Source organism: Geospiza fortis, unplaced genomic scaffold, assembly GCF_000277835.1.
Source record: "Geospiza fortis unplaced genomic scaffold, GeoFor_1.0 scaffold54, whole genome shotgun sequence".
Lineage (NCBI taxonomy): Eukaryota > Metazoa > Chordata > Aves > Passeriformes > Thraupidae > Geospiza > Geospiza fortis.
In genome coordinates, this window is record NW_005054301.1 from 1,592,203 (window position 1) to 1,664,291 (window position 72,089).

Sequence of the window (72,089 nt, forward strand, 5' to 3'; positions counted from 1 at the left end):
GTCCAGTGTATTCTTGCAGAGAGTAAGGTTAACCACACTGCCAGGGCTACATTAATTGGTGAGTTGGTTCTAAATGGACACCAGCTACCCACCAAATCTGCTCTACCACTTCCTGCCTCAACTGGACAGGGGATAGAAAATATAACAAAAGGCTTATGAGTCTTGACAAGGATGGGGAGAGATCATTCAACAATTACCATAAAAGGTAAAAATCCCTTGACTAAGTGAAATTAATTTAATATCCTTCCAATTCAATCTGAATCATATTATGAAAAATAAAATGAAACCTTAAAAATACCTTCCCCCCACTTCTCCCTTCTTGCTAGGCTTCACTTTTTTCCTGAGTTCTCCACCTTCTCCCCTCCAGCAGTGCAGGTGGACAGGGAATAGGGGTGGCACTCTATTCATCACAAGTATTCTGTTGTTTCTTTCTCCTCAGGGTGAGAACTCCTCCCACTCTTCCCCTGCTCCAGAGGAGAGTACCTTCAGCATTATTTAGCAATTTAAAACAGAAATTTTAGAAAACATGGAACCAGACTTTGTTTTGGTGCATAGTAAGAGGGTGGAGTGCAGTGGTCGCAAATGGCAGCACAACAAAGCACAACTGAGCATAAGGAAAAAATTCCTCCCCTTGTCAGTTATTAGCATTGGAACAGCTTTCCTAGAGCAGCTGGAGGACCACAAGCCCTGAAAACTTCCCGTGTTAAGCTGTGGAAGGCTTTCTAGTGTCTGGTCTAATTTTGAAGCTGTCTGAGCTCTGAGAAATTTGAAGCAGGTGACTTCCAGAAGCCTCTTCTAATCTAACTCTTTCTTTGATCCTGTGTTCATGAGTTTAAAACTTTTATTTTGTAAGACAATTCTTGAGTTCTTTTTTGTCCCTTGCAATCGTCAAAATGATCCAAAATTACCTTGTCTTTCCTTTAAAAAATGAGCTCACAAAAACCTGGGATAAGGATAGAGCTTCAGAATATCAGAATGTCTCATTTTTTAGCCAATATCTGATATTAGCTACTCTGTCCTGCATTTCCACAATCACTCCAAATAATTCCAACACTGAAAATTTAGCAATGATCTCCTACTTGATTAGAGAGGATAAACAGGAAATACTTAATGACCCTGGCCTGAGGAAGACATTCTATAACTTGATTAGATATTTTCATGGATTGTTTCCATCAGTATTACCACTTCATTATCTCACAGTCCTGTTGGACAGAAGATTCACTGATCACAGGAAATGCTTTGCCCAGGAAGGCCAAAAAAGAAGAATAATTCTCTGCATTTGCTATATTCATATGACTTGCTGCACTTTCCCTATTCCTGTCTCCCATCTTTCTCTGTAACTCTTTCTTTATGGTCCTGTGTCTTTTGTCTGTACATTATCCAGGGTAGAATTCCACAGTTCTCCTAGTCATTGGTTACCACAATTGCATATCAATTACTGACTGAGCACAGACACCTTCTGTCTTTTAGAGATTTCGAGATTGCAAAATATAAAAGAGATATTTCTTAAGCAAAAATAACATTTATTTGAAATTGGTAGGAGAAAGCAAAGAAATAAAATGTGGAAGTCTATGAGAATGTCTATCACAGTAATGTGAGTAGTCTGAACTTTTTGAGTCATATGTGAATGAAGGTATCAGTCTTCCTCAGGTTGTGTTCAATTATTTTAGAGCTATAGCAAGCTCTTCTTTGGCCTATCTTCATTAATTGAGCAACTGTTTCTTCTGGGCTATTCCTTCCCTCCTTATGTGTTTAATCATAATCATAGAGCTTCCATTTAAATAACCCAATATATACTGATACAGAAAGTGTCTGAGTTCCAAAACATATAGTGCATATAAGCTGCTATTAGTAACCCCCAATTTCTCTCCCAGACTGTCCATAAGTGGCTCTCTCCTGGGACCAACAGGAAACCATGATAAAAGAGCAGGTTTTCAGAATCTTCATGCCCAGAGCTGCTCCAATTTGTACACCACCTTCAGCCTGGGGCTGTTTTAAGCTTTATTAGCTAATGTCTGCAGGGCAAACAAATGCTGAGGTCAGTTCAGAAAATTTTCCAAACTTTTTAATTTTAACTGAGTTAACCATGAATTGATAAACTGCAGGGATGTACACAGCTATAGGTTTCAAATAGCTGTAGGTTCCAAATATCAGGGAGACGAAATATTCCCTGTCAAAATGAAAGGAAAACTACATCAGGATTTAAGAGAACTAATAATTCCCATTTTTCTCCCCTGTGAGATGGCAGTTATTGAACTAAACCTGTGATAGTTGCATAAATAATCACTTTAAGTGATTTGACAATAAATAAAAGGGAAAAAATTCAGAACCTGAAGAGGCCTGAGAATATTTCAAGAATGTTACTGGAAATTATGTATTCCTCATAAAATCTTTTGCCTCATTGTGTTCATTTAATAAGACTTATGAAGGTGGAATGTTTAACAATGAGATAATGCAAATGACTTATATGTTAAATTAATGGTCAAGAAAGCCAACATGGAACTATTCCAAGACAGATATTTGGGCTGCTACCACTGCAAATAGCAATTTTTTAAAAGAAATGCTTGTCCTTAAGGTAACTTATTGTCTTCATTCTTACTTTGAGTAACTTTTTTTCCCCACAATCTAAAGTTTTTATCACACTCATACACACATTTCTTTTATGTAGACCTGTTTATTGTATGAACTAGGTGTCATGTCTCTATATTGTATGCAATGTACATACATTACACATTATTTTATATGAGATTGTTCTTGTACTGTTCAATGGTATTGCCCATAAGTTATTTTGTGTTACTTGATTTTCAAAGATATTGTATTAAATACATAGTATACTGGAATAAGCTGCAATAAGGAAAGGCTTAAATAATGTTTTTTTCTGATAATTCTTTGCTGTGTCTTTCAGTAGTCTTGCTAAATCTGTTTTATTTTTCTCATTATGACAGTCTATAGTTCAAAGAGTATATTTTCAAAAATTTATTTGAACTTTATATGAGGTTGATTAGTTGCACAGAAAGGTCTCAAGAGGTCTGAAATGATCTAAGCTATGCTATCTACATGAGGAGCAACCATTTGAAAAACCCTGACATATTTGGTTCATCTTTTTTTTTTTCAGATCTTAGTCAATAATGGCTTTCACCCCCAAAAAAGAGGAAACCACTTTTTCCTCTTCATTTTAACTCATAAGTATCTGTAGATATATGTAACTGGGTCTCAGTTTGACACTTCCTCTTGCTCTAGTTTTGTCTTTCATAAAATACTGTATGAAACAAGAAGACAGTTGCATGAAAATTCATCTAAATAGAACAGTTATGGTATGAATAAATGACTGCACTCTAAAGGCCTGAGTGCTTTTCGTGTGTTTATTTAAACAGCTGGCATTGGTTTCCACTGATCACTTGTCCTTCCTTTTGAAATTTGCTACATTTCAAAAGGGAGCTTCCTTTTGAAATGTAGCAAATAAAAAAATTCTTCCATGAACCAGTGCGATCTTATCTCCCAGCTGATTCTGTTTTCTATTGTTCTAGTATTTTCAGGTTTTTTTCTGTTCTGTTTAATTTTGTGAATACTTCAAAGACTATTAATTATCTAACACTGTTGAAATTTTCTCATATTTCTTGTAAAAATTTTCCTTTAAATTCTACAAGCATATACTTCTATAATTCTGTGGTGTCAAGAATGTGAAATGTTTTTTTCTCAATCTTGAATGCAAAAAAATCTTATTTTATGGTGAAAAAAGTAACAGTAAATGTTCTCATTCTTAATTCAATAGCTGCTGAATAGATGAGATCACCCCCCTCCCCTTCATTACCCCTCTCAAAAAAACAAACAAATGAACTAACTAACTAACTAGCTAAAAAAAAAGAAAATATATTAGAAATAATATATTAGAAAGAAACAGGAAAGCTAAACATTTTAATGAGGGATAAAATATCCTGTGTGCTCACAGATAATGCAGGATCTCTGTGAAAGAGGATTTATAATGCATAAGAAGATACGTGATGATAAGATAGAGCATGATGAGCAGAAAGAGAGGCTGTATTGTACTACTCCCTATTTGTGCCCTTCTAAACTTATTTTTTACATGAGTTTTACAAGGTGAAGCAAGGTGTCTTCTATTAGATGCTAAATATTTATTTATTGAGCTTAGAAGCTTAATTATTGGATCAGAGAAGGGTGCAATGAAGCTCCTATTTCAAAAAGCCTTGTTTTTATAGGCTGGTCAGCTGGTCTAAAAAAAGTACCTGTAGCTTTTCTATAGATTTTTCCTTCATTTTCCTTTCTAGATTTTCATTGATGCAGTAAGCTTTAGAAACCACAAGCATTTGATATACTTTATTTAAAAAGCAATTGCTTACTCTATCAGGGATGCTGTGAGAAATGAGTAGACTCAGAATGCTTGGACCTTAATTTTAATCTATCTTTAAACCCCTTGATTTGCTCTGGCTATGTAAAATGGCTTTAAAATTGTTCTTATCATGTTTTAAAGTTCCAAATCCATACCACTGCTGAGAAAAGGGCCTTGGTGTAAATGAGAATCAGGCCTCCAAAAGAGTGTTTGCCCAGCAGGTTGTCACTAAGGTTATTTAGCTGCAGTTGCTTCTGCAATTGTCACATTTAGAAACTTCACTGTTAAATGAAATTCCATCTCTAATGTTCCTTTACCTCTTAACACTAACACAAACAAAACTATAATGATGCAACACAAAACTATAATGGTGAAACATCTTGTGGATGTTCAAGAAATACAATGTATTCAAGTAACCTATGTTTTTTCCAGGATGTGGTCCTCTTCCTAGTCTACAAGCCATCAAAAGTGTAATCTGAACAAAATAGTGTGTTTTAATGCTTTTCAATAACTCACCAGTTGCAAGACTTGATTTCTATTATCATGTTCTGGAAATGTGTAATTTATGCTCAATACCACACTTGACAACTACAATTAGAGATAGATTTCAGTGACTTCTATATGTAAAGTAGAAAACTATAGTTTAGGCTTTTTGTGGAATAAAAAATATAAAAGAAAAAAAAAAGAAGTCCAAAACCTTGTGTAATTTTACTGCAATATTTATTGTCTTATATATACAAAACAATTTAAAAAAACTCCAAGCAACTCCTTCCTATTGTTCCAGTACAGGTCACATATTCTTCTGTGTATGGTTGAATCAAATGTCTGTTGACAAGCTTAAAATAGATTTGTTTGTAAAGGAAATGCACAGTCCTCAGCAGGAGGATACATAAGGAGTGCCTAACTCCTTTCACAGAAAATACAGTTCTGAATCTGGTAGATTTGTGTTTTGAAAATTAAATAACTAACAACCAGGCAACAGCATTTATTCTAGCAGAAAAAATTAGTATTCTATCCAGAAAAACAGTAAATTCTCTGTCAGTTAAAAGAACAGATAGGTAGGTGAAAATCGATTAATACATGTTGCAACAAAGTCATGTTTACATTTTTGTATTATCATTCAAACTTCTGTTATTAGAATATTTTGATATCAATATATATTAGCTTTGCAGTATACACTTCTGAAGTTGTTCTATTTCCTCAGTGCTTTTTGCTTTATATTTTCTTCTGTCTCATTTCCTCTTCATGATATACTATTTACTGCTTATATTCCTTCATCATTGAGGATAAGTTCATGTTTTACAGTAAAAATGTTGACATCTAAATTTCAAGTTCTTCTAGTCTTTTGGTAGGGGGAAGGAACAAACACAGCTAATTGCTTACAAAAAAAAATCCCCCTTTTTTTGATTTTTTGAAGGTTCTAACAGTTCACAAACATCTGTGGAATAATTTTTCCTTGAAGAATTTTCATTGAGTTTTTCAAGTTGCTCCCAGCAGCAAACAGCAAAATGCCTATCTGGCACTTTGTCATGCCAAGCTGTTGGGCATGACAAGATTTCATGTGAGCTTCCAGGCTGCTCGGCACACAGTCTGATCTTACAGATGTCTGATGCTAGTACAAGCTTACTGGATTAACCTACATGTCTCAGGTAACATCATAGCCCTGGAACTGGCATCATAATTTCAAACATTTGTGGCAGATATTTTCTTCCTTAAAGTAAAAATTATTCAATTAGCTACTTTATAGAAATCAGAAGAATGATCTATGTGAATCTAATATTTCAATTTTTCCAAATTTCCAATTTCCCAATCTATTAGCATAAAAATTTAAATATACTGTTATACATTTGAACTTTTCATGAGGTCTAGTTGCCCTTCTTGCTACTTTTCTATAGGTCTTAATACCTTTTCATTATTAGTTGCAATAGACATTCACTTAAATTTCTGAAGTCACTTTCTCAGATTCTTATGCCTGCTTTCCTAGGCCTAAATAATTATTTTTTTAAGATATTATGAAGTCACTATTTTTTTACTGTCCTATAACCTGTGGATAAATGCTTGCATGTTTATAAGATCTGTTTCTACAAATTATATTTCATTTCCCCATCTTTCTGTTTTCATATGCTTGACAAAGCTGAAGCTATTCTGGATGATTAAAACATCCTGTCCACCATTTAACCAAAAACCCCAAAAAATTGAAACAAATCCTAACAGGCTTTTGATTTAAACTTTTAATTAGAATAGCAAAAATATTATCAAATGAACTAAAATGAGAAATGGATGAGTGGCATCCCTGAGCATTCAGAAGAACACGGAACATTCCACTCCAGCTCTGGTTTATTCACAACCCAGACCTGTAGCATCCATAGTTAAAATCAAGTGGATGTTTTGTAACTTATCATAACAGATGTGGTTTCCAAACAAAGGGGAAACATGGCTAAATAAAAGCAAAAATAAAATATTTTACAAAATACCATACATGCATTGAAACATAAGAATATTATTTTTAAATTTTGTCAATCACTCCTGTTTATTTTTGCTGCATCCATGCACTGGGAAGCTGGTCACTGAGATTTATCCATCTGCTATCAGTTGCTCACTGGCACTTTGAATCAAACCCAATGAATGGATCACCAAATGTTACAGTAGAATTTTATTAAACATTTCCATAGGACAAAAATTTCAACATCTTCAAAACTTTTACAAAACATTAATCAATTTACTCCTTCTAGCTGTTGAAAATAGTGTAATGAGGAAATAAAATTTTGTTTTCTGTTGATATTTAAAATGCATATGTTGGATTTTTCATTTGCTTTCCCAATTTAAGATAGAAAATTGATTACAGAATGATTTTATGTTATGGCAGTGTTTTGGAGAAAAATGAGAAGAGAAAGTCAAGTGAATATCTAATGTACAACTGAATTTGTTTAAAAAAAAGGTGGAAAAAAATTAAAAACTAATTTCAATAGGCAAGATTATCAAGAAGAGTTATCCTGATTTTATTAACTTCTGGAGCAAATCTTATTCATCACCTGAACTCTGTTAGTTTCATTTCAGTACTTGAAATGTGAAATGCCTTATATATTTTGCAAGCTGCAGTAACTCTGACTTTAGTACCAAATTGGGCTAATTGAGGCTGTTGGCCATGTTTAAATTATTATCTATGCAAAGTCCAGATGATGTAATACATTTGTAGAATCTTTTTTGAATATTTGCATCCACTGGTGCCGCTGCAATCAAAGCAGAATGAAAACATATCCATTTTTTAGTGCAGGAAAAAATCACGGCTTTTTTTTTAAACCCAGGTATGTGAGGTTGCCTCCCTATGGAAATCAGAGTCACACCACAAGTTCTGCTGGGGAATACATTCTGGCTGATAATTTTTTTTTTTGTTAACCATGTATGCAAGATTTGTTATTGCAAAAAAAAAAAAAAGAGGGTAAAAATTGTCAAGTGATAGTTTAGTCACATTTAATTGCAGAACACTTATGTAATTTCACCATATTCTGATCAGGCTTCACAGATTTTGGACAAACCCTTTGGATTTCCTTTTTCAGAAACTGCTATTTAGTATTCAGAGGGTTGCTCAAAGACGCTGCTTTCCTTGTGCACAGAGCTGCACCTTGCTGACATTTCATCTGGGATTATGAGAGCTTCCTCCAAAAAATAGAAAACGTAAAGAAATGTAAATATGTGGAATTTGTAAGTGATTTTTTCCACAGTGTCTATTCCAGTAGAAGAAACTTTTGCTTCTACAATCAATATAAAAATTAGCAGTTATTATAATATATTTACTTAGACTATGCAGACTGCATGTCACCCTGAAAACACAAAATGACTTAGAGAGATCAGAGAATTACACTACAATGTTTCTAAACCCTCTAGTGACAAGCACCTCATCTTGTTCAGGCATTATAGGCACATTGGACCCTCCTAAGAAGAATGACAGCTAGAACCAATTTTACTGGAGCTTGTTGAAATTTATCTTTTGTCATGACTGGCTCTTTGTTTTACTCACAGTTTATCTGTATGTACAGTGCACAAAAGATCAAGAATAGTATATGGCTTCTTACCAGGCAAAGCTAAAATTGCAATGCAGAAGTGCAAATAAGGCTCATAAAAGCTGTCATGGAACTACAAACAATGCATCCAAACAAAAAAGGTGTTATAATCCAGAAAAATAATTCAAGGTCCTCATGAAATTCCATACCTGAAGTAAAAGGCTAATGCAAAAGTTCTCCCAGCCTTCAGTTTCTTGATATTAACTTTGAAAGTAATAAGCATGAATAATCAAACATACAAGTAACAGTCACTTCAGTATAAGTATTCCAGTATAAGACTGTTCTTCTCAAGAACCTGTCATAGATTCTAAGACAGTTAAAAACTTAAGGAATGCAAATTTCTGAAAAGCAAAGGAAGTGAGAGATCACTTAGTGATGATGTAAATACTGTTGCACCAATGTATTTCACCAGCTGAAGTATTTAAAATTTTCATCTATTTGTGCTGACTATATATATTAAACGTATAGTTTAATTGAAGATTAGGACATAGATAAAAGAAATTTTAGATAACATGGGTGTATTTGGCTGCATCATTTCTGAACCAGCATCAATAACATTAAGTAGTGAGGCAGCAGGGTTCCCTGAGGTACACTGCTGTTCTCACATACTAGGAACTATTTAGGACACATAGATAGCTTAAATATCAGCAAGAAAGCACCTCAGACAATTTATGCTTTTACTGTGTGCTTTATAATGTGACATAAGATACTCTGTAGGGTTTGGAATGACAATTTACTCTAGTAGATTTCAAATTAGTACACGAAAAACAAGGAAGAATTTTTTTTCTTGTTTTCAGATGTGAAAATAGAGAAATGAAAGGAAAAATACCTCGGTGAATGCAAAGAATCAAGATTTCACCTCAGTTTTTTAGGTATATATTAATCAATGAAGATTATGTGCAACTTCAGACTCAGGGAGACCCAACCTCCATTTTCTTTCTAGATACACAGGTGAATATTTTATAAAGGTTTATGAAAAATGTTAGCTTAAACTTCCTAGTCACTTTCAGACTTTTGCTCCCATCTGAATCATATTTGAAAGGGAAAAGAAAATACAGAAATTGATTGATCTGGTGTTTGACATCAAGCTGAAAATATCAAGTAGGATAAAAATTTATGAGAAACCTGGAATATGAAGGTTGAGTAATTTTGACTCAGGGCCTGCAGTTCCTGCCTTATCAGAATAATTTTTTCTTACCATGTCGTCAAACAGGATCACACATTCTGCTTTGCTTCAGCAAGGACTTCTGAAATATGATGTTTATCTTATATGCTTGTAGAAAGTCGGTTGAAATTGCTTAAATGCTTGAAAAATTCTGTACACAAAATCTGCAGGTATACTTTTACTGGTTGATTCTGATCGGCTTAGCCAACTGAATCCATGAGTAGAAAGGCTGCAATGGACAGTGAATGCGCTGATAACCAGTTTGGTGCTACAGGTAAGTGCAGTTTGAAATATCCTCTGCCTTTAAAGCTTAAATAAGGAAGAAAGTAAAAAGGCTAAAACATTTGAACCCTAATATGAACATGTTTTACTTGTCTTTTAATTTTCTTTCTTTCTTTCTTCTTTTGGTCCCATGTCTTCTTTTCTAGTATCATTGAAAATAATCCTAAAGAAATAATAAAATATAAAAACCTCTAATAAAATAAGATTTTTGGAGTTTACAAGATCAAATCTTTGCTGTTTAGCTATGATAGCAGAAACATTTGTTCTCCCTGAAAGGGTCAAGAATTTACTTGTTAATTCTTTTTTAGGTATTTATTTCATAGTTGCTTGTTTCCTATTGTCCTCCCTCTGTCTCCCTAGCAGTGCCCCAATAAAGCTTGCTATACAATTACACATTAAATTTATTTAGAAATTTTTCAGATTAGAAGTATTCAGAGCAATAAGGACAGTTTTCTAAACAAATCATCAATTATTTTGCAGTAACAGAGCACAGTCCTACGTCATCTACTGCTGTAATTGTATTACAGCAGGAGATGTACCCAGGAGTTCAACCGCTCTCATTCCTGAGAACTAACTATTGATCAGACACACTTCCTCTGCAGGCCCTGTAATACCATATAAAGGTCAGCATGGACAGCACAAATTGCTTTTATTGAGCAGTATAGTGAAGTGGCATTTAAGGTAAAAAAGCACCTTTATGTTTTTTTGGCAGGCAGTTGATTGTGACTCTGTAGTTCATAGTCCTGAAATCTGAAATTACATCACTCTGCCTTGCCTGAGTTAGACTATCTGCTTTGGGAGTTGAGTATCTCATAAGTGAATCAGGCTGAGCAATTTGTTTGCAAAGAACAATAAAACATTGAAAGACTAATGAAATGCACCTGCAACATATTTTTTGAACACCCACACAGGTGAAGGGAATCACTCTTTAAAAGGAAAACATACATTTGAGTGTGTCAGAAACTTTAATTCATATTTTGTTTTTTGATTGATAATAACCGGTATATCCTTCTTCAAAACTGGGGATTTAATTAAAATCGTATTTATAAATGAGTGTACCATAAAAAACAAAACCCGAAACAAGCTGACATAAAAATGTCCCACCATATTGGGTAAAATAAATATTTTGATCCTTCTGAAGGTAAGTTGAATTTCATTCCATTTCTTCTATTGGATGGAAAGGATATTCCATTAAATTGAAATTGTGCCTGTACAGTACTCAGATTGTACAGAAATGATAACATTCTATTTAAAAACTCCCAACAGCATTGATCAAATTTGAAAAGGAGGTAATGTGCAGTTTATAAGAGAGATAATGTTAAGTCCCATGTTCCACCCCTGCTGTTGATACTGGTCCACTAGTCTTAATGAGCCTACAAATCTTGCTGTATGTGTGGAGTCAGTGCCATGTTCTTCTAGCCCAGCTTCATTGTTTTAATAACTGGTAGAGAATAAATCAGCAAGGAGATTCCTGATAGACAATTTACTGCCTGAAGACCAACATGTGATTCATGCTCATTGGAGACAGGAATCAAATGGAGAGGATCCTGAAAAATTGATTTAAAAACACTGAAAAGTGAGCCCCATTCAGAAGAGATGTGGAGGTTTTCCTACTCACAGGTGTAATCAGCTGAAGAAATATTGGAATAAACAGGTCTGCAAGAGTTATCAGAAGTTAGGAGATATTCTGTTAAAGAGAAATGACAATGGTCAAAATACAAGAAAACACAATATTGGGGAAAAGTCTATGAGTTTGATTCATATGAAAGGCAACAAAGAGAGCTATTTTGTAATATTCTTCAGACAAGTAAAAGCCTGCTGCAAAGAAGAAACAAACGTTTTCTATCTCACTAAATCATGGGACAGAAATCTTTAGTTGTTGCAGTTACTATTTTTGTTGTTATTAATATTATTTCAGTTTAAATATTTATATAAAGTTTTCAAATCTGAAAGTTATTAAGCACCTGCCTCTGGAGGCTATAGAACATCCAGCCTTGAGAACTGTTGGTGACAGGCTAGTACAGCACCAGGAACAGCCAGTGGAACCATCAACAGGTTCTTGGCCAGCACAGCTCACTTTTTCAAGTTCTCCAGGCTTCTGTGTTTTTCTCGTGGCTCATTTCTGTCACACTGTTTCCAGATTTTGTTTGAGCAGTGTCTAGTCCCAGTCTCCATTACTTCAGAAACCAATTTGAGACAGCAATTACAGTTAAGGTAGCTCAGAGTTTATGCATGACAATCGTTATTGCTATAACTAAAACAGCACATTTTATCAGTTTTTGGCCCTAAAATCAAGTAGTATTACCATCTGAGAAATAAAAAGGATTTTTCTAAAAATTTCAAAAGGCATATTTAGGTTCCTCATGGGGGTTTATTCCCTTTCTCATGTGGCACTGGTTGCTCAAGCAATAGGATAATATATTAAATAGTGCCAGCGTATTCTCTGTTCTTGTGCCACACTGTCTGTGCTGCTAAATGATGCACAAAGAGACTTCCCCAAGTCACAGGATGAAAATATATATCCATCAGAGAGGAAATGACCAAGGTTTTTTTAATTGTGAAATATTACACTAAATTTTGAAGAGGATGGAATCCTCTGCATCATATTCATCATTTAGGCATCCTTGAGACCATGGAAAACCCAAAGTACTGTATAAGTAGGGCCTTTCCAGACAGAAAATGAAGATGGAATATATCTGTGGCCAATGATGGCTACTGTGGCTTATCCAAATGAAAAGGATAGTGAAGATGTGTAGAAACACCCACAAAGAAGGGAAATGAAGCAAAACAGACATTTGAAGGTAATAACTGAGGGAGCTGCAGAGAAATGAAATGCTGAGTGGTTGCTTAGGGAATAAAACAACAGCCCCAAATCACTGTGCTGGAAATCAGCTGACAAACCTGGCTAAATAATCCTGTCACTCAAAAACAAAAGCAAAAAGTGGAGTGTGACTTTCAAGCTCTTCTTTGCTGTCTAGCATATAAGAAGTGAAATGTGGAAACTCATGGAGATGTACATTGCATTTTAGCAGCTAATTGATGCTATCTGCATCCAAGTGCAAACCTTCACTTCAAACATAAATTGATCTGGTTCTTATCCTGCTGTTTTTAAGACTGTTCCACCTATACATGGTAAACCTGAATGAGTTTATTTTCATATTTACCCTCAGTTATAACTCTCCAAAGGTGAGCAGCATTTGTATTTCAGAAATAATTTAACTCAAACATCATAACCAACATAATTAACATAGTAATCAAACATCGCAGATGGAAATCTGTATGCTCTGACCTGTCTTCAGATAGACTAAAACAGTTTTCTTCCACATTGTTGAAGATATTTTAGTTTGTGTCAATAGTTTTTCTAAATTAGATGAAAACCAGGCCTAGGTTTAACACTTTTCATATTTTTTTCTCTGGTTTCTCCCCTTGAAAGAGATACAAAAAACCAAAAATAAAACCATGTTAAAAGATAAGAAATCTCTAAAGTCCAGAGTTCTCCCTCCTATGATGATCACCAACCGCCGAACATTAACAAAATCATTCTCTTTATGAGAACGATTGCTTGTAATTTAAAACTTCCTAAAGCAGCAAAAGTTTGAAAAAAAATCAATCAAAAATGTATATCAAAGCTTCTAATTTATATTACCTGAAATTAAAAAAAATGCTTCAATAAAACCAGTCATTTTTCAGCCAAGGTTCTCCTTCAAGAAACAGTTAAAGGAAAAAATAGATATATAATTAATTAGATTTTGAATCACTCAGTTAGTGAAAAATAAACCTAATGTCCTTGATACTGGGTTTGGTATTGATTTCCCTATTTTTAGCCACAGAAAATCAAATACTCTGTTTCACTATGGTATGATTGCAAAGTTTAAACTTCTGAGTAAATGTGAAGAAAATCTGTTTGTAACACATCATTGCCTAAAATTCCAAAAGAATGATTTCTGTTACCCAGAGTCTGGAAGAAATACTACTCTAGGTAAGACTGAAAGAGCTACTTGAGTGGAGAGTTTGTTAAGTAACACAAATCATGAATATTTTCATATATTTTATGCCCACTTTTTCCTCATAAAAACATACAATTCAGAGTAAATAGCAAGGACTAATTTTCTGATAGTGTTGAATAAATGCTTGTAGAAAAAGTTGGCAGCTTCATTGTTTAAAGAATTGCAGTGCTAAAATAAATCATAAAAACAGTTCAATGCTGGCCTCAAAGACCTTACTTTTATTCTCCTTTGCACAAAGGTACTTCCTGTGCTTGCTGTGCCTGAATCCTCTTTCTAGCTAGAACACAGCAGAGAAATAAAAATCTATATCAAGAAAAGTTTTGATATTCCAAAATTAGCTTTTATTTTTCATTCAGACAAAAGCCATGTTTATCATCCACTTGTAGAAAAAGAAAGTGTGTGAGGTGGCAGTCCATGTAGCTTAGTAACTGTAAGGTGGTAATCTAAAATAATGAAATGTACTGTTGAATTCAAGTTGCAGGATGTGTTCCATCCTCAAATTAAGACATGGGATTCAATGTAAATGCATGGATGTGTAATGCCACTTGAAATATCTGCTGCTGACCTCCAGCTGTTGCTCCAGAGTGACATAGGACTCCCATTAATCTTTTGTCCCTTCTGCCAGTTGTGTGCAGATTTTTGGATTTGGATGCTTTGGGGCATGTCAAACACTATTGTGCATGTATGCAATAGCAATTAATCAAATCCATTGAGAGGGATTGTCATGGTATTACCCCAGATTGCAAATAAACACTACACAGCCACTCAGTGAGATAGGAAGAGAATTGGAAGAGTAAAAGCCAGAAAACTCATGGGCTGAAAGAGAGACAGTTTGAGAAGGAAAGCAAATGCCACACAAGCAAAAAAAGCAAAAAGAACAAATTCTCTCTTTCCCACAAACAGGCAGGTGTTCAGCCATCCCCAGGAAACCAAGGCTCCGTTGCACATAATGATAACTTGGAAAGAAAAACATCATCACTGCAAATATGGGTCCCCTTCCTCCTTCTTTCCCCCACCTTATACACTGACTACGATGGCATATTGTCTGGAATGTCCCTTTGGCCACTTGGGGCACCTGTGCTGGCTGTGTCCCCTCCCAACCCCTTGTGCACCCCTGATCTCCTCACTGGTGGAGTGGGGCAGTGACTCTGTTAAACACTGCTCAATGATAATGAAAACATCCCTGTGCTGTCAACACTGCCTTCAGCACAAATCCAAAACAGCCTCATACTAGATAGTATGAAGAAAATAAACTTTATCCCAGAAAAAAAACCCAAACTTAAACAAAACAAACAACAACAACAAAAACACCTAAGCAGCACAGGGATAATTTTGAAGTTAGATACTGAAATTTCAGTGTTTCCATGCAAATCAGACATACAAGCTGCCACAGTGGCCCATGGGGTGGAAGTCAGTGCAGGCAAGGATGTGCAGAATACTCGTCAGCTCACTCCAAAGTGGATTGCACTGAACTAGACTCTGCTCTTTTCAGAGCACTGGTTACCTTCAAGGAGCTATCTAAATTCACATTTTAATAGGAAAAGATCATGACAATACAGTCAATGGAGCAGAGAAAGGAATCCATCTTATTTTCAAAGCAAATGGCTATGTATTTCAGCCCCCACTGCCTCTACTGGCTTCCATTTACTAAAATGGATATCCACAATCCTGTGTTACAAGTAGATGGCTAGTCCTTACATGAAATGTCAATGGGACGGATCCAACATCTGCTTTTAAGTCTTAGCTCAGGAAATAATTTTTATTCATATCAGTCTCTATAGAAACACATGAATGCAAGTTTCTTCATGTTGCAGATCTACTGGAACATGTGTGGAATTTTCTATTCACATATTATAACTTTTTATAAAGAAAGTTTGAAACAAATAATGCTCAGTCAAGAGCTTTGTACAGACAAAATGACTTTGCAATTAGAGTAATTTTGGGTGAAAATCTTTTACTTAGGCCTATTATATTATTCATCTCTTATGAAGTCCAAGTAGAGCTCTTACAGAAGGTGTCTAATTCATTTTCTTTCTAACTATTTCAACAAAAATATATTACTTGTGAAATTCAGAGTTTCAAGGAATTTCCTTGCAGATATCAATCGTAAAATCACTGAAATTTTCAAGCATTTTAGTTATCAAAACTCTAAAGCCAGTGTTTTTATTTTAGGAAATAGTGACGAGTATTTAATCTCAATTTAGTAAAGAGTAATCTGGAGGATAAACTATTTATCTACATGATCATGCACTAGCTAAAAATTATGATGGCTTTGTTATCTACCTCTATATTTAAAACTATTGACTCTTAATTGTACTAGAGCTGACTTTTTTTTGATCAGAATATCATGCAAAATTAACACTTTTCCTATCTGTAGGAATCTATATCCTATCATATGAAATGTCAAGTAATTACTTAAGGAAATGTAATACACCAGGGTGTTGCAGGAGACACTGTCAATGCATTTGTTAGATAATTCTAAATAGAGTGGGACTGTAGAAAAAATTGGAATTATATGTACACAAAATAAATTACCTAGTACAACAGATCTATGCTTACTTAACAGAACTTCGTATTGTTTGAATTGTCCTTCAATTGATTTATATCTTTTTGACAGCTAAATTTGGAGAGTAATATAATGCCTCCATCCTAGCAAAAGCAGACTCACTTATAGTCATTCACACTCCTCATCTTTCTTCCATCAATGTATCATTGAAGGAAGATCCTTCTGCAGATGAAAGTTGCTTGACACTTGTTGCAGCTGTCCAGTCAAAGGTACCTTCAGTAAAGATAACATCAACAAGAAGGAATGAATTGATGTATTAGAGATATTTTCTCCATCAGATTTTGAAAACTTTTATAACTTTAAAATGAATTTAAAATTAGGATTTAAAAATGTCCTTTCTTTTAGAGAAAACCTCAGGTTCTTTTTAAAAGCCTGGGTGATGTTTTGAAGGGACTGATGACTTTTCAAAGTCTCAAAACAGTTGCAAAATATTATTCCAGGTATAATAAAAGTCCTCAGTGAAGTTCTGTGAACTCACCCCCTGACTTTCTCTTCTACAATTTTAACTGAAAGTATTTTGGTTGCCTAGGACCAAGGTGCCTACAGGCAGCGTGAGCAAATGGGTGGTAATAAGCACTTCATAGTTCCTCCAACAGGAAAAAAAGTGTGTGATAGTGATAAGGAAAGTTGCAGTGATGTACACATAAAAAGCACACATCCTTCTTATATATGCCCCAAAGAATATTCACTAATTAAAAGAAATTAATCATGTTACAATGATTACAATGGTAATTCAAAACACAGTAAGCAACACTGTGCTTCAGAATCTGTCAGGTATTTATAGAGTCAAAACTCAATAACTTTATCAATTAGGCCAGTTAGTTAACTTTAAGTTAAAACATGGATAACTTTTGCATTGGGTTTATTTATAGCTTTGGGTTTTTGCTCTCATGACAGAATCACATAATCATTTTGGCTGGAAAAGACCTCTAAAATCATCTATTCCAACCTCCAACCTTAGACAGATCACAGCCCTGCTGTATTACATGACAGGAATTAAAGAAATTGAATTTACAGCAACTGCAATAATTCTGAAAAATATGGTTCCTGCAGTTTTGACCGATCTTGATGGACTGAAGGAAGGGTGAGGAAAACTGCAGTCTTAATAAATCTCCTGCAGCTAAAGATTTAAAACTCACACTGTTTCAAATTAGTGAGGACAACAATATTTATTTGCTGTTGAATTCCAGGTGGCATGACATTTCAGCAGGGAACATTTTATAAGAATTCAACTTATGACCGCAGAAGTTGTAAACAAACACTTGAGCCACATGCAAATAAAAGGTTTGCATATTAAACAAAAAGACAAGTAAAATTGATTGCTATTTCCATCTTTGATCTTTCCAGAATCAGAAAACTACACAGAAAGAAAGCTGCTACGAGGAAAGGAAGCTTAGGAAGGACAGGAAATAAAGACAGCACACTCATTGTTGTCCCTGCATGCTTAGGGACAATTGAACATTACAGTCCATCAGATCCAGGGTTTTCAAGAAGGTTGTCTCTGTAAAATAACAACTATGAAGATACAGATCCAGCTGACATTTTGCTTGTTTGTTTGTTTGCTTGTTTTCTTCTTCAAAGGAAAGCTGGATGGCTGGCTGGCAGCAGGAAATGAAGAGTAAAGCTCACAGCAGAGGAAGCAGTTACAGATAACATACTCAGCCACAACAAAGGATCCAAGACCATCGCAGCTTTTGCCACTAGATTTGGTTTTTTCCAAAACCCAGACTGATCCTATTCTGAAGCTGCTTTACAAATCCAATGTATTTTCAGTCTGCTTTCCCCTCATTTCCTGCTGTTTATGTGCACATTGAAGCTAATCTGTGCTTTCAAAAGTGGTTATATGATTGACCCAAATAATTATCAGCCCATCTCAGCACTACCAATTGTGTCAATTGTTTTTGAAATCACTTTGAAAAGCATGGCTCTCAAGTCTACTCAAGACTTTTTTTTACAACTTTTTTTCTCCATATTGAGTGGTTTCTGTAGTTAAATGAGATGCCTTGGTTACCAGAGTCTCATATTTATATAGACTTCACCTCTGAGAAGGTGAATGAGAGAGATAAATCTTATAATGATTTACATCACCCCCGTGTTGTAATGGATTTGAAAAGTTTAATGGGAATTTGATGGGAAAAAAAGATAAACAAGTAGGGTCATCAGCGAATTTCCAGAGTTGTAGGAGAGGCACTTGTGTACAGGTGAACAGCAGCAGGATCTACCTTTTCTTGACTACAAAGTAACAGGGAGCATGCTGACACCTTTATTTACACATGGAACTGCATAATTTAGGTAGTTTGGAATTAGAATAGGAATCTTGAATGAAAAAGCTGAATTAGTGTTACAAAACAAAATATTATTGCCTTTAAATCTATATGACCCGGTAATTTAGGGTCAGTGACAATCCAGGAAGATATTTGCAGTCACTCATATTAACTGGTGTTGTTGAGCAAGTTAAAATGATGTAAATATGGCTTATACGAACAAGAATTAATCAGAAGATTTCCAAATCAACAATTTTTTGAAGAAAAATAGTCACAGGAATATGCTAAAAGCTTAACACTTTTGGCAACATTTATAATGATATAAAAAAAAGAAACATTTCAACACTTTTTGATTATAGCATTTTCCTTTTCATGCATATATTCCTTTGATGCAAGAAAAGGGGAAAACATTACAAAATAAACCTTTTCAGTAGGCTGAAAATAATGAAACGTCTAACCCTAAACAACTGTGATTTCATATTGTGAAACATTTCTGCAGAAATGTTATGTTCTTTTGGAAGAAAAAAACAAGAAAACAAATCTTTGTGAGACTCACAAAATGCAAAACCAGCTCAGACCTGTCTTGGAAATGAATTAATAGCACAGGTTATAGTCCTTTGGATGACACACACGCCAAATTTAGTGTGCTGGCCATCTTCCAAAAAGGGTAATTACATTCTGCTTACCTGTTATTCTCCTGCTGTTTTTCTTGTAAGATGTATTTTTTGTTACATTCTGTTCCAAAATCTTGTTAATGATGCTGTCTTCACAATGATAGTTTTTTTCTTTGTTCTTAACCATTAAAAATAGACTTTCTGTGAAATTCATGTCAAACAAACAGTAACTGATAAGTTATGACCCCTAAAAATTATTAATTCTATAGCACCAAATCTGTCTCTTCTTGAGCCTTCAGCAATATGAAATAAACTTTGTAAAAATCTCTACAGCTGCTGTCATGCAAGATAACTCTCCATTCAAAAGAACATCCAAGAGCAAAATTGAAATCTAGAGAACATTTTTAACTGATGCAAATAGTATAAATGATGATTAAAAATTGAATTGTATATTTACCTACCACAACATATTTAATTCCTGTGTAAGCTTTCTTCTCTAGGATCTCAAGTATTTGAAATATCAAGGGTATTATGTAATTATATAAACAAATAGAAATTTACTCTACTGATTAGTTCTGCCACCTACTCCTGATCCGTATCTATTAACAAAATTCAAATATATGGGTGTAAACTTTTACACATATTACCTCTTCAAAGTTTGGAATTCTACTCTTAGAACAGTTCCCTATAATACTAATTGAAAATACTCTTTCACTGTTAAAGTTCTAGGTCCAGCCAGATTCCATGTACATGTACCTTCATCACTAGAAATTCTGTTCAGCTGGTTTCCATCTTCCTGGCAAGGCTTTCAAGTGCGTCCAAGTATCTTTTCTGGTATGCTACCTTTTTCTGGAAGACTCAGGACTTTTGTGCCATTCTGATGCTTTGCAGCAATTGGGATCTCAGCTATTCATAATATCCCAGTTTTTAAATTCTAATAAATAAAGGAGTAATACTTTATTGCTACGCTTCAGAGTTTATGCATATTAATATATTATTCCTTGTTAACCACAAATTTAAAAAACCCTGGATATTGGGAATTTCCAAATAAATATGTGGAAATAAATACATAGGCTGTACTCTGGACAATGAGCAGAAGTCCTTCCAATGAGCAGAAGTCCTTGCATAGAATGTAATAGTAAGTGGTGGTTTGATTTTAAGAAAACAGAACTTGAACAATGCTCTTGCCTTCTTTCCCCTCCCCTCCCCTCCCCTCCCCTCTCCCTCCCCTTGTATCAGCTGCTATAGCTGTCAGGGCTTACCAAATGAGCTATCTGTTATAAAGACAGAGATTCAACCACAGTTTTTTATAAATGTGAAATAAAAAATATTTACATGATTCCTAAATTTTGGCATATGCCCTCAGGAAAGGTGTACCTTCTTCCAGTAGACTTTTTGAAACTGGTATTTAATTTTCATTTTTATTGTTTGTTTAGAGCAATGTGTTCTCCAAAGCTTTGGCATGCCTGGCTTTCATATGATAATCAGAACGGCCATATGTTTAAGAGCTTTATTTCTCACTTAACTGCTTTAACTTGCTGAAATAACCAGCATGACTCAAAGCCAAATTCAATAGCTTGATGAAAAGAACACTCACGAAGCAACTGTCCATCACTTTTTCAAACTGTGACAAAATGGTTTTCATTTTTTTGCAATAATTTTGAGCAGTTGTTGTGTGTTCACAGCATTCTGTTTCAAACTTCCTTTTGAGCACAGAGCTGAGTTAATTTCAATGAAATAGCTATTGTAGTTATATATAAATTACTCAGTAATTCATGGGCATGATAAAAAAACCTGAAGTTGCTATGAACCGAAATACTAATTTAGCACTTCAAAATACATATACAAACAAATTAGAAATAGAATAATACCTGTCCCAAATCACAATGTTATGGGAGTTATATTTGTGTCATAAACGAAAACTTGGTGTAGAAATGTTTTGCTAACCAGGAAGTTCTCACCAGAACAAATGAAGCTTTCTTAGGTTTCTGCTTGAGTATTGGTTCAAATGTAAGCAGTGAAAAGAAATGATGGATTATCCCTTGGACATGATTTACATACACTAAGGCAGAAATTTAGTGTCTTCATTAGGAAAACTTATGTTTTAGGCTTTGCATGGCACAAAAGTTCCAATCAGTACCATAACTGCAGTAAGTCCTGAATGAACTTCACTTGCTGATACATCTTAGCAAAATAAAAACTTGTGACTTTCTCTAAGAGGTAATTTCATTTCTTATCCTTTTCCCACACAAATTGTGAGAAGGGAAGGCAACAAAGATAAATAGTAAATATATTTGTATTAATCCTATGACTGTACATAAATATTTTAATTAAAATTGTTAATATTGTAAAGTCTGAATATTACTAATCAGCTGTACTCATAAACTCTATTTAGTGTTTTCTACCCATCTGCCTAGAAGTAAAACTACATTGTTTATTAGCTTCACAAAAGACTATGCTATGTCACATCTTTCTTTTTATCACATTTTATCCATATCTTCATTTGCACATTCATATTTCCTCTTGTAGAAGAAAAAATGGTGATATTCTCAGCTAACTATCTTATCACAAAATTATATCTATATTATAGATTCAGTATTAAGACCAGTATAAAAATACCAGAAAAATCTCAAGAGAGTAAACAATAAGAAATAAGTTTTCTGGTAAAATAAACTAAAATATATATTTTATAAAATCTGTAACTTAGGTACAAAAAGTACTTTTAAAAATATTTTTTCTCCAGGAATTGCATACATTAATATCTGAATTGTGTTTTATACCAATATTAGTGATTAGGCTTGACTTTCTTTTTATGGATATATGTTAGCAAGGAGGTAAGTTTACTTCCTTGTATGTTAGTATCCTTGTAGCTTTTAAGTAGGGATAAAAATAAAATTGCATCAGTTTAAATATTTTGTATTGGTGCTGTCTTTTATTATTTCTATATTGTCAGAAACTAGGTAGATTGGCTACATAGGATATGTGCATAAAGCATTTTAGATACAGCTGTGTAGCTTGTGCTTTGCTTTGCTTATTTCAGTGCACTTTCAAAATGGAATGTTGGCGCATACAAGAGCGCAGGGAACTAATTAATACAAGAGCAAATCACAGTCAATTTACTGAGTAAGACTGATCAAACCATAATTACTTTTAAATGTTAGGTGCTATCAAGAGTTACAGTCACATAAGAGTTCAGGAAAGGAGGTATGGGTAAAATGTGACAGGTCCTAATATTAATATCAAAGGTTGCCATGTCTTAGAAGTAACATGAATGTTACTTAAGCAAATGATAATACCTTTGCAGGAAAGGCAATATAATTATCTCACATTTTCCTAGCTCAGTTTTTTCACACCTTCCACTAAAGCTGCCAGTGTTAAATGCTTTGGCAAACCTTGAACTGTTTGAGCGACTTTGCAGCCCTGTGATATAGTGTTGATGTTGCTAGCATCAGGTCATAGTTCTTGTAGCTTTGTTTTACTTGGTTTAGCTGTAATAATAATTTCTCTAATTTACCAGTTGTCTGTATCAAATTGTTTTAATTCTGCTTATCTTCATATCATGCCACTAGAATTTTACACAACAGTAACAAGCAGATCTTCCAGGTTGAATGAGATAGCCCCTCCTTCTCTTTCCACTGGCAGTAAATCATAACCATCTGACTGTGGAAACATTCCCTCACTCGTGGAGACCCCACTGTTTTTGCAGGGATCATGTGTTGTGTACTAATTTATACCTTTATCTGTAAGGATCTAACTTCCAGTAAAACCAGAGTTTGGCTGGACAAAGGAAAGGATGGAATTGTTGAACACCTTTCTGAATTTGAACCTAGAAGAGCAAAGACACTGTTTAAGTGTGACCCCCTTGCTGTGGAGTACACAGGTGCCTCCAAACCTCAGGTGGTTCCCAGGAGTGTTCAGTGGCTCAGGAGGAGGTTAATGGTAGATAGTACACTCAGCAGCATGCTGCTTAATGCCAGGTGAGGAGCTTGCTCTTTCCAGCTGATTGCAATGTATAGCTGTCCATTCAGGCTTGGTACTAAAAAAAAAACCTGTAATCATTTCTTACCTATATTCAATAAACAAAATTGCAGTTAATTTGTATAATTTCCTAAACATTTCTTAACTCCTGTTTTTTTTAAATCTAGATAATTTTGATTCATTGGATGAATGTTGTCCTTATGGCCTCAATTATGCTGACAAATGTGGGAAAAGCAAAGTGAAGGACAACCAGGAATTGAAGACGTGACTCCAAACATAGATAATCTAGTAACAAACTTTCCCTTTTGCCTAAAAGCAGAATGATTTTTTGAAAAATGCATGATATGTTTATACGTATATTGGCTTTAAGGATTTCAAGTAAGACAGAAAAAGATTCATTTGAGAATCTGTGTGGTTTTGGACTGAGTTAGATTCTTGGAAGCATCTTAGCTGAGCAGATTCCATCTCAGTTTAGTTGATGCTGACGTAACACTCGGCAAGTTCAGAGAATTTCCCAGGAAAAACTAATGCATGAATACACTCCAGATCAAAGCGCCTGTGTCTTTACTGACAGCAGTTCTAAGAGCCTTTTGGAGTTCTAGTTCCATAATTCACCTGCAGATTTGCATATATCAACGCTTTAAAAACATTGTCATGATTTTCTGTAAATAAAACAGTCAACAGGAGAAGATACGTGGAAAGCCAGAATTAATGTGATATATGGTACATTTCTTACATGCATTTCTTCCCATTAACTTCTTAATTTCTATTCTTCCCCAGATAAAAATTAATCCAATGTAGAATTATTTCACTGTTATATAAGATAAACTCCAATCCCTTTTCCTGAGAAGTCACTATCAAAGAAATAAAGATTATTGTAAAACTACGTTTAGCTTTTTCAGCTGTGTATGAGATTGGACTTTGAAAAAAAACCAATAATAAAGAAAAGAATAGAGATACGGCCGAAATAGGAGAAGAGATTATAAATCCTGAGTACATTAAGTCCTGTGGAGCTCAGGCTGTATTAAAATTCCTGGACTAAGTTGTGCTGAGATACTTCCCTGGAACATTGGGAGCACCATAACTAGAAAGGTGAGTGCAGGAACCAGGGAAGTGGTAGAGATCTGGTGAGCAACTCTCCATTATCTGGCCCATGGCTGAAGTTTGTTTTCTACATACAGTGAGAACACTAACAACCATTTTCTCACTATTTAAAAAGACCAAAAAATCTTTTAGAGTAATTTATCTTATTAAGGGAGAGTTCATTTCTTTGATACTTACATTACGTCTTCCATTTGATGCACTTTTCCCTTTATCTACACCTCAGCTTATCAAAATTGTTATGTCTGGGTTTACCTAGAGGCTAACACTGTGACTCAGATATCATCTTGAGGTGCTTGACTTTTTTCTTTAGCTAGCAGCTTGAATACCAGAAAGAACAAAGAAATGAGCATTGCCTTTAGCTCACCCCCAGGTTCCTGGATATGCTAAAAGTCATGCTCTAAACCTGACTTCCTTTCCGTCTAATATCTTGCGTCTAATATCAATCTTACATCTAATATCTCATGTCTAATATTAAGAAAAGTACTATCAGAGGTTTAGACTGGATATTTTTTTAGGACACTGGTGCTTAGAGTAGTGACTTTCACTGAAGTTTATGATAGTTTCTGATGTTCTCTTAACTCTAATTTTAGTGGCATAAAATTACAGTGCAACTTTTAAAGAGGAAGGCACTAGTGGAATCATGTGTGCTTTACAGGGTACAAAAATGTCATGCTCAACTAATTTTTTACAAATATGGTTGATTATTTAGTTTTATGCCAACATCTTTCTCACATCAAATCATAAAGTATTTTTGTACTACAGAATATATTTAATATAATAGTAAAGATACATTCATCCAAATCTATCAACTAGAACCTTGCTGCCAGATTCCAGTAGCAGGTTTCATCCCATTCTTTTTATGAAAAAGACTGAGTTTTAGACAGTAGTTTAAATGGCATTACCTTGGTATTTGCCAGAAGAATACAGCAGTAACACAATCTGGATTGTCAGTATAGTTAAGTGTAAATATAACCGTGAAAATATTGCTTCTATGTATGTAATACAAGAATTTTCTGTTGATGTGTTTGAATACATCTTTGTTAAGCAAATGTGCAAATATCACAGGAGCCGCTGAGAAGACATTTTAGCTATTTCATATGAAATAGCACTGACGTAACTTCTGCCTTGGAGACAGATGTATCTCTGCACCCAGTTAGTTGGTCTTAATTGCACGTTACACTGACAGATTTGTTTTTTCTTGAGAATGCAGATTTGATATTTTTCCTCCTCCTGCTACTCCCCAAAATCATATTCTGAATTCTTAGATGCAATGAATGGCTGATGCTCATTGTCTACCACCCAGCACATTGCATAGATGCACATTTTAAAGCAAAGGCCACTATTTCATTGCAGCAACTGAGATATTTTTAGGCATGAGTGCTTTGTTACACAAGGTTCTTGCGTCTGTGGACAGTTTTTGCACTTTATTCTGCCTTAATTTTCTAATTCTGCTTATTATTATTTTTTTATGGCCTTTAACTTTCACCTGGTCTTTGCAGAGTCCAAAGTGCAGTTTCTCTAATACAGTTTGGTATGTCATTGACTGATAAAAAAAGAGAAAAATTAAAAAGGAGTACTCAAATGTCTGAAAGGGTGCAGCCCCTCCAAAAACATATATTTTGAGGTCCTGTTTACCTTTTTATGAGATGGGTAGCAAAAAAAAAAAAAAAAAACCAAAACCTTAAAGAAGTAGAAAGAAAGAAAATGTAATGCCCTGAGTCTCATGAAATATGATAATCAAGGACATGGTCTGATTGGTGGTTGAACAATTATCAAGAGGTAAATAAGTTGCTGTGTGGCATTCTCAGCTTTGTAAATCTGAACAGTTTTTAACTTACCAGGTCCCAAAGGTGTCCCAGATGTCTTGATGGAAAACACAGTGCACAGAAGAAAATTTAAAGGGCAAGTCTCTAAAATACATCCCTGAATTAATCTCTAGTGTTTTCATTATAAATACATGAACTGCTTAGTTTATTATAAAATAAAAAGAAAAAAATAAACATTAAAAAATGAAAAGATGACTCGGTAAGCTTTGCATAAAAATATTCAGTTTGTCCCCTGCACAATTTTAATCCACAGAGATAAAGTTAAAGGATGAATAAATAAGAAAGTGCTGTTTTGAATAGATAACATTATAGCTTTGAATGCTGCAAAGTAATTAAAGGATATAATACCCCTTTATAAAAGATCAATATGCACTTGAGATCAGGGCAGGATCTATTTCTGAAATTATATAGCACACACTGATTTCTATCACATTTTCAGTATTGATCTGATGTGAACCTTGTTGATTTGACTTCTCAGCTTGTTTGCTGAGGTTTTAAGACTGCCTGTGCCTCCAGAGTGAAATTAAAGTCAAGGCTGTTTGCATGTCTACATGAAGTGCTGTTAGCAGGTCTCAGTCAGAGACTCTTCAGTAAACAAGCTGTGTATTCCTTTGAAATGATCAGTTCCAGCTCTGCTTTGACAATTTCTTAGAAACTGATTTTCATGAGAAATTCTTTGATGAGAATGGTGAGTGCAAGAGGCACGAGGCTATAGCCTATTGCTTCCTTTTACATGTTTTTTCTTTTATGCATGAAGAAGCTCTTTACAGTATTCTGATCAGAAAAAGGCTAGTGAGGAAATTTTTGCAATGATTCTTAATTGGCTTTAACTTGATGCAGTTGATATCAGAAATTGCTTGAGTAAAAATTAATAGAAGAAGCGAATGACATTGCAGCATTCCTTAGTAACAAGACTGCCAACTGAATGGGACAATGTCATTTTTCTTGGTTTATTAAAATTGGAAACTCCAGAAAGACAACTATAGACTTTTATTTACACATGGGTCTGAGATATCTATCTTATTTCATCCCGTGAAATAAAAGAAGTCCTTTGGACAGTGGCTTTTGGCTCTTACAGTCATTGGCAGGGTTAGGGGTTGGACCCAAAAAACTCTAATTCTCAAAACTGCTTCCAACCTTCCACACAACATTTCAAGCCCACAGATTTGGGTGGGCAGGAGTTAAATTTTATTCTAACACCACGGAAATTTTAAAGCTTTCTTTTGAGATCTGACTAGGAAAGATTGATCATACTAAATAATGTGCATAAAACATATTGGGACTTATAAGACAGAAATTGTGTCACCTATTTGGCTGTTTCTGTATGCAAATTTGTTATATAAAAGAGGAATAGAACATATTTCTCTCTTCTCCCCATGTACTTGGCATTTCAAAGGTTATATGGCAATTTGAAAGACCTGGGTTTAAGTATGACTTTTGTATTTGTGATCTTCTGATCATCATTACCATGAGGCTAAGCTGTTTTGAAATGTCATCCACCATTCTTCTAAAGGGCTCTGGATCCACTGGGTCAAGCTCACTGGCTTGAACGCTGACTGTAGTTGTAGATTTGAAATAATAAACTGTGAAATAAATTCACATCCCTCTCAGAGGAAATGAGGTGTGTGGGAGGCAAGATGGGGGGTAAGCTCTCAAGGGCATGGTGAATCTTCTGCCTCTGATACAAAACAAAAGCTTTATAACAAGTGGCTGGAAGTGAGAGTGCTCCTCCCCAGCAAATGCCTTCAGCCTGCTGATCAGGACACTCATGTGGGAGGGAGAGATGTGGGGTTTGGTGCCCAGGACTCTCACATTCTATAGGAAATCTCTGAAGCTCCAGTATGAAATGACAGGGTCACAGTAGCTGACCCTCCTCCAGCTCCCTCCTATAGAAAGCAGTGACTCATTTTCCGTTTAGATGTTATACACCAAGAAGGCCTGGTGAACAAAAGTACATCTCAGTAGCACAGAGTTCATAATTTAGCACAACTACTGTTCTTCTGAGTTTTTCTGTAGGCTGCTTTAGGTAGCTTCCCACTGAATAAACTGTTACGTAATTTTGGGCCCTATTATGAACTGCCTGATTTTTTTTAGACTGAGCAGAAGCCCAATGTATTTTGGTTAGAGAGTGTAGATTCTCTTTGCAGGATAAGAGTCTTCAGGATCTTTTTCTACCTGAGGCTGTAACTCTTACAAATTTTAAAAATGGCTATATTTATTTCTCCACAAGGGAGAAAGGGGGGTTCTTGATTTTGGAGTAAAACCCAAAACAAAAATTTAAAGGGAAAACATCTTGTGCTTTTCTACAAAGAATCACTCACTTCTTTGATGAGATAGAACCAGTAGTGGTACTTTACACATTACCAGAGACTGTCGTGTTGTATTTCCATAAATTCTGCTTTTTGGTCACTATGAAACTGGCAAAGGAACTCTTCCATCTAGAATCTAAAAAAAAAGTAAAAGCTGTTTCAAAGAGGGTAATGTTTGTTTGCTTTGTAAGTCTCTCAAGCTTAAATTTGCATTTTCCTTGACTTCAGGTAGATCTGATTTTAGCTTTGTTGTATTGATTTCCTTATTCTAATGGTAAGATAAAACTTTCCATGCAAGGGTAGCTTCTTAGATTAGGTAAATCAATGCAATTCAATTGATTTTAGTGTTATGATGATCTCCACAAACTGAGAATCTGGCCCCAAGCTAAACATTTTATTACCTGGAACCTTTTTATTTTAAATTGATAAACATTTATTTATATTCTGTCTAGATTTGTAATTATGCAAAATAGCTGACAACCAGCGACGATCAGTATATACTACAGCAAAACAGACAGCAAAACAAAAGATTTGTAATTTGTCCCCATGCCTCCCTGAATCTTAAATCTACAAGATTAAATGCTTAAATGTTGCAGTCTCTGCAGTAGCTTAACATTCAAGGAGCATTTACTCATTTAAATCATTTAAGTGGCTTGAGGAGTATAATGAAAACACAGAAGAGCCTCAAACTTCCTAAGTAGAAGCTGGAGGATGATTTTCAAAAGCTAAAAATTGTAAGATTTTAGACATTTTGAGAGGGCAGTGTAAAGATCCTTTACCTGTGCTATTTCACAATAAATAAGAAAATAAGTATTATCAACTTGGTTTAGCAGTTTGGATTTGTTTATTAACAAAAAATTTCAGCAAATGGTGAGGTTCCTTTTTTTTTTCCTGGGTGGTAAATTAAATAAGATACACAGCATAAAATGTAACACACAGAGACACATTATTAAAATAAAAATTTCCTTCCTGCTTATGTAGGCCCATAACCAAGAATGAAGTGACCACCACACTATTTTAAAAAGAAAATTGAGGAGGTTTTTCTTGACATCTGCTCAGTTTGAGAGACAGTGACTTGGAGTAAGCCTTTCTGCTGGAATCCCAGCTGTACTGCAACTATGAATTCTCCTTGGAAAAATGTGAATCTCTGCCTTAACTACACTTTTACAGCAAATTTATTCAAATTATCTCCCTGTTCTTCAGTAAACCTGAAGGTGTAAATTTGTAAGCACAATAAAGGAATAAAAATTTTGCAGTGACGTCTCATAGAAACCAAATATGAGTTGCTGCCATGCCTACCAGCAAAAGTGTGTATGTCAGGCTTGATACAGCCTACTTGTAAACTTCTGCTGTAAGCCAGTACAAAGACGAGACAAACCCAAACAATGCTAAACAGCAGTGGGTTTTTTTCTCCTTTAAGAAATAGTCTTATTCTTGGTATCTTTCGGTTCCAGGCTGAAAATGTCCTGTCATCATATTTATATGCAATCTAAAATATTCATACACAGATGTCTGGACACCACAGTATATCTTTTTTTAATCATGTTTTCACTTATGTAATGTATGGTCATAAAATAAACATCACCTATGCACCACAAAAACGAAGTAAATTTAATAATTTCTTAGATGTGGAAGAAATCATCTATCAAGAAATAGTAAGAAACCAGAATTTGGGTACACGAGTTTTTTTACTCTGCATGTAGTTTGGTGTTATCCAACATCATATGATAAAATGATAGATCTTAAGGTTAGGATTAAATATTCTGTTGTAGAAATACAGACAAAATGTCATCTGATTTTTTGCAAAATGATTTTGTAATCTTCCTGTTTACATATATTTCAATAATTTTTTTTAGATAAATCAGTAGAAAATAAATTATCTCTATATATTTTTTGGTCAAAACACTACTGATGTTATCGCTTTGGCCAAAACTTTCCATATATATATCCATATATATATCCATATATATATATCCATATATATATGTATATATGTAATATTATACACATATATAATTTAATCACTTAATTATATATATAATTATTTATATATATTTTATATATGTGTCTATAGTTTTTTTTTGATGAGGGTCTTCCAACTTTCCTACATATTCTAACTAGACCAACTTGGTTTCTCACTAATATTCTTTCCTCAGGTGAAATTCTCTCATTTTGTAAGTCTTATTAATGCTGTAGGCAGAAACTAAGCAGGCTACTCACCTGTAAGTACTTTAAAAATACTTAAGTGAACATTTGCCATTCCAGGGTCAGTTTGCATTCTGGATGAATGCTCAGATCTGCTTTTGTCATACTTGCTGATTTACCCAGGCTGCCAATTACTACCTGCTTGGCATCCAGAATCACATCTCATATCTCACCATTTGTGCGGATGTTGTATGTCATCACTTCACTCTAATAAACATCTGAGGGCTCAGCTTCTCTCAATTCTTAGCAACTGTGTAAATAAAAACGCAAAGGATAATCTTGGAAGGAAGAAAAAAATAGAGGGGAAATAAACTCTTTCACCTGTGAAACCTCAGTCTGTGCTGGTAGAAAGAAATGGGTTTAGCTTGGCTCCTATTCATTTCTTAACTTACATCCCAAAATTGTCATGCATAATTTGATCCAAATGGATCACCTCGGTTTCAGGAGGGGAAACAGCTCAAGTAACAGAAAATAGTGAATCACCTGTAAGTTATTCAGAAGTCAGACTGCCACTTGGATCAAGGTTAGGGTAATTAGCTGGTCAGCCTGAACTGCAATTTGCCTGAGGAGAAACAAATTAATTTGGTTTCCACATTTTCAGCATGACCCTTGTTGCTTTCTTCCTGGATCCAACGACCTCTTCTTTATGCATGACTGAAAAATATCTTTCCCACTGCAAAAATACTAATATTTCTTTCAAAGACAGTAGTGGATATCAGCAGTTATGAATGTTTCTAATTTCTTGCCAGTCTACCTCAGTTTTCACACTTTTTATCATTGACATTGCAGACCAAGTCAGCTGTAACTAGATTATGCATGCCTTTTATTTTTCAGTTCCCCATAAGTTTCTCAGTAAATACAGAAATCTGAGTTATTTGCAGCAGCACACTGCCTGAGCTCCTGTAATACAAGCACATTTATTTGTGATACTTGTCTCTTTCTCTACTTTTTTTCCTACTATATTTTTAAATCTTAGATATTTCTTGTAGCTATATACATGTGTAAAAATGTCCCATTTTGGAACAGAGTTGTCTCTGTTAAAGACAACAGAATCTTTCAGCTGACCCCCTTATTTCACCTTAGGTAGTGTCTAGAATGATCACACCAAAGGATTAAGTTCAGTCTAAACAATCAGTTCTACTTGGCACACTAGACTACCAGGAAAATTCATAATAAGATTATTTCCATATGTGATACTTTAGTCAGAATCTTCTTTGCATATACACATGTGCATGTGGGTACACACAGACTTTAAAGTGTGAGGAAGCAGTAAAAAAGAAGATTAAGATTGTACCTGCTCTGGTCTGGACCCTGGTGCAGATCCTTTCCAGACATTCTTCCCAACCCAAATTATTCTGAAATTTTCAGGTAGTAATGGATTCTGCTGACATTTTCTGGCAACAATTTCTCTGCTAACTTATGAATATCCCTATTGGTTAGATCTCCACGCATTAGATATGGTAAAAAACTTCTCAAGTATTTAAGGGTATTATTCCTATTAATAGAAAAAAAATATTCTGCTATGTGTTGTATAAACTCATGCAAAGGCAGCCTTAACTAATTCTAAGGGTCTGTTTGTGAAACTGGATACTTTGGCTCATATGGTATTTGTGCCAAAAGAGTGCAACAGCGGCATTAAAGAATGAATAGGTAATTTACAGCAACATGTGGGACTGACTGTCACTGTCCAGAGATGGACCATGGAGAACAAAACCTATGAAAAAAGCTGTCAAAATTATGTTGTCTATCTAAACTATATTAGCACAGAACTTGGGTCATGCAGCTTTTTGCCTACATTTAAATGGGAAAATAAGGATTGACATTTATCAAAGGAAAAAAAAAAGTAGATCATGTTGAGTAGGACTGGTAGTCTACTAGAGAAATTAAAAAATTAGTTGGGAAAGCTCAGCATCCAGCAGGTGTTGTTTTCCCCTATGAAGAACCACACTGCATCATTACTACCACCTTGACTCCCAGCCCTTATACAATCACACAGGGTCCAGGAAAATATCCATAATGCACTTGCAGGATTTACTTCTGTTTAAAAAGAAAAGTAAATCCACCAAATAAATTTCTGCATGTGGGACAAATGGTCAGTTTGGGAGGAAAAGTTATTTAGACCTTCTGTAGAGAAAGATATCTGTTTCCCTATTAATCAGGCAGTACCCTCAAGTCAAGTCTAACCTTTCCAGATCATGCCCTGTGGTTACCACTGAACTGGCTGTTTATTTGCACAGTTCACTTCATTAAGATATGATACTGTGAGCTACCTTGAACTTTTACAAAGCAAGGGGCTTGTATGTCCACAAATCTCTGTCATTTTCAGCCCAGTATAAATGTATCTTGTTTCTGTTTGCTTTCTTCTAGTAAACAATCTGTCCTTTTTCATTTCACATCTCCCTGCCAAAAAATATATCACAGTTGCTCAAATTAATGTTTAGGCAGAACTGCAGGGTGAATTTCTTTCCCTCTGGGGGAAAACCAGTGAACACACAAATACATATATGCACACACTATCAGCTGCAGCCTGAGGCTTAGCAGCAGCCAGTTTAGATTGCTTCAGGACAGATTTTTCTGTGGAACATTGCTATGCTATTTTTTTTATTGGTGACTTGTGATAAAACAATGTTTCTCTGACTCAATTTTTAATTTTTAAATCATTCACTAAAGGCCTGAAAAACTGTCCAACTTATCTGGCTTTTAATATTTTAATGTGGCCACTGAATTTGGAAAAAACAATTCTGAGTTTGAAAGAAAATCAGGGAAAGCTAGTATGCTTATATTGTGATTATCAAAGCAAATTTAATACACATTTAAATTCCATGCCAGCCCATTCAGAAACATTTCAGCTTATTGGCAAATTTGCATTAGGCTACATTTAGACCTCATCTACAACCCATTCAATCTAAGATTCAGCACTTAGCTTTGGGATAGGATGCATTAGAACAACATTATCTTAGTGATATTTATATGTCACACAAAGCATACCAGGCATTTCAGAGATCAGGATAAATATGAAATTTTATTCCAAAGGAATTTGGTGTCACAGACAACCTGTCTGGTACAAAGATGTCTTTTCTAAGCCTCCTGGTGTTGATGAAGAGTTTAGGCTTTTTAGCTCAGCTTACCACAATGCTGTGAGACAGAGCAATGTTTTTCATGCCCAAATGAGAGGGCCACACGAAAGCAGCAACTGAATTACCAGTCCCAGGCTGCCTTGCCTCACAAGATCATGACTGATACCATCATCAGCCTGATCAGCCTACTCTAGGTGATTCTGCTGGAGCAGGAGAGTCAGACCACATGACCTCCAGAGCTGATTTCCAACCTCAGGTAGTGCTCCTGTTCTGCATTGCCTGTACTTTTCATGCAGATTTGGTCAATATTTTAATTAAGGAAATGGATGAAGTAATATTAGGTGAGTACATGAAATTGTACAGGACAGCAAACTCAAAAGAAATGCAAGGCAAGTAAAAGCCAGGATTAGACTTCAGCATGATCTTGAGAAACTGGAGAAATGAGCTGTAATCAATGAGATAAATTTAAATGGATAATTCACTGCACTTTTTTTTTTTTAAAGGTAAAAAAAAAGTAATACCCAGTTTACAATTGGCAAATAACTGGCAAATAATTGGCTTGAGAGAAACCCTACAGGAAAGTGATTGACATATAGTAGGCATCAAGCTAGTTGTGAAAAAAAATGGTATTTCTAATTGTTAGTATGAGTCTCATTGAAACACAGAAAGCAGCTGAGCTTTTCTATTTTACATTTGTGCAGTTTAAGCTTAGTGCTACCTGCTCTAAGCTGCTATTTATAAGCTGAATAAACATAAAATGGAGAGAAGCTGAAAGAATTGTACTGGTTTAATATATAAAAGTGAAGGTTAAACATGGAATATTAGAGTAGCCATGTCTATGTCTTATATAAGAAACTAAGTATCAAAACCAAGACAAATTTAGCTTAATAATGTATGTAGTTGCAAAAGGGTACCACAGTCTAGAACAAGAATCCAATGGAATTTTGGGAATCTTTGTGATTAATCAGTTTGGAGGCCTTTTTTTTGGTGTTCAGTTTTTCCTCAGACCTTAGATTATTGTTTCTTAGCAGTAGAATGAAGGACTAGATGTTGTAGGTCCTCAATAAGAGTATGTTCTAAATTATATTTACAAATTTACTTTCTTTCCTGCAGTTCAATTTTTTTAAAAAACATAATCAATTTCTTGTGAGTTTACACTTCTAAAAATTTAGCTTTATTTTTTTTTTAAGAAAGAGTAAAAAATTAGTTTGAGAGAAAATATTTTCACTTCTAACAGGGATCACATTTAAGTATGGGTGATTTGCAAAGAATATGTTTACCTTTTTTGTTTAGTAGCTGAAGACAGAGAAAACTGCATTTACATTACAAATAACTGGAATTGATGACTTACAATTTTCAGTTCCTTCCCTCTAATTATGTTCACTTAAAGGAGTATCAATTCTATGACCTTAATTCTGAATAGTGAGCACATATATGTTTGAATCCATCCATATGGATGGGAAAAAAAAGTGAAAGCTGTTTTCAAAAGGTGGGTGTAAGAAACTTAAACACATCTGTATTTTTACAGCATGCATTTGTACATTTACATATCTGCTAGAGACTTCTCTTGATTAAAGGTTTGTAAACTGTATGTAAATACATGGTTCTATAGCAGATTTCTCCCTTTATATTTTTAATCAAAATCTGCTCCAGTACAGGATTTTTTAAAAAGACTGAAATGTGTCAAATAAAAAAAAAAAAAAGTGAGTGACTTATAAGGATAAAATAAAGTGAGTTATAAAGATAATGATTGCAATGGGTCAGAGTAGGTTCCTGTGACATTGATGGATACAGAAGCATTGCTGGAGATGTCAATACAGAGGTAAACAAAATCTGACAAGGAGACAGATTCTGCTGCTAACAAGAGATAAAAATGGCCTTCCATTTTTTATCTGCTTGCTGTGGTTAACACCAGCAGTACAACACTACTGATTCTCTCAGATTAATTAATCTAGTGGAAAGGCTCTCATAAAATACATTTGTTCAAAGTAAAATCTGTTTTAGGTTACTTACTCTGTCCTCTGTTTAGTTTCTTGTAAATTTCTTTTATTTCATTTTTTGCCTCAGTCTACTTGGACAATAAAGATGTAATGTTCCTATATTTGTTGAGTGAAGGTCTTTTCCAGAGGTCAGTATTCTTATTATCTGCACTGTGTACTCTGTTGTTTTATTAAAATGTACTGAGTGGCAATATGTTTCCTCAACATATGAATATTTTTTTCTGCTCTTGATATGGATAAATAATTTTTGTGAATTGTTTATTTGATTCTTACTTTTCCCTCACTAATTGATGAATACATTTGTTCACTAATGGAATGCGTTCATTATTTGACTACATTGCAGATGTTTGAATAATATTTAGAATGATCTGCAATATTTTCTGCTTTTAACTTTTAATCATTGCTAACTCTCTTATCTCACCTAATTTGACATCCAATTTTACCCATCACCTGATCCACACTCATTTCTCTTTAATATGAATAACATAACCATTAAAAAAAGAAAAAAGGACATTAAAAGTTTTCCAGATCACAGCAGGCTTTCATATTACAGCTCCCAGAGCTTTCTTTAGTATGTATAAATGGTCTGTTAGGAACAACAAAACTCCTCCAAAAGTATATCCACAGCCATTCCTGCCTCAGGTTCACCAGGAGCAGCTTCTCCAGAGCACAATGCACACAATACCTTTGGCACAGCTCCAGAAATGCTGGATCAGGTGATCCCCAGAGAGTTTGGTAGTTTTTGGCTGTGTACATGTATGATGGGCCAGGAGAGAACTGCAGTGTCTCCTGACTTTATTGTATGGAACCTTTTGAAGTATGGATGTATATTTTAGAGTATTCCAGCTGTAGCCAGAGCTTACTGGTGTTCATAAGTCGTGATGTCCAAACAGAGCAAATATCTGGGTAGGTAGCTTAAAGCCCTTTTCCATAAAAGTTTATATTTAAGAAAGCAACAGGTTTAATGGACTGTGTCCTGAAAAATCCAACTTGAGCTCCTGTGTTGGCTTCTAATGTTTTTTCTAAACTGTGCAAAAGAGTCTGGTGATTTGTGTCAGCTGTTTTGTCAGTGTTCAATTCTTGCCTAGAGACTTTTGTTCAATAGGCAGGATGTGCATGTTTTCTTTCTCACTTCAGAACTCTTCTCACATTCCACTTCATCTCTCTTGCATTGTGTGCTCCCCTTGTGTAATGTAGGACTAAAGCTTATGTCATTTTTTGCAATAAATTATTTGTATTTATAATTTTAGATCATATACTGACTGATCTGTAAAATGCCATTGCTATTACATATTTGTATCAAACTAGCACAATGAGACGTTAGCTTCAGTTGGGTTCTAGGCACTACAAAAGAGATTGATAATAAATATTAATAATGAAACAAAATTATATTTGTTAGAAGATGGGAAAGTTGTAGGTTAGGAGCACATTGTAATCATCATGACAGAATGTGTTACATCTTATGTACTGTTTGATTTAAGTAGAATAGGTAAAACTCTTCTACTGTAAAACTATGCTTATAAAAGTGAAGCAGTATAAAATAATAATTTAACCCCAGCCAGTGAGAAACTCTTTTAAGTTCATGCTTTATTTCACTTCTGAAATTCAGTCTGAGTATTTTTAACAGTATGCCCTGACCTAGCTGTCTTTCAAGAAAGACACGTATATTTTAGTCAAACTTTAATTCCTTTACTTTGAAACAATAATGAAGCAGATTTAAACTGATGTCCTCTGGAAGCTGGGAGATTATTGCACTGTGATCCCCTTATTCTAGCTGTCAGAATGTACAGAATAATGTACAGAATAATCTGTAACCAGGCAGCACACTATATTTAATGTAGAAATTTCAGTTTTGAACTTCGCTGTGAGAGCAATGCAAGAGAAAGACACAAGTCAATGCGTACTTGTGTTATACTAAGGTGATAGCTTGACCTAGAGATGCAAGAGATGGCATGAACTGGAGATGGTATGAACTGGTGTTTCTGTCTTTTAGGTTCTCTGTCTGAAAAACATGACTAGTGGTGCATTATAAAGTAGAATTTGTGCCATAGACTTTTACATTTCAAAAAATGTACATAAATAAAACAGTACATTTATATATTTTCAATAGACTCACAGATGTCTTTTGAAGAAAATAGGTCAGATTACAAAATAAACTCTGTAGCCTCTTATTTATTAAGAACAGTGTCAGAAGATGGCCTTTCTGAGGTCAAATTTTTCTCTTTAGTGTTCAAACAATTCATACTCCCACTTTTTTTTTTTTTTTTTAGTCCTGTAATGAAATTATGGCAATAAAATTTACAGCTCAGTGAAATCTTGACTGTGGGCCACCCTCAGCACTCTCCAGTAAAAAGGAACTCCTGATGTCCAAGCATAGGGATAAAGCAGTACCATAATAATATCTATCTTTTTTCCTCTAAAATATTATACCTATTTCACTGTAAATGGGGTATACTATTTTCTCCCAAAATTTCCCTAAACCAGGACACTATTTTATTCTACATCCTGTAGTGTTTCTATGTTCATGTTTTGATTTGGTTTCATGATAAGAATATTTGAGTATTCTATTGATTACAAAACTTGAAAAAGAGGACGGATAAACCTTCCTTTCAAAATTGCTGTCTCCAGTTTGCTAGTGAGAGGGACATGACAGTTGTTTTACTGTTTTCTCTCTAATATTTAAACTGGTCTTCTTTTATTTTCCCCTTTAGGAAAACATTGCCTTTCATTGATGGAGTATAGATTTTGAAGGACTTAGGAGTCAGTCCAACTGCCTTGGATAAGGAGTCAGGAAAGGTTTCTTCATTCTCAGGTAAAAACAGCATGATGGATTTGCTCAGTTTCCTCAAAGTCAAGACAAAAAAGGATATACACTTCTTGGAGAGGATTCAGGAATTTCTATTAGTCATCTGTAAGAATATTGTGCCCAGTGTGGATAAAGATCAAATAACCAATTTTACTAAGTAAGGAAACCCTGGAATTTCATCAGTGGACCTTGAAAGAGGAATGGAGATGAATCAGTCTTCACAAACTAATATCTTCATTTGAGTTCCTTTCACCCAGTACACAGCTGTGTAAGATGCTAGGATAAAGAAGACTAATGAGAATAGCTTTTGGAGCAGCTTGAAGAAAACACTATCTCTGTCATGTATTATACGATGTAAGTCTTGTAACTTGACCATTTTAAGAGCTGCAAAATTAAGTCAATACACTGAATCCTGCTTCTTCAATTACTCCTGGTATTTCAATTACCTTTATATTCAATTACTTATTGAATTTTATTTTGATCAATCAGCTTTGGCTTGGGACTGTCTGTCATCACTGTACTAGTTCCAAGCATTTTTAGTCTATACTGGTGGGATGCATGTTTGTTTTTATGAAGGCTCCTCAGTTTCAAAAGAATTCAATGTAATTGTTGTAGAGTTTCAGAGAAACTGCATGAAAAATTTTCAGATTTCAATTCTGAAATCTTTTGAACAAGCAAGGTGAAATGGAAATGAAGAACAGTAGCTCAGCCAGTAGAGGAAACTCTTACACAGTAAAAAGGCAGGAATATAAGGTAGTACCTTAGAGATGTAAATGTGCATTAACGTGTTCATTACAAAAATGCAACCGTAGTTTTTGGCTTATTTGTACATAGAAATTGAGTTTTTTTATTTTTATCCAACTGCAATTTATTGCAGTGAAAGTATAACTATGCTAAATACAAGACTGGAACAGTTCAAAAGTAATTTTGCAAACCTTAGTGAATATTTAGGGTGAGGAATAGGGAACACCTATTCTGATTGCTCTTTTTATTAAAACCTGAAATTCGTCTTTGAGAGTCGCAAAACAACTTTGCCATTTCCTGAAACATTTCAGCTAGAGAAATTTTTTTCCACAGAATGCAATTGTTTCCCTTATAAATTCTCCATGCTGTGACTGCGTGACTTAATTAAAGTGCTTTGCTCCCTATGCAGAAAACAAATATTGCTGACTAAACAACTGTCCTTATGTTGGCCTCCTGGGCTAGATTTACAGCAATGTTTAGCATCTCCCTTGCAGAAAAAGACATCTAGATTTCTATTAGTGCGTTTAGACATTAGGTATTTCAAAAAATGCTTTCAGCAAACAATAAAGATTTGTCCCCATATCCCTGTTGTGTTTTGTCTAGATCCATGATTTGTTCACAGCTATCAACTCCATTTATAACTCTAATACTCCATTTTCTGAGCCTTTATCAATCAACTGAGTGATGACTGTTTTTCATCATCTAATCAGCCCAACTAGGACTTACTTATTAAGAGTTTGCAAGAACGGTTAATTTTCATTAAATAAAATATCTTTTTCTGTTTTTATTTGATATTGATGTCAGCCTTTTATGAAAGGCAGCTATTAATGGATGAGCCCTTAGAATCAGGCATATTGCCATCTCTATTCCTGCAACCTACTCCTGTTTGGCAAATGTAGTGTTTACTTTTTCTTTCTCACAGCACTTCATAAGATATCTTGCTGTTATGAGCATTGCATCATTGCTGACCTTCTACAGAAGATTATTCTCATGCTTTCCATGGCCCTAACCAATTATTTTTGTTGTTTTACTCTGACCTGTCGTATTTCTTTTCTCCCTAGTTTTGGTAGGTTCTGCACATTTTTAACTGGTAGTCATGACCTGTTTGCTGATGCTTATGAATGTATGTCAAAGGTTTTTGAGTTCTTTGTTTTGTCCTTCTTCCATCTATGGCAGCAGAACAAGGGCAGTACACAGTGGACAGGATTATGTTTTCTCAATGCTGTAAATTCAAGGTAAGATCTCTGAGGACATATATCCATCTAGTGCTCAGTGAACATATACATTTTCTTAGCACTTTCTCCATTCCTAAAAAAAGGCAGTATGTTCCCATACCAACGGGTTGTGATGGACATTTTGACATGTAAATAAGTGATCTTTTTTTTTTAATCCCGCTCATGTCGCTCAATCACTAAGGCTGCTAATTATCTCCTTCAATGTTTCCATGGAGTTCAAAGAGCTCTTTTCATCAAAGGAAGCTGAAAACCCAGTATTTATGTCTGTCCTTTCTTAAAATGCATTTTGTGATTTTAGAAGCTGTTCTGTATGGAACCCCTCCTGTTTTATGTTTTCTCACCTGGAACATTTTATTACATATTTCCCAACTTTATTTGTTACCACCTCAGGCTCTTTGGTCCCATAAGGGTAGAGGTACCATAAATGACTTTGGATCTGCTGTTTGTAATATCAACAGAAACATCCCAACCCAGGCAGAATTGTGACACCATTTGCTCAGTGCTGCATCCACACTAATCACCTCTTCCAAACAGGTAGTGCGCATTAGCCACATGGACATGTTAGATGTGATATCTGCTCGTCTAGACATTTATGTTGACACATACATCATTCTATCATCAGTGAAAGTATGTTTAAACCAAAACTTGAATAAATTGTAGCAGAGATCATCATAATTTGCATTGAGGAAGAGAGTTTAAAAAAATGGCTAAGTGCAGTGTTTGTACATTAATAATGAAAATTCACTCTTCACTTATATGTAACGAACAAAAAAGCAAGTATCACTGAAGGCAGTCTGGCAAAGTCAGTTCTATCCTTCATGTGACAGGGTTCTTTGTGGTCCTCACAGAGTATCTTTGGAAACTGGTTAAAGGGAAACAAAAGGAAAATTATATCAAAAGTAGCACAGTGGGAAAGAGCTGGGAAATAATGGAAATCACACCACTTTCCCCCAGCAGCCCCCCTCTGGTGTATCAGATCAAAGTATTTCTATTTTTGAATCAAAGCTTCTTTATATTAAATACCAAGAAAGTATGTTTAGATAACATTAAGAGATTGACTTAAACCATAAAAGTCAGGAAATTCAGTATTAAGGTTGACACTCAGTTCTTAAATCACAGACAGGAGAAAGGCAGGGGTGGGGATGGGAAGGTGAACTCCAGCACAGAAGTGTAAGGTGTGGAAGGGAAGAGACCTATCTTGGCATCTTTCTACCTGTGTCACTGGAAAAATAAAGATTGAGCTTTTAGGGGTTTATTAATGGCCACTATGCCAATGCTTTCTTTATTTTTTCCCTGACAGATTGGCCAAATAAATGTATAAAATATATATATCATTATATATATATGTCATCTCAGATTAGCTATGCTTTCTGTAGATATCCTATCCAGCCAGGAAAACAAAAGGTGTTGTGATTGGTCAGTTTTGTTTTCTTTTCCTTCTGAGATTCTTGCTTTTCTTAACCCCACTGGTATTAAGTTATAACTACCCCGTTCTGAAAGCTACCTTTATGCCTTTTTTTCTTTTTTTTTCTTTTTTTCTTTTTTTAAAATTTAATTTAAACCCCAGTTATCCTTATATGTTTTCCTATGCAACTTCACCAGGATATGTTTTTTCTCTTCTTATTTTTCAACAGATTGCTTTTTAAAAAGCTGAACATTTACACCCAGAATGTAACCAAATAACTAAAAATTTCCTTCTATATAGTCACATACAGACTGTATAAACACAGTATTCTTTGTGGGGATTATTCACAACAAACCAAAAGGGAATAATTTAAATGGCACAGTGTTTATTCTATATGAGCAAAAATTTATTATTTTACATCATTGAGAACAAAGTCATCAGTTTTAATTTGAAATATATATTGTGTACTTGATAAGAAACTCTTCACCTATGTGCAAGAATAAAAGTGACAACTCTGAAAAGTCAGTTGTTGTTAGAAGTTATTTGCCTTGTGGTTTAATTTCTACTCAAGATTTTTGGATATTTACTGCTGGTGTGCTAGTGTTATATGCTGGCTGTCAGAAACCACAATTCCCTGCCATTTTTATTTTATTTTTTAAGATTAGAGAGATCTTTACTTTGTTCACAATGAATTAGCACTGGGATTGTTTTGGGAGGAAGTTGGTGCTTCTGGACATTAATCGCAAAATGTATAATCATGAGCGAGTAGGAAAAGCATAAACATACCTGTACAGGAAACCTGATTTAAGTGAAAATATATCTAAGAAGAGTAACAATACAAAATACATGAGCAGACTTTCATGAGCATGACTGTGTGGAAAGGATGATATTTGTATAGTACATCAATATCTGAGGTAGATATATAAACATTTTCACTTTTTCAATTTAGAGGAAGATTGATACCAACAATATTTTGCAAACTGTATTATTTAATGCTTTTCTGCTGATTTTCTCATCAGATCTGTAATGTCATAATATGAATTAAAAAGAATAACTGGGTTGCATTTCAAAGAAAAAAATTGTTTAAAGCATGAGGAAGTCATAAAATTATTTTTATTTCCATTTAAACATGTGAAAGTGAAATGTGTCTTAAATTTCTAAAACTGCACTTGATTCTTTCAATTTATTTCTGCTCAATTAAAGAAGTATAACTTTCCTTTTGTATGGAATACTGATTTAAATTTCAGTGTGTAGCAGGGAAACAAAAATAGAGGGGAAGCTTCTGGCTGGTTGTGCATGGAAAAAGAGTGAAATTTTCCCTCACAAAAAACTGTAGCCAATATACCAATGGTTCTTATAAATTTTTTTGTTCAGTTTCCATTCCATCCAATAAAAACATGTATATAAAAATTTGATTACACAATGCAATTTATGGATCTCATAGTCTTTAAATGTTTCAGTTTCTACAAAGTTCTAAGCAGAAAAATATTTGAAAGACATCATTATTTTTACTGGAGACCATCAATAAACAGGCTTATATGTTTATATGATATTGCACAAGTAGTACAAATACCAGCTTTAAATCTACTGAATATTAGGAAAGCTTTCATGCAGTTACTTTAAAAAAAACCACTATATTTATAGAATTGTTTTTAAAAATTCTGTCCACATGTTTTTTTTTCCATTGAAGGTCTATTAAGGTATTTGGCAAAATCAATTAAACTACATTATATACGTGTTATATATTTCACATTAAGTATCTTATCTGCTTTGCAAGGATATGTATTTAAGTGTAAAGAAATAATGAGTGCACTGATATAAGGAAGTGTCATGTAGGCTTATATGAAGACAGAGATATATAAACTGGTTAGGATTCAAAAATCATAAGATACTATTTGTAATACCAATCTGTTTTAGCAGTGTGGCTGCTGACCTGGGCTTTTTGTGGCTTTTTTTTTTTTTTTTGTGTTCTTGTCATTTGGATTTATAATCTTTTAAAATTTTTTTATTGCACTTTTAAATGGACTAGGTCTGATGCAGATCTGCACTGTGCCAGGCAGACAAAACATAAGTGATATTTTGGGGCCAGGGCAGAATTCAACTTCTGTTTCTTTTGGAAGAAGTAATGGCATGTAGAGAGAAGCAGATGTGCACTAGCAAATAGGCATATACAAAACTAAACATATTAGCACTGGAATGATGCTGGCTTCTCCAAATGATATCTGACTGCCATTGTTTAATGCTATCATAGTAAACCTGGACACTGCAGAGGAGATAAATACACAAGTCGCACACATCAAAGACATTTTTAGCATAATCTGAAAATTCTATTTATACTGGTTTATTCTGACTGAAAGTTAAATCTAGTCTTACATAAGGAAAAAAAAAAAGTCATTAAAGTGGCCATAAGGTTATCTTTGTTATATTTCACTTAAAAGTGTATAGTTTTTGGTTAAATTCTGGTGCCTGTCCAGATGCTGCTGTCACCATTTTGGGATCTGCAGCTTACAGTTTTCCAGAGTAATTTTTTTTACCTTCTTTAAATAGGTCAAAGATATCCATCCTACATATGAGAAATCTTGATGCTTAATTCCAGTTTCAGATAATTCAAAATGCAAAAATGTAAAGTTCTTAAGATAAAGATTATTGTGGAAATGCTGAAAAACTTTTATCTGATACTGAAAAGAAGGATTCCGTAATCAGAATTAGGTTAACTGTACTTTATCCTTCTTTATTGTGATTGGCTTCTTCAAGTTAAGACAATAAAGTGAAGCTGCCAACATATATGCAATTTATCTTCACTGCTTTAATGTAATTAGCTCTTAATTCTCTTACTAGGTCATTTGGATTTGTTTAAATTTTTAAAGTGATTCAAAGAGATGCCTTTATTATTACTGTATACAGTTTCATGAATGCTCCAGACAATCACAGCAGTGAACACCTACTAGCGCCCCTCTCTGTCTCTTTTCCCTGTGTCTGTGTTCAATTTCCATGTTTCTAACAACCAAGCACACAGAATCAACAGCCTCCCAAAGCAGGTCTGCAATCACTGTATATAGCACATATACCCTATATAGAGCAATCACTGCTCTACTGTAGCTTGCATACATCCTGGACTCAGCATTTGGCTGATTTATATGAAGCATACTTTTTGTTTTGGCCTCTTTTTTATGTCTTTGTATATAAAATTGACACTATCTTTCTGATAAATACTCTGTCTTATGTCTTTGTTATGGATTTGATCCCATATGCCTTAGTAACACCCTTTTCCACACAAGCTTCTATTAGAAATGAAGAATCAAGAGGCCTTGTGAGCACATTACTGAACAAATCAGTTTTGAAAGAAAAATTCTGTCCAATATTTGGTAAGATCATATATAGTATATGCATCGCAGCAGTCAACATTTGGAGAAGCTCCAAATTTTTAGCTGGGTTTTTTTGTCTCCTTATCGACCCTGCAAATTAAAAATACATCCATTGTATCAAACTATCTGTGTTTTCCCTGGACTTAAGAGTTTTCAGTACAAGGGTTTTCAATTACACTTGTAATTGTACCTCTTGTATGCCGATGTTGTCTATTAACAGAGTAAGAAAAGACATTGCTGTTGTTTGGACTGGTACAGGACTAAGATATACTAGTGCATGCATTCATTGTAAAACAGGAAGAGGATAAAAAAACCCAAGAAAAACAAAATGGAAGATTTCAGAGAAAAATTGGCTCAAATATTTAATCAGAACAAAAGAGGGCTACAACAATACAGTAATTGTACACTTTTCTTAAATCTCTTCTTCCCATGAAAATCTAGTCAGGGCAGCTAAAATATGTAATATGACAAGCCAGCCTAGTTATGAATCTAGAGTTGAAAGTAGGAGGCTCTTGGGGACAACAAGACGTGCTCCACACGTGCAGCAGAGCTTTCTTGAAATCACACACTCCACAGTGTTGCTCTTCCAATGTCCTACCTGCTGAAATGCCATGGAACCATGCAGCTTCCCAAAGCCATATTTCAGAGAAGTTCACAAAACTGGTAGTACTTTTCATAAGAAAAAATTCTTTTTGACAGGGGTATTTTTTTCACACACACAAAAAAATCAATTATGCTTTTTTCCTGCAATTTCCTGATGAAAATCTACCTATAGATAGAGTGAAAAAAATCTGTCTTCTATTAATATCAAAGCATCAAGTTTTAGCCGCCTTTTATTTCTGCAGTGTATTTTTCAGATATAAATGTTGCTCAGAATTTCCCAAGGACTTAAGAATTACCATGGATCTATCTTGTGCCTTCCCATATACCCAGCAGGGACCAAGACCATATCCTTCAGCAGAACACCACAAATGATAGCTGTTAGTTATGCTTACATCTAGCCAAATTCTGCAATGTTCATTAAGGTTTAGTCTGATAAGGGAACATCTGTACATTTTAATATCTGTAACAATATCTGTACATCTGCTAACATTAGTAACTGTACAAGCATCCAATCCAATCTAATAACAGTCATGACTTCTGTTGTTTCCTGGGAAGAGGCAACAAAACAAACTCGTTTTGAGTGAAAAATATTTCTTTTAGGGACTTTGAATTTTACTTTTTTTAATTTTAGTGTGACCTGTTGTTCTTGTATCACAAGCTATTGGCTTCAGCAGCACCTAAAACAGCTCTGTAAACTCTATGCCTAATTCTTTTCTTACAGTACATATAGTAAACTTGGGATCTACTTGAAATTATAGTAAGAGAACTACAGAAGTTTGCATGTCTTTTCTCAAAGAAATGTCTCTTCCATTTTGAAAGTGATAATAATTATTTTCAAAAAGTCTGTGTTGGCACATATCACCTCATGTCACAAGGAAACATCATCTTTAGTTTGAGCAGCTTGGTATAATACTCCCAGGTAAATAAAACCATATGATACTACAAAGCTACAAAACAATGGTTCAGAGAATGAAACTTAAACCACCTGGACTAATACAAGTTTTTTGGTTTTTTTTTAATAGTGATGATGAACTAGACCAAAATGCTATCAGTTCCTGTAGAAATCACATTCTCATGTGTGAATTCTTAATAGCAACCATTGTCATGCAAGTTCAGAAACACTTTGAAGAGATCTAGTTTAATAGTGAGCCCTCTGGTAGTTATAGTAACAAATAAAGAGCTCATATACTGAACACTAGAATATCTACAGCAAATTAATCTATTAAAATAGATATATTTTATAAAATGGGTTATTAAGAGGTGAAATAAAGAAAAAATGTAAAATAGAAGAATAAGGAAAAGATTGTAAAACTACATTGGGAGCATAAAAAACAGAGTCAATACTATAAAAATGTTGTAAGGGATGATTTTCATTCATTTCAGATCATTTCCAATTAAATTTTTACTGGAGAGAAAATCCTTGGCATTAATTAGTTCCTCTAAAAGAAAGATAATCTCCAATAATTAAAGGGTTAGAATTAATCCTTTATAAAGGCAGAACATCCACCTTGTTCACATTAAATTACTCTTCTGAACATTTTTGAAAGAAATTGTTCAATAGGTACATGCTCTGTTGAAAATCATCAAATGAAGGAATATACAAATTAAATTTTCTTTGCAATGACTTGAAATATGCTATATCAGATTATCTTTATTATTATCTACCATAACATATGGTGTAAACAGCCTGTATTTATACTCATGGCTACTGTAAAATTGCTGTGCAGTTGTGTTGGCACTTAAGAATATCAGTTTTCAAGCATTTATATAATGTCAGTATATAAAATGTCATATAGGAGATGCAATCTCTGTTTTAGATCAATACCACAGGAGGTTAATTTTTTTTTCAGTAAATCTTTGCTCTTCAGTTTTCAGATGCCACCCTTGCAATACTGTGAACTTGCCTCAGTGCAAAATGCAGGAAATGAAACTGAAATTGTGGAAAACTCTGAGTTGCACAATGAAAAATTATTTTTCTGGTATACTTTCAGCATTGAATTTATGTCTTCCAGTTCCCTGTCAGAAGCTGCCATATACAGCAACTCCTAAGTCAGATGCTAAGTTTAAAGATAAGATATAAAAACTTTGAAAACACAGCTGTTACAAACATGTGTGCTCTCTGGTGAAAAATAATTTGAATAAATTCACTTGAACAGTAAAATGCCAGGTCATGCCTTGAAATTAATTAGAAAGATGATGAGCTGGGTAATTGCTGGACGCAGGTTCTGTATTTTCATTGCAGATTTTCACAAATCAGTGAAACGCTAACAGAGAGTAAGCAAATGCATACATCATCAAATTAGTCTTTGTAAAAAACCTGTAAGGATGAGTATTGGCATTGAGAAAGTCGATAATGCTGAGGATGATTAGACACCCCTTCCAGACAGGAAACAGATGTTTCTTGTCAAAAAATAATTGTCATTATTAGATTCTAAAATAACTGTAACAGTAGAAGATTTGGTGACATTATAGCTTTAAAAGGATGGGAAGGGTCAGATATTTGAAATTTAGGATGGAAGATATTATCCCTCTATTTTGAAGAAAAATAGTGATTTGTGCAAATAAGCTGGGATGGTTTTTTACTATGTGGGATTTTCTTTCTTTCTTTCTTTCTTTCTTTCTTTCTTTCTTTCTTTCTTTCTTTCTTTCTTTCTTTCTTTCTTTCTTTCTTTCTTTCTTTCTTTCTTTCTTTCTTTTCCTTCCTTCCTTCCTTCCTTCCTTCCTTCCTTCCTTCCTTCCTTCCTTCCTTCCTTCCTTCCTTCCTTCCTTCCTTCCTTCCTTCCTTCCTTCCTTCCTTCCTTTCTCTCTCTCTTTCTCTCTTTTCTATTTTTCCTTCTTTTCCATGGTCTTTTAGTTTTTGGAGTATCTAAATTAATCTGATTATCTAATTCATCTAATCACTCCGTGATAATGGCCACAGTTTCAAGCTGAAGAAACACTTAACTAGACTTTGGATTGGGTGCCATTATGATTCCTATTACATTAGATTTAGATGAGGTAATGAACAGGTCAAAAAGCAAACATAGCCCATCCCTCTATGTGTGTCTTACTTCAGAATACATCCCACTGATTTCATTTGAATTCCTCATGGGATTATAGTAGTCCAGTCTGAATGTTCATCAATTAGGAAGATAAAATCCTGGATCCCAGAACCTCCTTACACATGTTATATATTCATTACATAATCTTTCTTGCCTCTTCTTTCAGTCACAGCATATTACCTATGCTCACAGGCCAACTCTAAACTCTAAATAGTCCCTCTGGAATGCAAAAGTATCTTGGGGAAACTAGTCTCCTTTTCTTTGCCTTCTGAAAATTAAAACAGCAAAGTAAGTGTGAAAGCTCCTTAATTTAAGCATCAAATAGCAGGTCCTGCATTTAAAACGTGGCTTGTTTCTTCATCTTTCTTTCTGATTTCTGCGTCCTTTCCTGGCAGACATTAATCTCCCCCTCTTTAATATAGAATACTGAAGGAAGGAAGGAAGGAAGGGGCACCAATTAAGCCTCTGTTATCTCAGTAAAGACAGGCAATTTCTTCACTAATTGAATTAAAGATTGTAGAGGGCAGCCATTTGCCTTTAATCCAAATTTGTTTCTGTAATTAATAAAACATGTCTCTGATGCTGAAAAGTTACAATCATAAACTTAACTAATATTTGACCTCAAGGAAAGATCATTTTTCCTAACACAGGGGCAAATGTATTTTCAGCAAAGTATATTCAGTAATATCAGCAGACACAGGCTTGGGATTTGCTTATGTGTAAGAAAATATTTTATAAAAAAGAAAGAAGATTACACTAGATGGTAGTATAAACCCTCATAAATGGATAACTTTCTCACTGAGAGAAACAGCAAATGTACTGCCTAAAGGACACCACAGGATAAATAATGTAGTGTATAAAAACTGAACCTATGCCTTGATACAAACTTTACACTGTGTTTGGATGCTGGCACGTATGAGGAATTTGAGGGTATAGTTTTTTTTAATGTTACAGCTATATAAAAATGCAAATAAAAATATTTCTTTTTTTATTGTTCTACTTTTCCTTCACATTTTGTTATAAAACTAGAATCATAACTGAGCATGTTCTATAGCATCCCAACCCTCCTACACATTTTTAGTTGCCCATATGGAGGTGTCATATATAATCTGAAAAATGGGATTAGTATCAGAGTTCGCAGTTATTACTCTTGTGGCAACCATCTCACAGAAAAGACAGCACACTTCACTGTGTACCAGTGTGTTATTATCACAGGAGGTGCAGAAAAGAGTATGTTTATGCAGCTTCTAAAGTGATACTTTAACTGTGGGATAGAGTCACCAGCAGTGTTTAAGGAATAAAATAGTCTCCAACCCAGTTAGCTAGCCTGCTTTCGTATCATTTTATCAATTTTTAAATCTATTTCCAGAGATCCAAAACATTTTCCAACAAACCTATAGAGAAACATGATGCAGTCTTTCTCAGAAACAGTCATTTATGAAACATCTCTTTTCACTTTTCATTTCTTTTGACTCCAAGTTAACAAGATTTTAATTTTATGCCCAAGATTCTTAACTTTAATATGGCAACTTGATGATTTAGATTTAACACAGAGTACGAAAGATCATAACTCATTTTTATGAAAACATTGGAATATAGAGTACATGATGCACATTTATTTCAGTGGGCACTGGATAGAACTTCGAGTGATGAATTTCTACCAACATTATTTTAGAAATACCAATTCATTTTATATTTAACTAAATGAGGGACACATATTTAAAAATAAGTTTAAGACTTCAAATGAAAACTCTACAGATTAGCACTGAATGTTCATACTCTAAATTTTCTTCATGAATATTCAATTAAATGGCACAAACTCACAAGCTCACAGTTTTCTTGCTTTGCAAAGAACTCTAAAAATAAAGACCTAATTTGCTAAAATAATAGTTAGAGATTTATGCTGGAATAATATTAAAGATGCCAAGAGTATTACACTGGTATTTTATTGGGGTAAAGTCATGGTGATTTAGGCCTGAAAAATTTTAAAGCCTATTGAATTTGTTTTATTAAGCAAAAGGTCCAAAAGTCTGAAGAAATAACTCCAATACCACAATACATGCAGAGAAACACACCCAAGCCCTGACAGCTTGCTTGGAAACCTCTTGCTGTGTAGTACACCATTCTTCCTTTACATGAAGGAATACAGGACAAAACTAGCACTGCAATTAACGAAAATGCAATGTCCAGCATTTTCAGTATAAAAAAGTTCATCCAAATAAAGGAAAAATGAATTCAGAAACATAAACTAAAGGGTGAAAAAAAAGAAAAATAAAATTTAAAAAAAATTACTCACAGAACACAGTTACTGGAAAAGAGGAGTTTAATTTCTTAGCCAGTATAAATCAGCACAGCTTCCCTGGCACAAATAGATAATTGCCAGTAAACCCAAGAGTTGGGAAAAAAGACAAAAAGTTATTATGGAGGAAATGAAAGGATTAGAACAATAGAAGATTCTGAAACATCCTTTGTTTTATTACATACACATCTGTGCTTCTTAAATATATGGGTGTGCATTTGAAACCAGATATAAAATTTAGATTTAGTATTTTTTTTCCATTTTTAGCATTTGGATAACTTAAAAACACATGGTGAAAGTGGAGAACTATCAGTGTTTTTAAAAATGTGGAAAATTCTTGAAGAACATACTTTCTTCTCAGAAAAAGGCAAAGTGAAATAAAAGTGCTGTACAAAATATCCACCCCTGCACTGACAAAATAAATAAATCAAAGCATGATCATATGTTGGCAGGAATAGCACTGCCATATCATTTCCAACTGTTGCATACTTGATCAGAATTCTGGTCAGAAAGCCTCAGTAGGTTGCTGTTCTGGCAAACTATGCCCATTATGTGTCTCAGCGTTCAACAGGAAACTATGATAAGCATCAAAGATCAAAGAGTTGATGAGACCATGAAATAAAGGGTTTCCTACTGCGAAATGTTTACCATTCTCATTGCAGGGAAGACAACTTGGATAAAATAGCCAAGCCACTATTGTGTGATTAATAAATATAACATATAACATCAGATTACATCCCCTCATTCTGGAACCAACTTTTATTTCTTTCTCAGATGTGATAAAGAACCATCTCTCTGGCTAAAGAACCTTTTCCTAATACCAGTTTAAACATCCACTGACAAAACTTCAGGCCATTCACTCGGATCACTGGAGAGAAGAGGTCAGTGCCTGCCCCTGCTCTTCCCCCTGTGAGGAAGTAGAACTGCAGTGGGGTCTCTCCTCAGTCTCCTTTTCTCCCAACTGAGCAGACCAAGGACCTCATCGCTCCTCATAGGACTTCCTCTCTAGGTCCTTCACCACCTTCACCATCTTCCCAATCACCTCCTTTGGATGCTTTTAATTAGGTTTCCATCTTACATTGCCGTGCCCTGAACCGCACACAGGACTCAGAGGAGGCCACAGGGCAGAGGGTGACAATCCCCTCCCTTGCCTGGCTGGTGGTGCTGTCTCTGGTGTTCCCCAGGACACCCCTGGCCCTCCTGGCTGTCAGGACACTGCAAACTCAGGCTCAACTTGACCCTCAAAGGGACCCCCAGGTCCCTTTTCACAGCACTGCTCTCCAGCCTCTCATTCCTCAGTGTGCCCATACATCCAGGGTTGCCCCATCCCAGGTTCACAATCTGTCACTTGTCTTTACTAAGCTTCTTACAGCTGGTGATTGCCCACACCTCTGATTTGTCCAGGTCTCTCTGCCTACTAAAGAGTAAACAGCTTTTCCAAATTTACTATGATCTGTAAACTTAGTAACACTTCAAGTCTTTCATCCAGATTGTTAAACGAAGGTGTTGAAGAGAATCCCTGAGATGAAATGAAATGTTGGTGTTGAAGAGAATCCCTGAGATGGAGCTCTGCACAACCCCACTAGTGACAAGTGCCAGCCTGATGTAACTCCATTTATTTTAACCCTTTGTGCCAGTTGTTCACCCATTACATTATGTACTTATCCAAGAAATGCCTGTTTTCTCAAGCATGTGCATCCACTATAGGTAGCAAATAAAAAAGATATAAGAAGCCTCTCAGTGTGGCTGCAGTGCTCCTTACACTTCTTAAGTGATTGGTTTCCAGTTACTACACTTATACTTAAATCTCTCATTTAGTTAGAAATCAGTATTCTTCATTCTCATGTAAACCTGTATGCAGAAATATTAATCTTCCCTATTCTTTCCTCTCTGAAATTACTGAAGTACATTTGGCATGACAGCCTTGTAGTGTCTGTGTGTTGGTGGTACCAGCAATAACAACACTCATGAATATAGATACTTCTGTTCTCTGCATCTTCAGGATGTGCTTGTTAGGAAGTAATTGCAGACCTTGCACAGGTTTTATTGTGCTCTTATTTATTCTCACACAAACTATTGGTATTGAAACATTTACTGTTCTTTTTTTGTTCTTTTTTTTTTCTGTAAAATTCTTGTCTGAAAATAGTTACAAGTTTTATCTAGCTTATCTGTGGTAATCCCCGGAGGAACACAGAAACTGAGAGCAACTGCCAGCCTGCTGGTCTTCAACACCCTCATGAGGGGAGGTGGAGGGACAAGTATGAGCTCTTTACTCTCGTGACCACTGACACAGCTCAAGGAAATGGCATGAGGCTGAGCCATGGGAGGTTGAGGCTGGATATCAGAAAAAAGTGTTTCACCCAGGGGTGGCTGAGCGCTAGAACAGGGTGCCCAGGGAAGTGGCCACAGCACCAACCCTGACAGAGTTCAAGAAGAGTTTGGACAATTCTCTCAGGCTCATGGTATGACTTTTGGGGTGTCCTGCACAGGGACAGAATTTGCACTCAGTGATCCTGATGGGTCCCTTTCGACTCAGCATGTTCTATGATTCCATCATTCTACATGCCATGCTCAGTGTTACATCATTCTTTCTGGTCATTGGCTCCACCATTCTTGGATCTGGATTGACTCAGATACAAAAAAAAGATGCAAAATATCCTCAGTCAGTCTGTGGACAAGCAGTTGAATTCTTTTCTCAGTTAGTGAGAGATGGGGGCTCAAAGACTTTTGGTATATGGAAAAAAATATTAAAACAAGAATCTTGTTTGCAGAGAGAATATTTTATCCAATATATTGAAATGCATATATTGTGAGGCCATAGTTGTGAGTTGTATTGGGTTGTGATACACCGTACTGGATTCAGAATATAGATCTTCAGAAGACTTAAAGGATATTAAGCAGGTTAAAGTTAATCTGATGGTGACAAGAAACAACACTGCTAAAGTGGAAGATTTATTCCTGGCTAGTATTTGTACCTGGTACTCAACCCCTAAGGCTATTCTGCCTTTTAAATATAGGTACTGTAGATGAATCTCTTGGTATTAAGCCATTGAATTCCATCAAAATCCCATTTTAGGAAAACAAAGTAGGAATTCTGCACATAATTTCTATTCCCTGTTCATCCAGTGACGTGCTAGGATGGTCTCTGCTATCTTTTCATATTGTCTCTGCAGACAGTTTAAAAAAAATTGATTCAGTGCTGTTTTCTTTGGAACATCCAGTTTAAATTATTTCTAACCTTGATGCTACTGTGATAAAATTCTTTGTTGCTTTTTTGTGGTTTTTGCATAGAACATGATGCTCTCACATTTGGTGAGGCTTTGCCAAAGCCACATGTGTCTGTTGGCATGTTGGATGGTAGGAAATAGAAAGATACATCAATCAAAAGAATTGAGAAAAGTGACTTATGCTGAAGATTTTCAGTTGGTTTCCATTTTCGTTTTGATCTAAGCTAGACCACTTAGTGTAGTGTTCTGGCCCACTGGATGTTGTTTGATCACTTGGACTGCATTCAATACATTCTTGTGTGTGCTTGGAGTTTTGCTTGTTTGCCAAATGCATCTCTACTGCCTATTAGACCTTGAACTCGTGCTGGGCACAGCAACGTAGCCTGACAGTGCCTGTTGATGAGTGCAATGTACGTGCTGCACATGTGCATTAAAGTTAGGTACTTGCTATTTATTCACCCTTACTTTTCTTCCCCTAATGCATCTCTTACATCATGCAGTGCAATGGAAGCACGTGTCCCACTTGTAGCAACAGTTACAAGAAATCAAGTGATGCCAGACTGTATTTTTAAATAATGAAGGATACAATAACTATATTATAAACACATTACACAAATCAGTGTTTCAGTAGTATCTCAAATATATCATTCTCTATGATTTTTATGTCTGAAGGCAGCTATGAAGCTGCTTACATTTGTCACACTTTTATTGCCTTTGTTATGTCTTTTTATTATCACAACCCCAATTAACTTAAGTAGGAACATTTTTTTTTCTAAATGAAGAAAAATCTGGAAGGAAAAATATTTTCAGTATTAAGACAATGAAAGTGTTTGTTTATAGCTATAAAGAAAGGAAGTGACTAAAAAATCACTAGCAATGCCTGTGAAAACATATGTGAGCAAAGATGAAATTCAGCCCTTTCTAAATTCATACAGTTTCCACTTTTACACAGCCAGAAATACTAAAGATCTAATGCAATCTACCGAAAGAATAACACTCTCTCATGTCATACTAAAAGCAAAGCTGGGTTTTGCTTTCATGCAACCATAATCCAAGTTGCAAAACATTTCAAACACAGGGATAAAAGACAATTCCTGTCATGATTAACTTGTTTCTTATGCATAAAACTAGTCATAAAAGGAAGATATATAAAAAAAATCTCTGAGATAATATTTTCTAAATCAATATGCAGTAGGAATGAGTACATCACCAAATGGAGACCAACATTTTTCACAAGCATCATGATGTAGAATTTTAAGGGGAGAGATGAAAGATGGTATCAGTTAGCTGCTCTGAAAATATTTCTGAGAAACTCCTCCCATGTCTGAGAGGTAGCATGAAGCTTATTTGAAAATATAAATAGTGGAGCATCCATCTGAGGTATGAGGTGACATTTTATCATAAATAATATATGATAGCTGGGTATTTCAGGGTTGTTAAGGTCCTTGAAAATGAAGGAAACTGGATTATGCTTAATTGAAAAGAGATGTGAAGTAGAAGCAGCTGATGGAAAAAATTTAAAAGGGAGGCAAAAGCCAGGAAAAAGTAAATGGATAAGTATAAGCGGGTCAGGATTTAACAGTGGATGTCAAAACAGGGACAAAGCATGTTTTTAACTGAAAAGACTGAAAAGCAGTATATAAGTATATAGGCAAGGTCTTTAGCTTTGTAATTTGCAAAATCTACACCTTGAAAGCAGCTGCTGTCATGGCACAGTATTAGCAGCTCTTCAGAGCCCCTGCTGGGACTGTTACCAAGGGATGATGTAATGGGGGTGACTTTCATTTGTCAGGTAAGAAAACTGCACTGAAACAATAAGCAGGGAAAGGCTAATTTGACTGTGAATTGTTCTTGTGCATCACATTTTCTGTAGAAAAAGGCCCTGGAAGAACAAAAATAAGGAATTGGAAACGGAGGATGGAAGGAAAAGGAGCCCTTGCTGTTCTTTGAAAGACTAACTGTTCTACACAGGTGAAGAGTGACCAGGAAAGGAGAGAGACAAGAAATGAAAATCATGCAAGTTTTCAGGAAGATCTTGCTTAATAGCACTGAAGGAAGTTGCTCAGTCATGGAGCATAAAAGGGGCGCAACTGGGCTGAATTTGGCTAAGTTTCAAAATTGTAGGAAGGGTATCCTTGTGTCAGCTTAATAACTGATAACATAGCTTTAGTCCCTCTTAAATTCTATTGCTCTTACTGTTTTTAGTAATACACCTTGAATGCATAACTGAAAGGAAATGTAGTTGCCATACAGTTTTTAGAAGTTTAATATTAAAGTTTTGTTTTGGTTAGCTTTCTATTTCTAAACCCATTCTTTTTCCAATATAATTAATTATCACATGATACCTCACAATAAAGCCAGAATTTTTCTTGCATCTTTTTTTTAATATGTATTTGAAAATAACGATTTCAATTTGAGTCTCTTGATTTCAGAAAAATATAGTTCAGTTGGACTTAGTTGTCTTTTTGCACTTTAATTGTTCTATGATTTTATGAAATTTGTATTTTAATATTTTAGAATAATATCCAAAAATTATACAAAAGAGACAGAAAATCCTTTCTGGTGCTTTTTAGAGTAGTGGGTCTGCAGCAGGCCCACTAATGATGCTACCTCTTTCTTTTAAGTTAACAAAATCTTTAGTAAAAGCTCTGGAGGATTGACCTATAACTGACTATTCCCTATAGCTAAGTGACTATTCAAGAAGACTATCTGAAACATAAAATTAAACTTTTCAGCAGAATTTTTAGGAAAAGACAGTCTTTTGGACAAGAAGATCCAACAGAAAAATATACTTCCCTGGCTATATCAGATTTTATTTCATATGCAATTCAATAAGCGTCCAGAAATAGGTAGAAATCTTTGGAAGCAAAACAAAACAAAACAAAATAAAAATAAAAATAAAAAAAGCAATAGAACTTTAATGTACTGCTGAAACACTAGAAATGCAGAGGTACTTTTATAGTAGCAGCTCCTAGAGTTTTCCTGTGGGGTATTTTTGCATTACCAGCAAAACAAAAAGTCACAGTACAAATTTCTGCAGAGTTTTATGTGCCTAGAGTGTAATTTTAGTAGAATTTTCAGTAGGACTGATGAACCTTGATTCAATGGTAGTCTGGCATTTGAGCTACTGAAATATCTCTATTAATTATCTTCAGAAATCTGGTCCATGGTATTTTCCTTGGTTACAGATTTCATAACTGCTGTGTTTGTTATCTCAAAAACCAAAATACTGTATTTTTCTTGCATCTTTCATTTCTGTATTTCAATGTTAATCCAGTGTACAACGGCTCATTTATTTTTCTTTTTCTTTTTTTCCACAGAAAAAAAAAAAACAGCTCAGTGATTCTGCGTCTGCTGCCTTTTCATATCCAGGTAAAAATGATCATGATGCATGTAAATGTTTGAGTACTACATGTGTGACATCCATCCCTCTCAGATATTGTAAAGATTGCTCTTTTAATTTTCCCTTCGGATCCTCTGGTCCAGTGGAAAGTGACTTGGCCCATAGCAGGAGGGTTGGAACTAGGTGATCTTTAAGGTCCTTTCCAAACCACCACATTCTAAGATTTTATTAAAATTCCACTGTAAAATGGCCAGTATTGACTAATTCTATATTTCTTTTTCTGTAGAAATATTTCCCCCCAAAGAAAACCAGATTGGGAGCAATAGTTCCTCATGTATCACTTTATCTTTCAGCTGTCCCTCCAGCTGGCAATGACTTCTTTTCTGTGCCACTTTGAAGTGCAAATTTTTGATGTTAAAAAGCAACTACAAACGTGCTTCTCAAATGGCTGCTGTTATCTTCTGAGATAAAGTTTGATCCTGGGCAGGCTGTCATGTTCAATTCCAAAACAAAAATCACACTTCTTGAGAAGAAATGCTAAATCTACTAATTGCAGCTAAATGTGCTGAATGCCAACTCTATTAAACAGTTTCAATAATTCGGGCACTATTTAGCGGAGTAAAAATCAAGTGCAACAGCATATATATAACTTGTTAAGGTGGCAATTTCAGGTGAGTTTCCAGAGAGATGTTGCAGAGAGAATGTTGGATAAAATTAAAGTGAACTTCACTGACTGGTAGAGGTATTGAATCTATTATATTAGAGCTATAAAATGTTTGCAAGAACATAAAATACTGCATTAAATTAGGAAAAAGGACCCTAGGTAAACTTCTAGAAGGAAATATGGGGAAAAAAACCAAACCAAAAAACAAACCACTGATTTTTTAAGCTCTAAAACAGTTCTAAGAAGTGCAAACAAACATGACAATTCCATCTGCCTTTCCAAAGATTCTTTCATATATATTACTCTTATTTTGTCAAATGCTTTGTCAGGTTCAGTTTTGAGGTTCTAATAACATCTAGTCAATGTGTGATGTTTTTTCTTTTTCCTGTGTTAGTTGCTCTGGACTGGAACAATTGCACTGAAGTGTCTAAGGAACAGAAGAAATGGAAGATTTCCAGATTCCCTGACGGTCAGCTTTTTTTTATTTTAAATTACCGTTGTTTTAAAACATTGTTTCTTAATAGACTATGGCAGTTGGACTAAATGGAAATACAATACGGAGAAAAAGGCCAGCAACAAGGTTCACTCAAAGAGAAGTTTTAAATGTGATTTATCTGAACAGCAAATATCATGGCTCAATGCACCACCTGCAATGCTAGTGCAACTCTGTGGATCATTAAATATAGACTACATTTGTGTCTATTGTTTTAGTCTTCATTCTTTTTTGAGAACCTCTGTAATAGTGTTCTCACACTGTGATTAACCCTTTCTCCTGCTTGTGCCCTTTCCTGCATTCTGAATCACCCATGGAGAGATAATCAGTGTCCTGATTAGAAGATAAACAGATATATGTATAAGAGTGGGACCAATGTCAACAGCAATTAAGAAAACTGCAAATTGCCATCTCATTAAAATTTTTCAATTGTACTTGGTTTCTGAAAATTACTCTCCTCAAATAGTCTTTAAATATCACAGAATCACATAATAGTTGGGGTTGGAAAGGATGTCTGGTGATTATCTATTTCAACTCCTCTGCTGAAGCAGGTTCACCTAGCCTAGGTGTCACAGGATCATGACCAACCAGAGTTTTAATATCTTCAGAGAAAAATTAGTTTCTATAGTTCTAAACTTTGACCCAAGTGAATTCACTTTTATCTGTCTATCTATCTATCTATCTATCTATCTATCTATCTATCTATCTAATCTAATCTAATCTAATCTAATCTAATCTAATCTAATCTATCTGATATTTGTGAAATTTTACACTAGCTTCTTTGACATTTTGAAGTCTGAACAACTTTAGTCCTGCAAAGGAGCATTTTATTAATGCTGATTGTCAGCCACAGATGAAGGCTCAGTTCAGAACTATGTTACAGTAAAAAAAGGTTAGCCCAGTCCCAGTCTTTATCAATTTTCTCTCAAAGAAAGGATACTTAAGCATTTTCATGAACCTGGAAAAGAGATAAAACGCTTGTAAAAGACGCATGCAACAGGGAATACCATGCATTTTCCCTTTGGTTCCCTGGTATTTACTTGTGATATTTTCTTCTGCTAGAAGGATAAAGAATAAAATAAAATTTATTGTGAGATTTTTCCAATGATTTTACCTTAATTTTGAGACATTTAGCTTGAGAAATGTTAGAAATGTTACATATTGTAATACAATCCTCTATTTATTTTTCCCAGCTTTTTTTCTTATGAACCTTAAATAGGACATTATAAAAAAGACAAAGAAAAATGAAAATAAGAAGGAATCTATATATCTCTATATAAAGGGTTAGACAAGGTACTTGGGGGTATAAGAGTTATACTGGTGCTTGGAAGAAGTGAGAGTAACACTGGAATGTTATGAAAATATGGAAACAAAGGATGGTCAAGGGAACTGTTTTAGTCTTAGATGGAGTAAAGTCTTAGCAAGAGTCATAGCAAAGATCTTTTTTCTGCAGTAAGGCTCTATTTTATCTCCCTGCACTATGTATATTTTAATGTTAAAACATTGTCTCAGATGGCTCAGGAATATAAATCCTAAAATTAATCTTTCTGTGATAAACAGTTGCCAATGATATTATGTGTCTATATGTTGAAGCCTGGTCAAATGTTTCACCACCAGGGATGTCTTTTCCCCATCAGGATTTAAGTAATATTAATAGAGCAAGATAAGAACGTCAATGTCCTATAAAATGCTCTGGTGAAACTATTCAGGCTGCCAAACCGATGCTGGATATGTGGGAAATGCGTGCTTTTGAAAGCAATACACAAAAGTAATCAAGAACAAAGAATGTCTTTATTTATGTGCAGCTGGGGAGTGTGCTTAGAATAAGCATGAACAATCTGCAAGACCAAGGAGAAGTCCTTGTTTTTCTTCTCCCATACCATTGGCTGGACAGGCTCTGCTCCAGATTGTCAGATTGCATCAAACATTACAGCTTCAATAATAGCAAAGTTCATTAGAAGGATATTTCACCAGGCTAATAAAGGAGCCCCTTCTTCAGCAGATTTTTTCTTTGCTGATCAAGAAAAATGGATGCGCCCGTAGAACAACTTTCAGGTTTTAACCTGAAAGTTAGAGAAGATTGGCAAAGGGAAGAATTGTGAAAGGGTCAAGATATGTCTGATTATTTATTAATAGCAGTAGACAGCAGGAATTCTTGTTTGCAGGACACATTCTCATTCTAGCTAAGAAAAGATTTTTTGGCAAATACATTTTTCTCTTAAAATATATATTGACATTCTTGTTCTTATAAAATAAAGAAAGATGCCAGCATTGCTTTTCAAAACACCTGTCTGGAATATGTTCGAAGTTAAGATAATAGCTGCTTTGCAGGCTCAGCTAAAGCAAATATTGCATTTTTTATTGAGATTATTCCCTGTGTATATTTATGCATTAATATAGAAGCTAAAAATTTAGTACATCATAAATATCTGAGCTGGAAATAGTACAGTTTGGAATTAAATCAATGCATGCTCATTTTGATCCCACAGGTAAATTAATTAGTTAACTTCAGGAGAGTATTAAATAATTTTATTTCATAAAAAAAGCAGAAAATATTTATATTTCATATAATAAAATCTACACATTATGTAAATGTTGTAAAAAAAATCTCAGCTATGTTATCAGGATGTGGAAATTATACCTACTTGCTATCATGAACAGAAGTGTGGCAATGAAGATTCAGTTTAGATTTTAAATGGACGAACACTGTCAGAATAAAGCCTATTACATTATGCTTGATGCTGATATAAATTCTTTGATGTTTACATCTTCTGCATTTGTCTAAGGATTGTATACTCAGTATAAAATGAAGTTCACAGCAAAGTAATGTGTGAGTACTTTTGCAACAGGGAGGCATTTGAACACTTTACCTCTCTGCTGGAACTCCTTAAAATTTTGTAAGATCAGGATTTTGCCTAAAAATATAAACATTATTAGCAAAAGGGTAAACAAGACAGAGATAAAAAAGTCTTAGGGGAAGGAGAGGGAGGAATGAGACTGTAATAATGACACCAGCCCTTTTGAGAAATATGATGTCTAGAAATCACACCTTCATATTATTCTCTTAAAGGTGGGAAAGCACTTGCCATTATATTAGAAGGCCAGATTATTCAATAGGTAGGTCAGATTTTCACTGATCTTCCTTAAATATTTAAGGACAATGCATGCAAACATCTATCTGTGTATGCAAATCCACAGATTTGTGTTATAGAAATAATTTCATGAGCATGAATTTTTTGGCAGTATGTGTGGTAAACCACTTCACATCAGTCCATATCTAAGAATCAGATTATATTTTTCTCAGGTATAACTGCTCGGCCAATTGCCAACTCCTTAAAACATCACACCTCTTTATTTTGCCATCTTTCCTGTCAAAAGTGCATTTTTCTGAGTAATTGTCATAAAGACATACATGCATACATACATATATATGTATGTGTGTAACCATAGAATATTTTAGGAAGCTATAAGTATTTCATATCAGTATTTTAAAACATTGTTTTCATAACAATAGGAAGATCCCAAATCAAAAACATCTGACTAGATCTGTAAACAATTTAGTTGCCTGGAAATTTTCAATGCTTTCAATTTGTACTATTCAGTAATAATGTCTGTTTTATGTAACACATATAAATAAAGTTTAGAAAAAGAAATTCAAAGTTAACAATTACATTTAAAAATTATAATAACTTGGAAGAATTTTTCAATATGAGGGAAAATGCAGCAATATATAAAATAAACAAGAATAAATAAGGATCATGGCCTAAAATATCGTAAAATTAGACTGATCCTAGTAAAAGTTCAGCTCATACAAAATCTGGCATAAAATTATCTGGAAACCAGATAATATCTAATGATATAATTACTTGGAAAACAGTCATACTGGAACAGACCATGATTTAAATGTAAGGTCAAATGTACAGAAGTTTATAATGAAATACATTTTCAGTGAGAAAAAACAAAACAAAACAACAAACAATAAGAATGTTACATTCAAAAGTGAGAGAGAACTGTTAAATGAAAATGCTGCACAAGTCAAAAAGGGGTAAATTCTTGTACTATTAAGTATTGATGAAAATCAAGCAACACCAAGGTAAATATAACTTTTGCTTTTTGAATATAGCATCAGGATTTGTGCCACCAGGCTTACAAGTACAGTTGAAGAATATATCTTTCCAAGAAACAATAGTAGAAGATCTGCTCATATACAAGAAAATGCATTTGTCAAATATAACTTTCTGGGTTGTCTTCATGTTAGAGAATTTAAAAGGTACACAGTAAAAGTTATGCTTAAATATTAAAAATTGATAATAAAAAGAGTAAGGGAAAAAAAAAGGAGAGAAGATTAAAAAATATATTCTTTTTTATTTGATGAAGATTTTAGCCTGCTAAAATGTTTCCTAAGTTTGTGTGGTTTGGAAATGAAAAAGGACTCTCTGAATTTAAATGACACAACTGCATTACTTCTGTAATAGACACAGAAGCTTCAGAGCTCACATTTTGCAGTCCATTAGAAATGTTGAAATATTTCACCTTGAAACATCTGTATTAATTCTCTTCCTCCACTCCCCCTTCTTCCCAAATGCATTAAAAATTCAAGAAGTTTGAAAGCAGTATTCTTGTGGCTGTAGAAAAGCTTTTATTGGCAACTTTTGTATTTTCTCTTTAGCAAATGGATTTTTAAAATCTTAATGAACTCTGGATTTGTGACCCACCGCATTATTTCTGCTAAAGAAACAAACCATCTGGACAACACTTCTGCAGGTTTATTTGTATTTATTTAAATTAACAGCAGTGTATGTCATTTTCAACCATAACAAACTCTTTCCATTCAGGTGAATTCTCTGAAGTCTTTAAATTTTATGGCTTGAAGCATTAAAGCCATAGTGAGCACGTTGAAACAATTACACTGAAGTAAAGATGATCATAAAACCAAGACTGCGTGCCTCTCATGTGAAAAGCACTCCTGGAAAGAGAAGAAGAAAGAAGGATAAGAAAGAGGAGAAGAGAGAAAGAGAGAAAGAGAAAGAAAGAGAAAAGATGCTGGCCAAGGCAGATGTGGACCAAAATGTGCTACTATATGCAACTGAGAGGAATACAATTTGGGAATATTTGATGACTTCTTACTTAGAATGAGGATACTGATATAGAATTAAGAAATGGTAACGTAGTGCTGTGGGTACTTCTGCCCTTTATTTAATCTTCAGCTGAGCCACATTCTGAAAGTATTCCATATATTAAGCGCATGAATTTAGTACCCCCTTTCATGTTGTCTTGGTTTAAAAGGCAGATGTCTGCCAGGGAAGGTAGAAGCCTTCCTGGGGTGAAAAGACACCAGCTCTCTCCAAATTATCATGACCTCAAAATTTACAGGGTTCCCAAGCAAAAATATGGGAAAAGGAATAGCATTTCTTTACTAGACTATAAATATCTATGTAACAAGACAAAACAAACAACAAAACAAACGAACAAAAACAAAAACAAAACAAAACAAAAAAAACCCCAAAACCAAAGGCCAAAAAAACCCCACCAAAAAACGAGGTTTCCCACCCGTTAAGCAGTCCACAGCTGGCAGGAGGCGCTGTTGGCTCAGGCGAGGCCGAGATGCAGCTGTGATTAACTCACTGTTTCAGGAATAGTCATTCTTGAAAGGGAGCAGGAAAGTACAACACCTAGCAACTTAGCCACGTGGTAGGGTTAAGCTCCACTCTTGTGTAGATGAGCAGCAGCCAAACGAACACAGTGGGATTAGTTCTCAGAGTCTGAGTTTGGCTCCAAAACACTAGTTTGTTTAGATAGGCTACAGAAAATTCAAATTACTACAGCCGGAATATCACTCAATTCTTCTGTTTCCAAGCCTCTTCTGTAATCCAAACCTCTGAACATTGAAAAATTCACCTATCATTCATTAAGTCACTTTTCCAAAATAGATAGGATTCAAATGTTGATCTGTTTTCACAATTCAAATTATTTCCTGGGCTTTCTGATACAATTTGTGTCTCTATTTCATCAAAGGACACTATAAAAAACCAAACTGCCTTAAATGGCAGACACAACAAGTTTCTTTAAAAAAATAGTATTTAGGTACTGAGATTCCTGCATTTCTGAGGGCAAGGCTTCACTTAACAGATTGGTCTCTATTCTAAGTCCTGCATTTTGCTGGTTACTTTACAGGTTAACAACTGTTTCTGAAAATGCCCATAAGTCTGCATTTTGAAAAAGTTTTAAATAATCTACTTCTTCTAGTTCAACAAAAAATAGACCGTTCAAAATCCTTTTTGCTCTACAGAAGGTGAATTAATCATAGAAAAAGAATAATGAGATGCTTTGAAACATCTTCTTGACATCTTTCATTGTCTTTGTGGTCTCCACCCAATAATCAGAGGTAGTGCTTCTTTTGTTAGAAAGGTGGTAGACTAGAAAGACCAGTTTAAGTGTATGCACTCCTGGCATTGGAAAGCTGCTTCCTTTGAGCTTGCAGTGGGATATCACAGAGCCATCTGCTAGCCAGATCAGATGTAAGGAGAATATTTTGAATTTCTACCCTTGGCGTTCATATCTCCCTTGCATCATAGGTTAAAACTATGAATTTTCTAGATACCAAGAAATTAGGCACTGACCATTGACAGGGATTTTTTTAGTTTTTCTCTTTTTTCCTCTGCAGCCCTATTTAATATTCAACAAATAGAAATAACGATTTTTGCCAGAAGTACTTTGTTAGTTTGGTAATGAAAATAAAAATTTCTTCAGAATTACTAAATATATATGATTCATTTACACAAATAAGTGAAACCACCATACGCATAAAGCATAAAGCTAATATTTCTTGCTGTGCTCCCTAGTGTAGTCACTACTTTGTGCTTCAAATTAACAACCTTTCACATAGTTACTGCCAATATGCTCAGGGGTTTAAAATTAAATTATTTTATAAACATGGAAACCAGCAGAAATGCTGTCTTGAGGTAACAATAAGTTTAAAAAATTAATACACTGAATCCTAATTTCGTGTCCATGACTGCCTATTTTTTTTTGTGGTTTTAATTAGTTGAGTTGACTTTGGTTGATCTTGTCTTTCCACAGAGAATAATATAATATAATATAATATAATATAATATAATATAATATAATATAATATAATATAATATAATATAATATAATATAATATAATATAATATAATATAATAATATAAATGAAGTTTGATGACTGGACTGATTTTTTCTTATCTATAACCTACTCTGCTTTCCCACAGGCATCTCACTTAGGACTTTAGGTCTTGGCCATAAATCCATGATCTGTTTCTCCTTCATAAAAATATGTATTCTAATGATGGGAAGATTTCCTATCCCACATGAATTCATATTAGAAGTCTTTCTCCAGGGAAGATGGGATGCTGAGTGATCTTCAAGCTGAAATGGATGAACTGCAAATGTTGAGGAAGGCATGCCAACATTTTAAGACTACAGCAATACTTGGAAGGAAGAGAATGAGACTTACTCAAAACAAGCAATCTGAGACTTTGGACATTTAGAATCTTCCTTTAGGGAGAAGCCATCATAGACTTACAAAATGTGAATGTGTATGTGTAAGAAATACAAACCCTGATATAGTCAAATTAAGTTGCTTATCCTCATAAATCCCTGAATCATCTTTACTACTCAAATTCAGACTCCATTTGAGCTCAAAGCTCAAAACTTTTAGAATATTTCTGATACTTGAAACAGTCTTGAATGTAAAAGAATTACTTGGTGTAATCAATGATTATTTTGCTGTGTGTTTTCTCTGACTTGAGAATGGATGAGGAAGTGCACTGAAGCTACTGCTTCAGATACCATGTTGCAATATTGTATGATTTCAGAAATACATACCAGTGTATTATTTGGATGTCATCAGATTTTGGTACAGGGTCAGAACATACAGTGTCCTGCTTTCCTTGCTACTCAAGGAAGGACCTTCAACAGGGCATGCCTCATCCCTGGAATCATGATCCCTTTGCCTCACCCTGGCAGTGTTCAAGGCCAGGCTGGGCAGGAAACTGGGTAATATGGTCCTGTGAGAAGTGTCCCTGCGCATGGCAGAAATGTTTGGAACAAGGTGATCTTTATGATCCCTTCCAATCCAGCCATGGTGTGATTCTATAATTCTTTGACTCAAGGTAAGACTCTGAGGGTAGGTATGGTTCCTGGCTCTACCTATGGTTCTGAACTAGTGAGCTTTCAGAAGAGAGTATACTTTTTCTTTTATTAACTCAAAGAAGATATGGGTTGAATTGGCTGGAAAACAGCATCTTGGCAGACTAAAGATGATGAGCTGTCTTACAATCTGTATGATCCTTAGCCACAGTTCTAAATGGAAATAGGAATTAGAGAGGAGAAACAAGAACTCTGACACACAATCACTCATTCTATTCATGGTTTACAAATCTGTATACATGCTATACATTCTTGCATCATAAAAAAACCCTATTTTTATTAAGAAAAAGTCTGCATTTCAAATGAAGAAACCATCATGCTTCCTGGCTGATATTGGGCTACAACTGCAGCAGATGGATAATAAAGTTTCAAAAACTGAAAACTCTTGGTTTCTATCTTATACCATTCTTCTCTGATAAAAACTGCTGATTAAGAGTTTGACCTAACCTTTCTTACCCATGTGTAAGAAATGAGTATTTCAAGACAAAGACTCCTCAGGTAAAAGGTGCTACAAATTGTCTGGGTCACAAACACCTTGTATCAAATGCAATCATATACAGACATGAAGATAGACTTTAAAAGACTGTATGTCCTGAGCATTCTGCCCTTTTGGTATGATGGTGAGGTTGTCAGCAAGCTATAACCCAGCACACTCACTCGTGTCTGTGTTTTGCTCTTTCTTCATTGCTGACTTCCATCAGCTGAAACATCAAATGCTTGCCCAGAATACCGAAAGTTATCTAAAGCTTTTCAGGAAACATCATTTCACACAGATGTTTAACCTCCAAGCCCTGAAGGGATATCTCTGCCAGTTGCCAGGCTTGTCAATTAATTTTACATTGACAATCATGCTAATATAGTTTGACACAGACAGGTTTTGCAGCCAGCCAGCCAGATAAACAAGGTAGATGACTCCAGTTCACTGCAAGATACATCTGAGCACAACACATCACAGCATATGTCTCATAGGTAGCACTGCCCATTTTCATATCAACTACCATCCCAGATGATCGTAACTACCAGTAAAATAATTTTTTCTCACCTGAGCACTCTTCCCATTTCTTTTGTGGTCATGTTACCACAAATGTGTTCAGGAAACATGAATATGAAATATGAAATATATCTGAATACTTGGTTTACAACATGAACTACCAAGCAAGATGAGTACTGCTGAGATGTCCCTGAAATAAGTTTATTGAACCTGAGGCGCCTCATTCAAATTCTGTCAGCTAACTGGAAGTAGCTTCAAGAAAAAGAACAAATATTTAGGGTTTGGAAGGAATTATTTACAAGAATACCTTAAATAGGCTGGATATTTTCAACTGGGCACACTAATAAGGAAGTTGTGATGAGGATATTATAATTGGCTAGAATTACCTAAAAAAAAAAAAAGCAAATACAGCAGTAGCTACAACATGAGAGAATGAAAATCGATATTATGTTAAGGTAAGTAAGCTACACCAGATTCAAAAAAATATTTTACACTGAAAAGAAACTGTGGACCAGTTGGAACAAGATAAATAAATTTGTATCAACTAGAATATTTAGACAAAGACTGAATACAGCTTCAATCTGGTATCAAACATATATTGGCCAATGAGTACCTTTAAAGGCATATTTCCTTGTCTCTACATTCAAATTCTGTGAAAATTACTGAGAATTATTGGTTTTGGGTTTGAACGAGATTGAAAACTGCAGGGTAAAAAGAACTCTTGGAGGTTTCTGTTTTTCTGTTTTCTCCTTTCTCTTGCCTTATGAAACTGAATTAATTCTAACCAAAATTATAACTTTCAGAAAATCTTTGAGCATACATAAAGGTTTAATTTCCCTTAAGACGTTAAATAACTATGAGTGTGGGGAAATGAGAAATTCTTTCCTTTTGTGAGACTGCAGAAAAAGAATCTGAAATTTTAAAACTGAATATTATGATGAATATAAATGAGCCTAGTTATGAATTAAAACATTAGTCCTTGATGCTTCCAATCACTAGTATACCTTTATGAATTTGACTGACAGCCTGATTTTGTCCTAGTGGTCATGTCCCATGGTCATGTAGTGAAGCTGAGAGTGTGAGCTACAGTATCTTTGTATCTATATACTGATCATTATGGAAAAAGAAACAAACAAACAAACAAAAAAAAAAACCCTAATATGACAGGATAGCAGAAAGCCTGGGCTAGTATTGTACATTCAGCATGCAAGAAAAGCTTTTTTATTTCTGCCTGGCCAGACTGCTGCAATCCTTAACCATAGGGACAATCACTCCATAAGTGTCTTGAAACATCTGTATTTCATGCTGTAAAACAGAAACATGAGGTTTTAAAAAAAAATTTACAGAACATAGGAAAGTCAGAATTATAATGCAAGCAAGTGGCCCTTTGGCCAATGGTAAAACAATTGAGGATTGCATCAGTACCAGACGCACATTGACGATGATAACAACTAGGAACAGGAAATAACTTACAAAATGAAGATATTATAAACAAAACCATAGATGTTTCTAATGAAAATACTGTTTATATGTGCAAATATCTTGTTTCTGCCCCATCTTATCTTAGAGCATAGACTCCCAAGACAGAGACTGTAGTTCAGTTCAACTCTTATGCATGGTTTAATCCAGGGGACAAGGTCTTTTGTAGCCTGTTGTCAACAATGTTGAGCAACTAAAAAAGTGCTGAAGCACTTACTGTCTCCATAGTTCTCAGTTGTGATAATGACAGCCCCAACTTTAACTTTTCAGTTACCCAAGATAATGAATGATGTCACAGCCCTCATCTACAACATGTTCCTGAGCTGCAGGTTGGGGCCATTTATTTTCACAATGCAGTTCTGGTCTTTATCTCATTTGTTAAAATGATGATGATAACAACAAAAACAACAATAACAAATTAAAAAAAAATTATTTTGTTATTCTGTTTTAGACGAGCATTTATCTTAGTAAAATTATTCTGCAGATTTGGAGAATAACACTTTGTCTGAGAATTGTTTGCAAACCATTATGTATAAATATTATTGTTTTTCACTATGTTTGTGCCAGGCAATGGTAAAAATAAGGGAGAAAAATTGACAAATTCACATTCCTAAGCAAAAATTAAAATTTTTGTCTTAGGAAATGATATCATGAACTTTTCTGAAAATGTGGCAGTGATGTTTGGAGAAAATCAATTAGTCACTGTTTTAATATAGATGGAGAGGGACAAGTGTGATTGTGTTGAATATATTTTGAGACATAGATATCCCAGCTACACAAGGGCAAAACCAGATGTTTGCTGATCAGCAGTGATGAATGGGTTTGGAGAAGATATAATGTAATTGTTTTGTGACAGATCATTTAGAAGAGTAGAAGAATGGAGAAATCAAAATTTTCTGGAAAATAATAGATGGTCAGAGGTGAGGCTGGAGTCAAGATGATATAGGTCAGAGATTACAACCTGTGCACCTGAAAAAGAAAGGAGAATAGCAGTCATTATGAGATACAATCAATTTTTTCATTGATCAATGAAATAATAATTTATTATATAACTAGGTACTATTTTTTTCTACTCAATGAATTGTTTGCTTATATTTATATACAGTTGAGGAGATTGGGCTTTCATCTACTTTGATATTCAAAGAACAAAATAAACTATAAAGGTATGTAAGAATCTGCATTTTTGTTGATCAGTTGGGCAACTTTCAAACATTTGTGGTCAAATGCATTATTTGAGAATATTCTTTCAGGTACAATGCATTAGACAATATGGCTTTGTAATGTGAACACAGAAAAATTGATATGCAGTCAATTAAAATAATTCATTTGGAATATAGATGCACCATTGGATGTTACTTCCTCCTCAAGGCTCTCCCAGCTGTCGATTTGTCAGTCCATTACAATATTCAGTCTTCTCTAGTGACTAAGAAAAAAAAGCTAAATATTTGTAGTTCAGAGCATCAGACAACTCATAGGATTTCCATGTACTAAGTGGTAGTGAGCTATCAGGAGCTTTAAAAAATTCTCTGTCCCTTGTAAAGAAAGGCAGAATTTGTTGCACATTTGTGGATTTCTGCCATCTTTTTCAGGGAAGAAAGAAGCTAGGAATGAATTGATGAGAAGGAAGTAATAAAAGTGAAATGTTTGTTAAGGAAGCTCAGTGCTTTTGTGCTTCTGTTTTTAGGAGCAAGCTTCCTACCATGTCTAAGAAACTAAACATTAGAATTCAAAACTTTCCCTCCTGGGGTCACTTTCCTTCTCTCTTTTATTCTTTTCCTTGTACTGGCAATGAATTTGAAAGCCTCTGCCAGACAGATCTTTAGAACTCTCATCATTCTTATAAAGAAATCCAGTGTTGGCAAGTTCTGACACTGGACAAACATGTCAACAAACATTGAGAAAGTGCTGCCTCCAAGCAGCAGAGCACACTAGGGCTGTGTTTACTCAAGCTTGTCGCTACCAGGCTTCATTAAGAGTGATGACATTTTTAAACACCATCTCTGCGGTACTATGTGATACAAATCAAATCTAGCAGGCACACAAAGGCCTTTGTCTCTGCTCAAGACTTGTACCAACTTCTGCTGTTAAGGATATGACAACATTTTCTGGCTCAAGGAAAAAGACTGTAAGGATCTAAACTCCTAAACTCAACCAAGTGAATAGAAAACTTCTCTTTTCATACTGGTGGGGTTGGATTTAAGTGTTGTACATCTCTTCTCCCTGCCTGCACACAGGAAAATCTGAAGCTGATATACAGAAGGCACAGGGAGACATTATTTAATTCTAGAGTGTGGATGTGACCACTAAAATTTTTACATTTCTCCTACTGTTAACCAGAAGGGTACTTACTGAATCTGAGCCTTCCTTTTCAAAACAAAGAAACTCATCTTTCTCCTGC